Source organism: Uloborus diversus, chromosome 3 (assembly GCF_026930045.1).
Source record: "Uloborus diversus isolate 005 chromosome 3, Udiv.v.3.1, whole genome shotgun sequence".
Lineage (NCBI taxonomy): Eukaryota > Metazoa > Arthropoda > Arachnida > Araneae > Uloboridae > Uloborus > Uloborus diversus.
Window position 1 is genome coordinate 170,442,574 of NC_072733.1, and position 72,089 is coordinate 170,514,662.

General features: G+C 32.1%; 1 protein-coding gene across 1 annotated transcript; it reads left to right on the forward strand.

Annotated features, from left to right (window-relative positions):
- Positions 1–6,013: 6,013 nt before the first annotated feature.
- LOC129218367 (alpha-1A adrenergic receptor-like) lies at positions 6,014–42,891 on the forward strand. The gene is made up of 2 exons (XM_054852612.1): positions 6,014–7,031; positions 42,389–42,891. Exons 1-2 carry the CDS (start codon positions 6,014–6,016, stop codon positions 42,889–42,891), a joined length of 1,521 nt encoding a protein of 506 aa, XP_054708587.1.
- Positions 42,892–72,089: the final 29,198 nt, after the last annotated feature.

Below are 72,089 nucleotides of genomic sequence, written 5' to 3' on the forward strand. Positions count from 1 at the left end.
CTAGGCGCTATGCGCGTCACAGAGATCTTGACAGACAGATCCGGACAGAGGACATTCAGCTTTATTATTAGTATAATATAATATAACGATAAAGATAATGTAATATCCCTCGCTATTAACTACTTTTTGCCATGTCGTGTACAAATTTTAACTTCTGGATCGATAAAAACGATTAGTTCTGTAAGAAAATATCTTTTGTCACACAGCGTTAGGAACATTAATCAGGTGGTGCAAAGGCGGGAGAGTACGCTGAGTGAGTACGGTGGATGAGTACAATGAGCGAGTGCGGTGGGTGACACAACCCACTAAGAGTTATTTTTTTGAAGGGTTTGTCTTTAGCAGTGTGGTCTTGCACAATGCTGTTTTAGAAACACGTCTTTTTTGCTGACAATCTCTAGAATATACTCCCTTTTCATTTCAATATTTTATTTATCTCTGTTCCTTTCGCTACAGCACTTTTTAAGGGACAACAATCTAAAAATTTATCTGCTATTCATTATGCCTACTCCTGACTTTTTTGCTAAAAAACAAGCTTATTTTTAACGATCTGCGATTGGAAATTTGCATGTTAGATAGCAAAAGAATGCTTCAGAAGATGGTAATCACGATGTTGATTGAAAATAAACGTTGTTAAAAAATTATTTATTTGAAACAAACAACTTTATTTTCCGGTCCCTTGATATAATCCGTAACTTTAAATCAGAAATGCATTTTAATTTGAAAAAAAAAATTCCAACAACTGCACTTGGCTCGCGTGCTAAAGTTCATTTTCAATGTCTACTTTCAAACTAAAATCAGTAATGGTTTCAATTTCCGAGAAATTGATTTTTGCAAAATACTAATGTTTTCTTTCACAAAATGTCTCTTGTTGGGCTTAAGGCAGATGGCATTTAGGAAACAACATTTTACTTATCGAAAAACACTTGTTTCAGCAAGTTAGAAAGCTACCGATGTAAAAGCATAAAAAGAATAATCGTGTACTTCACTTAAGGCTACCTTTTTACTACATGTATTTACAAAAGTTAAATGTCTTTTACGTGTTCCTTTTTCTCGTTACATTTTGAATGCATCCATGTATGAGCTGATATTGATTTAACTTTGAAACACTGGTCTATGCTATCTAAACTTACTTTGTAAACATTGACATACTAGACAGAAAAACTACACATAATTGTGGAATGGTTGTCGATGATGTGTTTTCAATCTATCTAAATATGTGTGTTATATAACTTTTTTTTAAATTGCATTTTCTTTTCCAACGTTTAAACTGTAAAAAGAATTAGCAGTTTTAATAAATACGCTTCGTTATAAAGAACATCTCAATAGAAACGAAAAATGAACTTTTAAACTAATATCCTATCTGTTTAATGTACGAAGTTCCTAATTATGTCTAAACCCAGGATTTTTTCAAAATAATTCCGTTTTACTATTTTAAATTTATTATCCTAAAGCTCACAAAACACCATAGTTAATACATAAGTATTTTATTACAGTTGCTGAGGTAATTTGAAAATTAATTATTTTCAATTACCGTTATTATATAACTCCAAAATCCCTAAGCCTCTGACTGTTAGGTACTTTATTAAGCATTAACTGTTACAACGATTGAACAAAATCTTCTAGCTGTAAAATAAAAACGTCATCTTTATTAAAATAAATAATAAATAAATAAATATATATATATATATATATATATATATATATATATATATATATATATATATATATATATATATATATATATATATATATATGTTTTTTTTTTGTTCAATTTCTGTACGTACTTTGAGATATGCTACTTACCATTAATAAATAACGTAAATACAGAAATCAATTAACGCAAATAAAAGTACAAAGTCCATAATCTTATAAGCCAAAATTCATATTGTATGAGTTGGATATGTATCATAAAGCATACTGGTTGAAATGAGGAACATATCTTAAAATAAAGATGATTGTCATTTTTGAAATTAAAAAAAAAAACTATTGACATTAGTAAACGACAAAGAAAAACCCAATATTTATTTATTCAGAAATTTTACTTGATAACCGAACTGAGAATACTAAGCGAGAAACATTAAGCATTGGAGGTGTTATGGACAATAGCCTCTCCTTTTTTGTCTTAGATGCTTTTTAGAACTGAGAAAAGTCGATATAACTAACATATTCACAGGAAAATGTAAAATGAAGTTTTTAAAAATGAAACTGGATGTCTTAAACAATAATGGAAATAATATTTTTTTATTATTAACTAGAGCGTTCATTAAACTAAAACGTAGCTCCGAATACACTTTTGATATAAAAACCAGCTTGAAATTCGCAAACAAAATGCTTTGATTACTTGGAAAACTCCTTGCTGTAGTATAAATTACATGTAGGAGAAACAATAAATATACGTATTCTAATCAAAAAAAAAAAAATGCGTAGCTCTCTTATAACTCTTTAGTAAATGAGTGAAAAATATCAGTCCACAGATTTCATGTAAAATGTAAAGGATTTAAACGATACTGTTACTTGACTTATGCTTGAGCTTAAACAAAAAGAAAGAAAATCTATACGATTGTTGTTTTAACTTTGCCATCTACTTAAAACTTTTGCAGAAAATCGGTTACTTTGCAATGTATTTCTATTTACATTTGAATGAAAAATTCGATATATATTTAAACTTCAATCGATCACCATACATTTGTTTTTGAAAAATATAATACAAGTTTAGGTTTCTATGCGATTCATGTTTCTTTGAACTTCATTCAAAATTTTGTGTGATTACTGTACATGAACTTTATAAATAAAAATCTTTAAACTAAAATTAAACTCCATATTGGAGGTACTGGCAATAAAATATGCCATTTTTGCATGAAAAAACACAAAAATACGTTTACACCATAGAAAAGTTCGGGACAAAAAACATTACATTTATTTTTATTTAGCGCATAATTTAATGGATGATTTACGTTTCAAAAACTGGTATGTTGAGGGAATAAGATATGTGAAATTTCACATTAAAAACTTCGGATTACTCTTTTTATTTGACTTTCGCAAGCAGGATTTTTTTTTAATGCGAAACTAGTTATGATATAAATAAGTTTCTGCTGTAAGCATTGTATTTTGCAGCTATCAGTCCTGTTCTGGTACCAATGGTCTTTTCTAATTTTTGCCTTTGTTTTAGTCGCAATCTGATTTCTTTTAAATTTTTGAGTGTTTTCGATCACAGAAAATTCATTTTAAAGGCTAGTGAAAAAAAAAGGTATAGGTACAACGCAGATGATAATAAGGTACTCATCTTTACAAAAGCCCTCAGGCTTTTGTTCACCTTCAATTATTTCTATATAAAGCATCTATCAACAATGGTATGATACTAACATTTTTAATATTTACTTCTTAAACATTTTTAGTACGATATAGTAGCAAGGTAATCAGAAAAATTTTATTAGGTATTACAAGGTAATTGCCTTTTTGTATTCTTCTTCTTATTTAATGGCACGACAGTCCAAGGTAGGTCTTTGCCTTATCAAGAAATTTCTTTTAGGTCAGAAATTTCTTTAGGTTACTCACTTTCAGGCTGTAAAAATCATTTTCCAGGATGTCAAACCATCTGAAATCAGGTGGACCTTTAGTTCTAGTTTCACTGGATTAGGCCAGAAAATATTTTCTGTGTTGACCATTCACTGTTCATTCTCATAACGTAGCCAGCCCATTTAAACTTCTGAACTGTTAAAAAAATGACCACATCAGGTTCCTTAAAGGCGCAACTCAAACCTAAATTATAGCGTCTGTACAAAACATTATTACCTTGTGCTCTTTCAATAAAGGCTTCCAGTACTCGTCGTTCAAAGATAACAAGCGTATTTTCATTGTTTTGTGTCATTGTATAGGTTTTAGAAGAATATATCGTTGCTGCAGAGCAACAGTAAGACATTTAATCTCAGGAATAACATTAGGAAAGATATCCCACTATTGCTTTGAGGCGACAATATGAGTATAATTCTATCTTGGAGAAATATCCATCTCTTTGAAAAATTTCTCTAAACGTATTCATCTTTTAAGCGATTTTCTTAATACAAAGTATCGATAAACAATGATATTTTTTCTGGTATAATTTTTAAATGTCTTTGTAACACCATTCTTGTAGCTTAAAAACACAATTTATTATTTCTTCATGGCAACGTTCTACTTCAGTGGTTTAAGGAATACAGAGCTGCTTCTGAAATATTTCGTCTAACATTAAAACAAAGTTAGTTACTTACTTTCGTGTCTAATCAATATGCAAATTAGAATAGAGTTGGGACAAAGATAATGTTAATTTTCTAGAAGTTCTAAGAAGAAAGATAATTAAAAATTTTACCAAACACTCAGCAATCTTGGAAATTAGAAAATTATATCTAAATGAAAAGGGCTAACACAACCAAGTAACTCAACCGTATCGCAAGTAAAGTAAAGTGACAAAGTCAGATCCAATTAAATAAAATACCTTACCAGGCTATTCTGCAAAGTTTAATTTCTGTACGAGAGTACCCGCGCTCAATCAAATTTAATTCCCGCCTAGCAAATAGCAGGAAAAATGCGGATAACTTATTCATTTTTGAGATTAAGCTGGTGACGTTGCTTTAACAATAATGTAACAATTTTCACAACCAACATTTCTTCTTAAACTCCTTATAACAATATGTGTTTTTTGATAGGGGAATATTTGCAGATTGATTAAATGCAGTAATCGAAATTGGGAGCAATATGAGTGTCTTTCTTTTGTAAATTATCACAGCTTGATACTCTCTATTATTACTGCATTTAGGTGTTGTACATAAAGTAAGAACGAATTCTATTTCTCATTAATGATAAAAATTCAATTTGTAACACACAAAAAACGTATTTTTACATTTAAAAAAAATTTCTAGGCATAACATAATAAAGACAAAATACTTATCAACAAAATATTCTCCATGATGTCTTATTATCTCTCATAATATAAAGGGTATTTTAACCGGCAAGACCTTTACTTTTGCAACAGTTAGACCTAGATGTATACTTCCAATTGCAAAAATGCTCAAAATCAGATGCATTTTGAACATTTTTGCAATTAAGATATTGAAAGTTTGAAGTAAAAGTAAAAATAAGTCAAAAAATACAAAACTTAACTTTTTATACGAGCCCCATGTTCCCTAACTTGTATTCAGGGAAATAATCTCCATTGAAACACTATTCAAACACAAAAAGTTTGAAATTAGTACGATCAATATTCACCGAGATATGAAACGCAGCGTTTTGTGACTTACACCACTTTTCACTCGCCGTCAATAACGCCTTTTACGAGAAAATATAGCAGTATACATGTATGTAAAATTATACGTTGCATCGAGTGTGGATTTTCAAATTGTTCGAGGTTTTGTCGTGTGTTTTTGCGTATCACGGCATAACATTTGCATTTATTTTTGAACACAACTGTCAAGTTTTTTTGCTAGTAACATTTTTTAATGGAGATTAATTCCCTAAATATGTTGGGGACCTGGGGCCAGTATAAAAAGTTAAATTTTGTATGTTTTGACTCATTTTTATTTTTTCTTCAATCTTAACTCTGAATCTTATTTTTAACATTTTTGTGATTGAAAGTATACATTTAGGACAAACGATTGCGAAAATAAAGGTCTTGTAGGTGAAAACGGAACATCCTGTATATATATTTTTTGCATACATCAAAGTAATATAAAACTCAAAAAATATTTTTTTTAAACTTTTAAATCAGTCGTAGTTATTTATTTTCTGGTAATGCAGTCAAATATTAAAACTAAAATATTCATTTTATTATCTTTTTAGGTTGTGAAAGAAGGGAGAAGGTGAGAAACGAGAAAACCATATCACAAGAACTTTTTTAGAACATCAATTGATGATTCTAAACCCAAGCAGAGTGGGAGTCTCTTGAAAAAAATAATAACTTAGATAAACAAGCAGAATATGAAATTCTTTTTCCAATGCCGATGATTCTTTTTATTTTGTACTGATTATAAATTACGAAACAATGGCGCCAACAACGGAGCTTGAGGATGTTTCATTGCCCTTAGGGAACAAGATCAATGATATAGCAATAATAATAATCAATCTAACTGAAACGGAAGAACAACCTTGGAATCTGTCAGATTGGACCAACAGTTCTTTGATGAGAGACAGTGAAGTGTACACTTATTTACAATACACAGTAAAAACGATAGTTCTGGGGGCCATAATTCTTATGACTGTTTTTGGAAACTTGTTAGTTTTAATTGCTGTTGGAGTCACGTCCAATCTTCGTAGTACGACTAATATTTTTATTGTAAATCTTGCTATAGCTGATCTTCTGCTTGGGTTCTTTGTGTTACCTTTCTCTGCGTACTTGGAAATTCATGGTAAGATTTGGATCTTTGGTGAAATGTTTTGCACTATATGGGCTGCGCTCGATGTCCTTTGTTGCACTGCTTCAATAATCAGTCTTTGCGTCATCAGTGTTGATCGCTACGTGGGCGTAACCCGCCCGCTAGCTTACTCCAATATCGTAACTCACTCTCGAGCTTGTTTTGCTTGTCTAGCTGTGTGGTTGGTCTCAATGGCGATATGTATAGGTCCCTTGTTTGGTTGGAAGAGTTCCACTAAAACTCCGAATGTTTGTGAAGTCAACAAACAGCTTGGGTATGTGCTCTTTTCGGTCACTTTCTCGTTTTACTTACCAAGTTTTGTCATATTTCTCGTATATTTCCGAATCTACAAAGCTGCTGTCAAGCAGACCAAGTTTTTGGAAACTGGCGTCAAAGTAGTCAAGTCCGCTGGACACGAGACCACCAAGGAATTGACCTTGAGAGTTCATGCTGGAGCCCACCATGTACTATCTTCTGCTGCTCGAAACGGACCTTATTCAGATAAGACCAGTATCAAGATGACTATGGCAAACTTGCAAGGACGTCTGGCTAAATTCAAAAGACAGAAGAAGGCTGCTAAGACTCTAGGCATTGTTGTAGGAGTGTTCATATTATGCTGGTTCCCGTTTTTCTTCATTCTACCTCTTGGTAAGTTAATTTTCTTCTTATGAAACGTGATCAAATAAAACATTGATAGTCATTTACTTCTGTTAATACCTAAATGTATAATATAAGATTTGCAGTGATATTTGCCTTATGTTATATACTTTACCAATTCCATAACATGATTCAGTTCAAAGTGTTTTTTCCTTACGTTCTATTTATAGCTTTACAGTGTTTTTTTTTTTTTAAACTAAATGAATGAATTTCCCCTGAATTATAAATGTCATTTCTTTCCAACCAGGTATTTAATAATAAATCATAATTATTAGTAGCAAACTGAATTTAATACATATATGTATACATATATACATATAGAATTCCAGGGGTAGGGTTACATAATAGATTTAGTCGCATATATCTCCATAACTTATGATCGAAGCAAAATAAGCAAAATGTATTGAATTCCAAATCATCAGCATGTGTAAAACATTTATTAGTTTGAAACTTTACCCTTGCATCTATAAAACAAGGGGTTATCTAAATTTGCAGTTAAATGCTTTTCTCTAATAATTTTAAGAATTTAGTTATTAGTAGTTCGTAAATATTCCTCTTCTACTATATTTGATTTACTGTAACACTAGAGTAGTGTAAACAGTATTAAAATGTATGATGCGTATAATGTACATGTTAAATGATCGGAATTTAAATGCAGTAAAAACTTTTAATAATCAAATATGTTTGTTTTCATCATAGGATTTCTATTCATTTCTTCTTTTCAGAGCCAGTTCCTATGCAAGAAAATTATTTTTTATATATTGCTATTTTAAAAAGTAAAATGCAATGCTTGCTTCCTTGTGTTTCCATGTATTTAAAAGGCATGCATTGAAACAGCTATTCATTATTTATGACAACATAGTTTATAGGATTTTTTAAAAGAAATTGTATTTTCATTCATGCTGACGCTAAAATTTTCTTTTTAGCAGATTAAATGAGGCAGTAAAGAAGGGATGTAGTGCCAGAACTAAAAAAATTAAGAAAACTAGTGCAAATGTTAGGAGAACTTCTTCTCTGTTATGGGGCAAGAGGTGGTCCTAATAACCCTGGTAGACGTTGCTATACAGCAATATTTAGATAAAAAACATCAGTAAATGAACCTAGAATCTGAACTTGAAACGCGTTTTATTCAAAACTTCAAAAGTCCACTTACATCTCATTGCTTCTCACTGCCTCAAATAATACCAATTATTTGTTTTAGATGTCAAACATTCTTCTTTAATGTTTTCTATCACAAGCTCATTTTAAATTATGCTTTGCTTAAAATACTTGTTTGTGAAAAATTATTTTTTCAAATAAAAATAGCATAAATTATTTGCAGCAATATTTCTTATCTTTTTTCTATGTAAATACTCATTTCCTCCACAAACAGTTTATGGTTTGATATGATTGGCAAGAAAATAAATTCTTTCAATATTATTCAAGGTAAGCCTTGTTTTATTCAGTCATGAGTTCCATCCTACTTCGCATATACAGGACTTAAAATAAAAGGTAATCCGTTTTTGTATATTAGTTTACCAATGAGTGTAATGTGATAATGTTCTGTTGTGTATCTCAATTTATGTCAAACTTAGTGTTTACCCTATTCATTAGCTTAGGTAAGTATGAGAAGAGCATCAAAGGACACTGATTTCCAGTAATTATGAAGCTCGAAATTCGTCTTGAAAGACATTTAATACGTTATTGATTCCTTTCTTTCAGTAGCTCGACATAAAGATGTAACTTTCAAGATTATGTGTTTTTTCCTTACAGCTTTTACTTTTAACAAATGCAGACGCCAGTATTCAAATCATTTCCCAAAAATTAACGGTAGTCATGTAGTACCTTTCGAGTCAACAAAGCGCCTGATAATGACTAGACCACTTGTTTTTCTAATCAGATTTTAATAAGTATTTTTGTAACTGATTCGAACTTTTTATAGTACTTATCCTTTATAAATTGATCTATTACAATACCTACGCATGAGCTAATATATAAGTATGGCTGTTAAAAATGTATTCATTCAACAGGAAAGTTATTTACATCATGTTGTTGTATTTAGATCTTTTCACGCTTGCATTTCAGGTAGCATCAAAGGAGTCCTTACAATGCAAGCTTGGGCAGGTTTGTCTCAAAACACAAGCCTGCCCAAGGTTTACCACCTTCCCCTATATTACTTCATATATTATTAATACAAATATGACTGAACTAAAGTATTTTAATTAAACAAATTGTCTGAAAAAAACCAATTAAAATTTAAAAAAACCACTTGATACAACAAATAAATGCTTTCATTGATAATGTACCAACGATGTTGAAATATGAATTAGTATCGCTTTTTTAAGCGAGAGGAGAAGTTGTTTTTCCCCTTTCATTCAATAGTATACTAACGCAGATATTTATGCTGCACCCGGTTAACGTACAGTAAACTCCGGATTATCCGCAGAATAGTTTGGCACGGTATCCAAGGAGAAGCGAAAATTGCAGATAATCCGAGTGATAGGTAAAAAACGAAGTAGTGCATACAAAAGCTAAAAAAAAAAAAATTCTCATGTTATATTGCTAAAACCAAAGCTACATTGCATCTACTAACATTGAGTGAAATAATATATGTAAAAGCTAAAAACGAATAACACGATCAGAAACTTAAAAAACATTTAATGGCCGCCAAAGAAAAAAAAATATGTGAAAAGAACCGTGGATAATTCGTTCGCCGATAATCGGGAGTTGACTGTATTTGAACTGAATTCAATTTTTTAGTGTGTTTATAAAAATATTTCTGGAATTAAAGCCTTACTACTTTCTCTGTTTGATACTTTGCTGACTTCAAATTGTTGGAAGGAGTTTTGTAAAGAAAAGTCAGACAAAACCAGTTAGTCGGAAAAAAAAAACTATAATGCAAACAATTTTGACGAATTTAGTTTTGCCTTCTGCCGGAAAGCACATAAAATTAGTTGCAGACATACACCACGTAATGTCGTTCGAAGTTGAATGAGAGACCGTGTGAAGAATTTATCTTAGTATTAGTTTTACAAAATAGGTTAAAATATTTTCATTAATATACCATGGATTAAAATCTGATTCCAATTTCTTCAAGTTGTTTTCGGTAAGTTACTCTCGATGAGGTTTCTTCAACTGTTTTTAGAAAATATTTAACCAGAACTTGCATCACGTATGAAATGTGATGAACTTTCTTTGCATCTGTTCAAAAATAAAAGACTATTTCTTTTCGATTACATATTAAAGGTCTATTTCTTGGTATACATTAAAAGTAGATATAACCGAGACCTTGGCAGTCGAAGACCATGTAGTAGACCAAAAAAGTCCTAAAGTTGTGCAGTATTTAGTAAAAACAGTACCTACTAAAGTTTATTTCCTTCACCATTTTCACCTCAATGCATCCGAGATAAAGCTCGAAGAAGAAGAAAATGGAAAGAGAGAGAAAACATTATCTTTAGTTTCTTAGCCCTTTTAAACAACAGATTGTCAAAGCACTTAGTGAAAATGAAAAGTTCACCAGTAAGTTGGACTTCTAGCCGTTAGATGAAGAAGAAGAAAATGACGAATTTAGCATCATATGTACTCCAAGTCAAGTTTTTTGGATGTTGGATGCAGTCTCAGATGTAAAAGATGTGCGTATGAAGACTCAACCAATGAGGAAGAGTAAGATTAAAGTTTTATTTATAATTTCTTATATTACAACTAAAATTAAATAAGCATTTGATCAGTAATGGATCAATTGATCAGTTTCATTTAAGTTCCAATGATATCACATTCAATATTAGTTTTTGCTAGTTTAAATCAACTTGTTCTCCTCACTGTAGAAACGTTATCGTACTATTTAATTGCAACCAATAATTGTTTCAGTTAATAAATGACTTTTGTAAATCCAAAATATCAAAACATCTCTATCCTGTAGTTTTGATACACTAGGCTTGCGCAGCCAAAAAAATATAAAAACAAAAAGATATCTTAATTATTTCATTTAATAACACATTGTAATTTAGAAATTAGCACATATTAAAATGCACAAAATATCTAATTCAAAACATGTGCATAACATTAGCATCATCAAATTATGTAGCGTTATGTGAATTCTAGGAGTAAAATAAATATCGTCTACATTAAAATGTAACATAATTAATTTAAAAGTATACACCTCTAATAGGATAATCTGGAATTCAATTGCCAAAATGGTATATTGTAGACATAGTGAATGTTTAACTAAATACAAATTCATGAAATACACCGCCAGCTCAATTAATTCCAGCCGAGAACTGCAGTTTCGTGCTTATTGGCACTCGTCAGCTCGGCATAGGAAGTGACTGAGCTGGAGGTGGAAAACCTTTTAAAGAAGCCAAGAGTACCAAACAAACTGGTACTTAATACAAAATTAGCACTAAGCAGACGAGTAACCGAAGCAAAGGTTCAGTTCAACTCGAAGATTTAACGTAAAAAAAAGGCATGGTATATTCAGTAACTTACTGAACATAAATACAGATTATCTGTAGAACAATAGCAAGATGCATTAGTACTTAAAGTTTCTTATATCAAATTTAAAGAAAATGCAGACAATATCAGTGACTCGCTCTAACTATTTATCTGACCAAATTAAAGAAAATGCACTCAATTTAAAATGTACGAGAGCATCGCGGAGTTTGTAATGTTTCAGTCGTGCCTCAGTGAGGAAAAATAAGTCTGCAGTACTTATCGATTAAAAGGCAATCCAGCTTGTATTCAATTCCTCAAATACAGCGCCAGCAGCTATAACTTCATTCTTTTTATAGTCGCATTAATCCAATTTATGGCCCCACAGCTCTAGAAGTGATTTCAGTTATGCAGCAATAAATCAAGTCCAATGCTCTAGTTGCTAAAACCTAAGCGCTAAGAGCAACCTCTATTTGGAAAGTGGTGCAGATAATGGAGATATTCCAGCCTAATAATGGAGATTTGATCTTTTCCACAACGTTTTAGATCTTATACTCATCAAATACAGTGCTTTTCAGTTAATTGTAGCCCCCGTATCTCGGATAAAATAGCCAATTTACTTAATGAAAGTTGTTGTATTTTTTTTATTTGCGTAGAAATAGCTATGGTAAATCTTTAAATTTACACTTGTATTGCTAGCTATGCTCTGAGGAAGATAAATTTTATTTAACTGAATATCTGAAAAAAAAAACTTTTGAATGTTTCTTAGCACGTTATCTTCTTCAGAATATTTTACAGCATTGTCACATTTATGAAGCGAAAATGCTTAAACATAGGTAAATTAACATTTTTGAAACCGAAAAATTTATAAAACGATTACAGGATAACACCTAAGTTCAGAATATAAAGTTATTGGAATTCAACATGGTGACATTGATTTTTATGATAATTTAGTACATGTGTTGCGGCTTGCTTAAAATCACAGCTCTAAACTGTTAATAAATTTTCCAACAAAATATATTGAAACTTCGTCGTTTACAAAATCGAGGGAGTACTTCCAGACCATTAAATCTTTTCATCAAATCTTTAGCATAATTTAAAAGACAAAAATTCATTTCCAAAAGACATAAAAGATGAAAACTTTCACATAAACCGCACAAATTCACTAAACAAAATTTAATGCTTTAAAAAAAAATTCCGATTTGTAGAATTTTTTCCTCAATTAGAAATGTATTTGTAATGCCCAAAATTCTGCCCATTGCACTTGTACACTAGATTATTGCATATTATTAAACTCCTGATGGTACTTCTACTTCTTTTAAGAAATGTTTTTTAAGAAATTACCTTGATTAATCGCTGCACACCTTTTTGAGGTTAGAGTCCCTTGTTAATAGAGAAACGTGGAGAAATATAACTTCAAAAATTTAGATATACAGAGTGTTTGAAATAGAACGCCCCTATTTTAAAATGCCATAACAGCAAAACCGTCTAAGATAAAAAGGTGAAACAAGTGGTATGTTGCACCAGGGCACTGTTATTTCTTTTACACCAGTTTTTAAAAATAGTTCAAAAATTCAGAGAACGCTGTAGTTAAATATTTTTTAATTAGTGTATGAAAGTGCTTATTGAACAAAGGTCAAATCTCATTGCGATGTGTTCGATATGGCCACCTTTCACAGCAGACACCATTCGATACTATAACGTTGCATCTATGAAAGTTAGCTGTATCGAACTAATGGGTTTGATGTGAGCAATGAGATTTGACCTCTCTACAAGAAGCACACTTCCATACACCAATTAAAAAACATTTGACTTCAGTGCTTTGATTTGACATACTTTTTTGACTACAGCGCTATCTGATGTCCACTTTTCGAACAATTTTCGAAAACCAGTGTATAAAAAATTCCAGACCAACTGGTGCAACATACCTCTTGTTTGGTTAAAAGTCGGCCTTGTTTCACCTTTCGATCTCACGCGGTTTTGCAGTTAAGTGATTTCAAAGTGGGGGAATTCTTTCTCATACATCAATTAAAAAGCGTTTTGCTGGGCCGAAAGGCCGTAGTGGAGTTCGTACAATGCGTTGTGTTATGATTTGGTGGACTTTTGGACTGTAGGAATAATAGTTGGATTCATTTTTGCACTTTGAAAGTTTATTAAATAAAATAGTACATATACAGTTCTAAACTAAGCTTAGATATTTAGTTAGGAGTTAAATATTTATATTCAAAACATTAAAGATTTCAATAATTAAGTATATCATGATTCTGCTCTCCAAAGGAATTAAACTTTAATCTACTGGTTTAAATTAAGTAGTGGGAAGTGGGAGCTAGTATGGTACGTACCAAGATTTCAGTCCCATATCAATGAAGTAATCCAAAGGCACTCGTTTCTATCATGACTCCGGACAAGACGTCTCGGAGAAACCCCCAGAGCTCGGGAAAGCTCTTCTATCCTCCAAACTCTATCCTCTCTCTCCCAAAACTATCTCTTCTCCTCTCGAAAAATCTTAACTCCTTGTTTTATACTGGGGGATAAAGTTCCCTGATTGGGGCACATTCTCTGGGGATCATAGTTCAACATCTGGAGATCCAGCTTCCAGGAAAACCCTATGCTTTATGGGGTACGGAGTGTCGCAAAGTGTCAGAATGGAATTTTGTTATTCCCAAGTCTTCTATTTTATGGGCTCGAAAATGTCAGAACTTCAGAAGTTATATCCTACAGCTATGACTCGGAAAGGGGGAAAATGTTTGAAATGTCCGAAAGAAAAGCTAACCCCTTTTGACCCACTGCGGGTGTCACAGAAAATTCCAAGTGTCGCTTACTCAAAACAAGCGGAGGGAAACTTTCCCGCCAAAATGTGTTTATTTCTAACTCTCTATTTTATGAGATGCAACTGCTCGGGGGTCTGAACTTATTTCCTGCACGGGAAAAATGTACCGCCGCGCCGTGACAAAAAGGTCAACTCTTCTTAACCTAAAAGACGTTTAAAAAAGCGAGGGAGGCTGTTTGTAGCGGAATGAAGGTTCAGGGGATAGATATCCCTTTCCAGGCATGTGGGGCAGAAGGTCAAAATCGGCCCCACAATCCTGCCCCTCCTCCGGGAAAAGAAAAACTGGAGAGCAGATGTAAAGGTAAACTTATTAATTGAATAAATATGCATAAAATATAATTTTTCAAAAAAATTTCAAGTTCAAAGTATAAACCAGAGAAAAGAAAAAAAAATGTTAGAATGAGTGAAGTATTTTTTTTTCTCTCTTTGGTAACATATATACACAAACTACAGTAATGTAAAAAAACAATAAAATAAAATATACAGTGAATTGTAATGGAATAATAATCATAACAAGAGCGACGTATCATACATTCAAATTTTCATCAAATTTAGCCATAATTAAAAAAAATCTTGCATGTAATCTGAAATATGCATTAATACATGTATAGAATACATTTGGGATCTTAATCACGTTGGTTTCTTCTGGATGTCCGTAATCGACTGATATTCACATATCACAAGAAAAAAAATTTAAAGTTTTTTTTTTTTTTTTTTTGCAGAAAGAGTACATGTACAGAAAAAAATTTGTAAGTGAAGAAAAAGATGTAATAGTTTTTTTTCCGTGTTGATAGGCACACACACCACAGAGTTTGTTTTACACTTCCTGTAAAGTGTATGGAGTGAACATAGTCTCTGAAGGTTAATAAAAGGTTATAGTTTTTTTCCATATCAATTAAAGGCACGCACACATAACACCGTATTTGTAGGAACTAGTTCGTGAGAGAACTTTGTATCTCGTGAAGTGAGAAAACGTATTTCTCACGTATACACACAATACGCACTTTGCTTCGAATATCCGACACGTAAAGCACTTTTCTCTTTATGTTTATGTAAACAGCACTGTTTTCCTTTGTATTGTGAAACACACACAACGTTACGTTGCATACGTGGAAAACATTTTTTTCTTTTGCATTGTGGAAAAATCGCAGTTTCTCCTCCATGTTGACGAACAATTAAATAACACTATATGTTGTAGATTCTGATATCCTTCATCTTGATAAGTGAACTTACAAGAGCATAATATTTTATGGAATGGCACACGCGGAGGATTGTAGTAAACGGCACAGAGTCGTAAACGGAAATATTGGAGACTCGAAATTCGCGCATCTTGATAGCTCTGGTTCACGTTTAGAAACCACCAAACAAGATATTGGGTTTGAGCAGTTCAGGCTCATGTAGATGTCATAAAACGCAGAACACACGAGCGCGAAGAACTCAGCGAGTTAGTTTCGGTTTCCCTTTCTCCAGTGAAGGGACCCTGGGGGGATGGCAGCGATGAGGAGAACTCGGGATTCCTAGAAGAACGAGGGGTCCTTCAGCAGCCGTCTTTGACTTGATATGTCCCAGGATTGCCGCTTTGCTGTTTACTCCCGCATATGAGTTGAGGCTGGTAAAATGGACGTCATGATGCGGGAATGGCGATTCGCTGTCATGATTTTCTTTCCAGTTTCACGAGAAATGCGTTGCTCGTTGTAGAGGCGCTGACTTTGCAGATGCACAGATATCAAATGGAATCTTGCAACGATTTCTTTGAAAGTTGGAGCCATTAAAATTTGTTGGAAAGTCTCTGTAGCGGTTTAGTGACGTCAAATCATGTACGCAATTTGTGTCTCATAAGTGGCTTTCTATAGCCACCAGCTTATAAACAGCATAATGACTGAAATGCTTGGCGTCGTCGACGGAAAACCAAATAAAATACTTCAGGGACACAGAAAACATTGATACATACAAATACCAATAGCTCCCAAAACACATAAAAGTAATTAAATAAAATTTCTAGTTTCTAGAAAATTTTAAATTATAATTCCATATAAATTCATAAAATATCAAAATATTAGACTATAATATTTTTGGTTCTTTTATCATTCTGCATAATATCTAGATTTGGAGAACAGAAATTTTTAAACGTAAAGAAACAAATGTAGGAAAAAAAATTGTACGTGGTGTCTATACCTCTAAGAGCCTTATCTTTTTTTTCTTTCCTTTTTTTTTTCATAGCACAGTTATGACTGTTCAAGTTCAGAGGAAAACTACAAAGTGATAGGAGGGAAGGGAAATGTCGGAGTAACATAAAATTAACTAATAAGGGAAAGAAAAAAAAAATTTCATTTTTTTTTCTCCTTTCCTTAAATTTTTTCTGCTAAGCCCCACAAAACTTTGTGATACGCAGAATAAATATATTTAAAAAAAAGTAAACAAAACTTCAATGAAAGAACGTTACCGAAAATATGAGGCAATTAACAACATACCAAAAGTGATCAGTTTTTGGTTAACAACACAGCCGAATAATTCAGAAACTTAACGGGGGGGAAGGAAAGAATGAAGGGTGGGGAAAACACAAAGAGAAAAATAAATTGGACGACATCTAGAATGATCGTCATATTTTCCCATTTTCTTTGTGGCTATACCTTTCTTTTTAAGGTTCCCTTATTTGCTTGCATTCCTCTGTCCTTTTTTCTCGTTAATTTTTTTCTACGTTTTACTCCTTTCACAATCCTATTCATTATTTATCTTCACAGTTTCCTGTACTTTTTAACTGTCCTATTCCTTTTCTTTTTTATTCTCTCCTTCATGTCAATCTTTTCTTTTTTTCTTTAAAGATTCTTTCTCTCTTTATTTTTTTTGAAAGTTTATTTATTTATAAACCCTTTCTCTTCCTTCCTTTATCTCAATACTTTTCCTACACTATACTTCTAAAATTTTTCTGATTCTTTCCTTATTCCTACATTTCTCATACTGTATAAACTTTTTTTTTTCCCTCAATTCATTACCTCTTTTATCTATTCTTTATTCCTATAGCATTCCTTCATCTTATTCCTAACACTTTCAGATCGTTTCTTATTCCTTTTCTTTTCGTTCCTATTACACTCAGATTTTCTGTATTCCTATACTTTTCCTACACATTATTAACTTTTTTGTTCGAATTCCTTTCTAACCTCTTTTTTTCCTCCTTATTTGCATACTTTCCTACTCTTTATTCTCTTTTTTTCATTCATTTTCCTTTTTTTTTTCTATACATTCATTTACCCATAATTTGTTTTATTCTCTTATTAACCTCTTTTATAAAAAAAAATCCCAGAATTTTTTTTCTCTCAAATTTTCTTTTCTTTTTTTTTTTCGTTCTCATTTGAATGAGATTTTTTTTTCTTTCCTTTTTTTTCGAGAGAAAAGATGCGTAATAGGAGCTTTCGTTTCTTAGCTACGCGGGGTCAGTGCTCTCCCGAACAGCTGATCGCAGATAGTACCTATGCGTTTGCTGGAGGGGTTCCGATTCGACTCTCGCTTGGGGGTGGGGGAGGTCAGAAATTTCTGTGCTGTCGGAAAAGGAGCCGCTTGCTGAACTTTCGGATCGTAAAGGAATTTCTTTTGAAGACGTTTGATTCCAAAGTTGAAGTAAAACAGCTAGCGGAACATTTTCATCATTATTTTCTTCGTCTTCAAAAATAGCACGCGATTTTTCAAAATTTGTATTTGCATTAGGCATTGTTTGTTGGTCTTCCGGCATGACCTGTTTTAGATATTCCAATTCTGGTCTTCGGTCTACGTAAGGTATAAGTCTATCGACATGTACTTTTTGGGGCTTTGATCTGACGTTGTTCGGGTCGAGTATGGTGTAATTGACGGCGTTATGTTTTATTTGTATGCGAAAAGGCCCTGAGTAGTTTCGGCGTTTAGGCGTGCTTTGTTTTCGATCAAGGTCTTTTGAATAGAGGTACACCAATTGCCCTGGATAAAATTCGCGTGATTTTGCAAATTTCAGTCTGTAATTTTCCTGCGTCTCAGCGGCGGAAGTAAGATTTTGGGAAACTTTAGAGAATGCTAGTTGGAGGTTTCGGGTCTTATTAGCGACAAAATCTTCGTAAGATGCATAGGAGGGTCTCCCTGGGGTATCAAAGACAAAGCTGGGAAAATCTAGATCGTATCCTAACAACAGGAAGCTGGGTTTCTCCTTTGTGACACTGTGATAGCTAGAATTGTATGCAAGCTCATAATAGTTTATATAGTCGTCCCATTGGGAATTTTCCCTGGAAAGAATGCTTAGTGTTTTTTTGAGATTTTTATTCAGGACTTCTGTCATTCCGTTACTGGCAGGGTGTTGCGCGGTTGTGAACAGTTTAGTTACTCCTAATCGGGAGCAGATATTTTTGAAAAGATCACTGGTGAAATTAGGGCCCTTATCGGTGAGAAAAAATTGGGGAAAACCAAACAAACAGGCAAAATCTAAAAATTTCTCCGCTGTTGTTGTTGCAAGTTGGTCGGGTACGGCATATAATTTAACAAATTTAGTGAAGTGGTCTAAGAATGTTACAATATAAATATTGCCTTTCCTTGTCCTTGCAAACGGGCCTAAAAAATCACAAGAGACATATTCCATTACGCGAGAACAAGTTTTACCTCTTTCTAAAGGGACGGGAGGGTAGCGAGCTGGGGATTTAAATGGAAAACACTCTTTACAAGTTTGTACAAAATGTTCGCAGTCTGTATTCATGCCTTTCCAAAAAAATTTATCCTGTAGACGAGCATAAGTCTTTTTATGTGCGAAATGGGGGCCATGGGCGACGGACAAAACGTGCGGCTTATATATTGCTGGAATTACTATTTGGTTGGTTTGGGTTTGATTACCTGATCGTGGAATGTGTCTAATGTGCATTAGTGTCTTGTCTTGAATGAAATATTTATCTACTAGCTCTCCTTTTTCTAGCTTTTCAAAAATGGGGGCAAGGTCTTGATCAGCTCGTTGAGCAATTGAAATTTGCTCTTTAGTAGGGAAATCAACGGAGACACTATTAACATGAAAGTCTCGGGAGAATATATCTGCTACTTGATTGTCTATTCCTTTAATGGGTTCAAAGCGGTAGATAAATTCTGACAGATATAGAAGCCAACGTGTAACGCGGTTACCAGGTGATTCTAATTTAGAGACTTTTGTAACTGATTCATTGTCGCAGCGTATTATAAATGGACGGCCGAAAAGGTAGTACTTGAATGATTTAACTGATTCTTTGACAGCGAAGAATTCTTTTTCAAAAATGGGATACTTCTGTTGAGCAGGCGTAAGTTTACGAGAAAAATATGCTATCGGGTGGATGATGTTACTATTATCTCTCTGACCTAGCATGGCAGATATGCAGTTATCCGACGCATCAGTAGAAAGCACGAAAGTTTTGCTGTAGTCAGGGTGAATCAAAATTGGTGGTTGTGACAATTTTAATTTTAATTTGTCAAAGGCGGATTGTGCTTCTTCAGTCCATTTCAGTTTGGATCCTTTTCGAATTAAATTAGTTAAAGGAGCTGTAAGAGCACTAAAATGTGGAATGAATTTCCGATAATAATTTACTAATCCAATCCATCTGCGTACTTTGCGAACAGTGTTTGGAACAGGAAAATCTTGTATTTTCCGTAGATTTTCATCGGTTGGGGAAATGCTATATTGGTCCAGTTGATGTCCCAAAAATTTGATGGAAGGTAAAATCCACTGACATTTTTGAGGATTAAGGGTCAATCCGAATTCTCGAAGTCGGGAGAACAATTTATCTAATTTGAAAAGCATTTGATCAACAGAATCGGCGCCTAAGCAAAAATCATCAATGTAATTAGCAATATTGAGGTCAGAAATTGGAGATAGTAATTTGTCGGAATAGCTTTGGAAAATTTCTGGTGCGGCATTAATACCTTGCGGTAGAGAGCGATGACGATATGTGCCATAAATTGTGCTAAAAGAAGTCATGTCCCTATCTTCGGGTTTTAAAGGTATTTGCCAAAAACTGTTTGAGAGATCGAGTGATGTGTATAGTTGTGAACCTTTCAAATTTTCCAAAAGTGTGTGAATAAGAGGTAAATTATGTTTTTGGTATCGCAAATTTTTGTTCAGTTCCCTAAAATCTACAACCAATCGCCATTTTTGTTTTGCAGGGTCATTACTCTCATTTTTTTTCTTTATCATTATCAGTGGGAAACTTATATGGGAAGATGAACGTTCAATTACCCCACATTCTTCTAATTCATTCAATTGCCGTTTTAATTCCGATCGAAGAGATTCGGGTACGGAATAAGGGCGTGTGGAAGGTAATTTGCATGGGTCTACGTGTAGATTTGGAGTTTCTATATTTGATCTGCCCATAGTGTAGATTCTGGTACTAAAAATATCTGCATATTTGTACAGCAGTTGGAGAAGTTTGGTTTTTGTTTCGTTATCTAAATGCGATAAATTAAAATCCGATTCCTTAAATTCATCCTTCCTTAGTTGTTTAATTTTTTTCATATCCCGTATTTCAATGTCCGAATTAATGTTTGCCATTTTTGTATTTTTGTTGAGGGATATTTCCTCCGAAGAAAGGTTTGAAATAACAACCGAAACAGTTTTATCCTTTGAAATTTTCGCAACCGCTGAATGTAACTCTAAAAACGGATTACGTAAAATTGGAGTTAACAAAATGTCGTCTCCTACTTTAGCGGGGATATCGACAGATAAATCAATAATTTTGGTTTCATGTGGTTGCAGCGTGTGCTTTTTCCTGAGAGTGGCTGTGGACGAAGGCAAATTATTAAATGAAGTGGAATTCGCATCATAAAGTCTCGTTGAAACAGTATTGGATGCAAGCGTGTCATTGTGAAAATTAAGGTGAAATTTGTGTAATTTTAGAAAATCATAGCCCAAAATAGCCCTGTATTGGGACGGAAAATTTTTTGTAACAAAAAAATTGTGTCGAAAATGCTTATCACCTATTGTTATTGGTACGGAAACACAACACTCAAATTTTAAAGATTCGCCTGAAATGGTTTTTATCAAAATGTCCTTACTTACAGGTTTAATTAAAGGATCATTTTTAATTTTCTTGTACACGAAATCATCAAGGAGGCTGACACTAGCTCCACTATCAGCAAGACAAACAGTGTCGAGGCCTGCAAATTTCATTTGTAATACGGGTAAATAAAAATTTGAAATATTTGGATCAATTTTCTGGGTATTCAAGACGCATGGAAACGGCTTATATTTCTCGGTTTGGGGATCGCTAACCGTTTCATTTTTTTCTCTTGTTCCTGCGAGCCCCACTTCTAGTTTAGGACGATGATTTGTAGAGGGGTGAAATGGAGGAAAAGCGCACTGCTGATCTCTGTTATTCTCGGTCTGGGACTGAAAGTGAGGATGGAAACTTTGGCGCGGGAGATAAGAGTTGTTGTAAGGGGATCTGCTGGAGAACTGATTCTGCGGGGGGAGGACGGGGATGTCATTTCTTGTGCGATTTCGGAAATAACATTCGCTAGTGTAATGATTCGTCCTATTGCAAATTTCGCAATGTCGCGCATAGTTTTGTTCGTATGTGGGTGGAGGTCTGAAGTTTCGGGAATTATTTTGCCCGTGTGTATTTTCTGATCTGTAATTGCCTGAAAAATTTTGCCTATAATTAGGTGGAGTTCTAAAGTTATTTGTTCTGGGTTGATATTTATTTCGATATTCACGAAAGTTTGAAGAGATTTTTAAATCCTGGATATCTTTAGTTAAGGATGAGATCATTTCGTGCGTGGCACGCGCGTGTTCGGACAGGATGGTAGCAAAATCGCTGTTAGTCGGCGAGGTTGTTGTCTGAGTTTTTGTGTTATTTACTGCGTGTTCATTTTCAATTCTGTTCAACTGTAGTAATTCCACGAAGTCGACCGCTTCCTGGAATTCCGTGGGATTTTTCATTAAGACTGATTGTTTGAATTCTGGGCGTAAGCCGTCAATGAATTTGGACAATTTTGTGTTATTATAAATTTTCTTAACGTCATCGTTTTCTAACGTGATGTCGCCAAAAAATTTCAATGTGGCGGTTGCTACCCTAGCAGCAAAGTGCTTAGCTGGCTCCTTTTCGTACATTTTACACGATGAAAATAGCTGTTGTCGTGATGTTAAACTGGATTTAATTTCAAAAAAATCTAAGAATTTAGTTTTGAAATTATCATAATTAAGCTCAGAAGATAGATCCGGGCAGTTTATCAAGTGGTTTAATGCGTCACCTCGGATTCGTGATTTTATAACAAACAATTTCTCTTCATCGGAACAATTGGATGCGGTGGTAAGACTATCAACTAATTGTACAAAATATCGGGGTGTGACAGCAGAAGAGTTATCGAATTGTGGGATAAGGGACTGAAAGGTGGCTAGTTTTGAAATAATGGGGAGGGAATTAGCACCAGCGGGAGGATTTTCGGAGTTTGTATTTTGCATGATTACAATTTTTTTTCTTTGGCAAAATATTTCAATAAACAAATAATAACGCAATAAATTTTCTCAAAAGAACAAAAATAAAATACATTTTCAACATCGATCCGTCATAATAGAGAAAAATTAAAGCGATAAATAATAATTTCATTTCACAAAAAAATCAGCAAGTATAAATTCAAACAAAAAAAATTTCAAGAGCCTTAAATTGTTTTTAGACATGACTACGTAAAGAAATAGACACCATTTAAAATCCGAGAAAATAATTGAGTCTTATTTAAAAGTGATATAATATTACAAGTATAAAGTGATAAGATGAATCCAACTATAATGAATGCAAACAAAGTAATTTCTCTAGCAAAATAGAAAAAGTCACGGTATCATTTAATGTTGCCTTTGACTAAATTAAAAATCGCGTAATCAATAAACATTCAAATTTGCACATCATTTACTGTTGCCGTTCACTAACATAAATTTCGCGTCGTCAATAACCGTTCGGAATGGTCACGGCATCATTTACTGCTGGGCCGAAAGGCCGTAGTGGAGTTCGTACAATGCGTTGTGTTATGATTTGGTGGACTTTTGGACTGTAGGAATAATAGTTGGATTCATTTTTGCACTTTGAAAGTTTATTAAATAAAATAGTACATATACAGTTCTAAACTAAGCTTAGATATTTAGTTAGGAGTTAAATATTTATATTCAAAACATTAAAGATTTCAATAATTAAGTATATCATGATTCTGCTCTCCAAAGGAATTAAACTTTAATCTACTGGTTTAAATTAAGTAGTGGGAAGTGGGAGCTAGTATGGTACGTACCAAGATTTCAGTCCCATATCAATGAAGTAATCCAAAGGCACTCGTTTCTATCATGACTCCGGACAAGACGTCTCGGAGAAACCCCCAGAGCTCGGGAAAGCTCTTCTATCCTCCAAACTCTATCCTCTCTCTCCCAAAACTATCTCTTCTCCTCTCGAAAAATCTTAACTCCTTGTTTTATACTGGGGGATAAAGTTCCCTGATTGGGGCACATTCTCTGGGGATCATAGTTCAACATCTGGAGATCCAGCTTCCAGGAAAACCCTATGCTTTATGGGGTACGGAGTGTCGCAAAGTGTCAGAATGGAATTTTGTTATTCCCAAGTCTTCTATTTTATGGGCTCGAAAATGTCAGAACTTCAGAAGTTATATCCTACAGCTATGACTCGGAAAGGGGGAAAATGTTTGAAATGTCCGAAAGAAAAGCTAACCCCTTTTGACCCACTGCGGGTGTCACAGAAAATTCCAAGTGTCGCTTACTCAAAACAAGCGGAGGGAAACTTTCCCGCCAAAATGTGTTTATTTCTAACTCTCTATTTTATGAGATGCAACTGCTCGGGGGTCTGAACTTATTTCCTGCACGGGAAAAATGTACCGCCGCGCCGTGACAAAAAGGTCAACTCTTCTTAACCTAAAAGACGTTTAAAAAAGCGAGGGAGGCTGTTTGTAGCGGAATGAAGGTTCAGGGGATAGATATCCCTTTCCAGGCATGTGGGGCAGAAGGTCAAAATCGGCCCCACAGTTTGACTACATCGCTCTCGAAGATGACGCTATGAAGATTATTGAATCTATTGGAAGGGACAAATTTAATTCAATTCAACTCAGAGTAATCTGTTACTTAATTATCTACTGCAAGGTATCGTAAGAATGTTTCAAATGTTCTACATAAGCATTGTTGCTGAGAAGATTTTCTGGAATTGAAATTGATGATTGAGTAAAATCTCGTCATACGATATCGACGATTTTCTGAGAATTTTTTTGACAAATGCAATGGAATTGAGATTGGAAATCATTTATTACTTAGAAATAGAATACTGTATATTACTGGTTTTCCTCGTTTATTCAATCGATTTGATGTCGCAAAATTGTTCCAAATTTCTCCGGGAACTTTGAAAACATTCAACTTTACACTACGTTACGAATGAATTGAGTTGGTAACGTGCCCAATGTAGTTAAGTGTAAGCTACCACTCCAAGTCAGAGCTAAAGGAAATTTACAAGCATAATACAATGGCATCCAGAGACTGAAGTTTCACTTTTAATAAGGATCATCAATTTGAAATAGCCATAACAGATCTGGAGGCTTGGCTGGGTAATTTTCCAGCTTTTTCTTTAGCTTTACGATATTAGCAGCGACATACTTTGGACTCTCGTTGATGTGCCTATTTAATTTTATCTACGAGTGTGAATGAAACTTCAACTTTGATCTCCAGCTCGGTTATGGTTCTTCTTACCTAAGGATTCTCATTAAGGATGAAACTGCAGTTTCTGGATGTTCTTAACCGAACTGACGACATAAGCTGGTATGTCCTATGTGTGTTATTTTTTCTATTAATTTTTCGAAAATTCAATTTCTATAATGCAGTTACTCAGAGTGAGTTAAAGTGAAGAACGCTAAAGCATTAAACTAAATAAAATACATTTATAAGGACATTTTTGAATTACATAAACGCAACTCTCTTTTCTAGATTTATCTAATAAAGTCAGTTTATCTTACACATTTTTCTGAAACAGGATTTGTTGAAGCTTAATGCTCGATGGTTAGTACACGTATTGGATTAAAAAAAATATATATATAATGAGTTCCGTGTTTAAAACTCAGTCTGCCTTTAAAAAAATCCTGATCAGAAACTATTATAGAAACAAACAATTATTTCTAACTTTTCCCCTAAAACGCAATGTATGTATCTTAATTTTAATGCAAAATATTTACTAATCCCAAAAAAAACTAAAATCAGCCTCATATTTGTTGGCACTCCGCAAATTAAAAAAAATATTATTATTTTCTTTGCATGACGCTCCTAAAACAAACAAGTAATGACACTTCAAGAAGGCTTACTTTCACCAAAGCTTACTTTTAGCAACCTTTGTTTTTTGTTTCGAAACTGTGAAAAAATGGACTAATCTGAAGATGCAAGCAGACAATCGTGAGGTGGGAAATTTGTTTCATCAAAGCTTGATGTTAGCAACCTTTTGTTCTTCTCTCTAATTAGTTAAAGAAGTGAATTAATACGAAGACGCAAACCAACAATCGTAACTTTGACTATAACCATATTGAAAACAAAACGTAATACTTTATGCAAACTCTATAAGTTGTAGCAATTCAAACATGAGTAGTAAATTTTTACACATGTTATAAGATCTAGATAGTACACATACACATCGATAGTACACATGTTATAAGATCTAGATAGCCCTTTTATTGTTTAATATACAGAAGCGTTTCGTAATTTGTTGGATTAGTGGAATAATTGCCCACTTTTAAGTGGAATTCCTGTTTTTCCCCCCAATAGTAGTTTGCATACAATATTCTAAGAATGATTTTTTTTTTAAATAAAGCCCTTTTCTTGTTTAAAAAAATATTTTTTGACTTATAAAAAAAGGAATTTCAAAATTAACACGGGTTTCACTAAAATTCTACAACTCGTTTTAAGCAAAATTTTAAAGTTTTAATTTTAACGGCATGAGTGATACCTATATTTTTACTAAGACAGATACATCTTTAACCTCAGGCTTTATAGCTAAGTTGTATTATCAGACCAGGTTCAGTACTGAGTTTGTGGCGATATTTACATTTTGTCGACAGATAAGTTGAGGACATAAATTTAGTTAAAAACAGTAAAAGTACCAACAGGGAATTTTGATACAATTTGGAACATTCACCCTTTAAATCGCACCAGAATAGCATCATTTTAAGTTTATGGTGCAAGGAAAGCCATTTCATAATGAAAATCTGGAGTTGACTTAATTAAAAGCCGTACATTGACATGACTTTTTAAACCACTATTGATACTTTTTCCGCCGTTGTTTCAAAATGAAATACTCGTTATACACTTCACTAATTTGAACTTCTTGAAAAGGGAAGAAAAAAAAATGCAAGTTTCGTGGAATCTTTGAGTGATTATCCATGGAACCCTGGGGTTCCACGGAACACAAATTAAGAAACGCTGGAAAAAAGAAATGCATGTCTTCGAGCATGAAACATAAGAATAAAAGTACGCACGCCCTAGTTTTTGAAGTCATACTAAGATCTTATTCCAAAAGAATATTTATGACTTACAGTCTAGCGCTCAAGCGTTAAGCGTAAGCTCGATTACTCCAAATGTATATTAATAGGAATTTAGATTCTCCTCTTATTTGTACAGACTTGGAAGCTACAGGATGAAAATCTGAGCCAAGCGTAATCCACTAAAAATATGTCTGACAACTGTAATGCTACTTGTGATTCAAGGAAGCACTTGGGCAATTGTGAAGCTCTGAGAATGTCATAAGTCTTTATCTTAGGAGAATTCAAACAAGAAAGGAAAGGGAAATAAATAAATATGTTTTTCTCAATAAATGGCTTCAGTTTTAAAGAAAACATAGCTGATGTTAAAAATATTTTAGAACATTTAAAAGGATGAGATAAGTATGCGTTTTCATTTAGAGATTGCTTAAAAAATAGTAAAAGAAACTAATATAGCAATATGAAGAAAATTCAAGTTTGCTACAAAACTATATTAGACGTAATTTTGGTTATTTCTATCCTGATCAATTAATTGTTAAATCGGTTAATTTTAACTTGTTGCTCAGTATAATACTTATTTACTTAACATTAAGAATTTAATACCAGGAATATTTTGATTTTAAAAGTGTAATTTAGCTTATCACGCATATACAGAACAAAGTGTTATAGTTAATTTGGTTTACTTATTCATTCATTTGTTAAATAACATACAAATTCATTTATAAATGAACACATCTACATTCCTTCATTTATTTAATCATCTATTTGTTAATTCATTTCTTCACAATTTCATTCACTCATTTATCTTTTCTCATATATTAATGAATGAATGAATTTATTTATTTACTATATACTCACTTATTTCATCATGTGTATATTTTTATTTATTCATTTGATGAAAAACGTTTTTAATAATCAAAAAGAAAATATTTTATTCGAAACATTTTATAATTTTTACTTTGCCCCATACACGGAGCAAAGTGAAATGGCCCTCCATTTATGAAAAGAACAATCTTTTACTGCCAAAAACAAAAATATTAAAATGCAAGTTTTATTGAGAAGTCAATAGCCACATTGTACTTTTTAAGGGTGTAGCTTTACTTATATTTCATACGCAAATGTTTTTCTATCATGCATTCATCTTTAACTGAGATATCAAAAAATCATACTAAAAAAGAGAAACATTTAGAGGAATGCAGATTAATTTAAGCAGTTTCTTATATATCCCATACAAGATAAAATCAAGTACTCGTTTTGAGATTGGGAAACGAATATTTCTCAGAAAAATATATTTATTTCAGTTTATCCAACAAATCTCGCCGCCCGCAAAAATAATTATTTTACGATTTCTTTCTTACAGTTTGTCTTGCTTTCCACCTACATGTAATTAAAGTGTTAATAATATATTTTCAAAATAATTTTATCAATACTGATTCAGTAAGAAAGCGCAATCGGCTACAAATTTTTGATTTTGAGTGTTAAAATTGATCGCAAGCAGTGTCAGTTACCAAAGATGTACAAGTGCGTCTAGAAAAATATCACATTTAATTATTACTTGGTCTCAAAAGTTTCCCAAAAGCACAATTCTTCTATTAAAAGACAAAACTTCCTTATAATACAGAAAAAACTGCAAAACATGAGGACTTTTGGCACATTTTCTTTACAATAATCCCACGCCAGTTAACGCCAATACATCTAGATTTAAAAAAAAAAAAAACTAATTATCTCTCGACATAATTGATTTACTTCAGCTTGTTCTCACAAACTTCATCGCAAATAAAACGACTTAAAAGGTAACAATCAATTCCTTCTCTTGTAATAGATGCACAGAGTTAAGTCGATTATTCAACTTAGTCGCTGCAGCGATCAAGGTTTCATCTGGCTTATATATAACTCACATGTATTCGCTACTCGTACAATGTTTTTTCCCCTCTTAGCCCGCGTCAGTATTTCATCGATTTCCTTCTTAGCATCCCCCCTTCCCTCTTTTGCTCCCGTGAAGCAATCTCGGAGAAGCATGGAATTCTCCCAAACCAAAAATGTGGGTTAAGGTAACTGCAACATCGCTTTTTCAATGGCGCTCCGGAGAATGGGAGAGCGTAATTTGGGATATGTAAGATCGATTGGGAAAACATTATTTCTTTAAAGATTAAAAAAAAAAAAAAAACACGCACACACAATGAAATTTCTTTTGTTTTTCCTCTTTCTGTAAGTTAAGGAAAATAATTTCGTCACGTATCATTTAAAAAAATAGATCAGCTGGGAAAAACCGAAGATAAATTTTTTTCCCAGTTCTCTGATTTGTTTGCGTTGCACGGTCTACGTTAAAAAATAAAAGTTGTGTCTAGTGACGCACGTTAAATTATCCGGCTTAGGTAAAAGAAAAAAAACGTTACAATTTCCCGTCAACGTAGAGAAATTTTATAATTCAAAATTTAAATTCAAACCTCTTTGTATTTTTTTTAATTACAAAAATTCAATCATGTTATTAATAGTCATAAACATATCGTTTCAAGAATATTCTGGCGAAAATACTCTTATGGTGGTTTTAGCCCCTTCCCCATTGAGCAAACCTCTCCCCCCCCCCCCCACGTGAATTTCTAGGCATCAAAGTTTCTCTGCCAAATGCGGAAAACCAAGTTCTGAAAATAAATTCATTCAATAATTTTTATAATTACTATTTCTTAAATTTTGATAACAGTACAATACTTACAAAATGTTTGTTCTATGAAAATGGATATACAAGAACACTCGTAAAATATGAGTGGTTAACATATGAGTTCCAGTTTATAAAATGGAAAACGTGTAGATGAAAGTTAATCGGAATGCGCAAGAATATGTCAAAGTATTTTGTTAGGCTGTACTTATGAAGAAGGTTGTTTATGCGACAGTCTAGACTGCACTGTACGATGATTCCAGGTACTTGTAAGGTCATGCTGGAATGGCAGTTCAGTACAGTGAAGAAGCAGGAACGAACATTCAGTTATTTTCTTCCAAGCAAGCAGAATGTTTCATATTTAAAAAACAGCACAGTAGAAGAAACTACGAATATCTTGTATACATTGAATTGTATACATTAGGATTAATTATGATGTTCAAATCACATGTGTACTAGTAGACTGAAATGATTGAGAACTTGCTTGCAAAAAAGTCTCGAATATCACAAATGGCACAACAACAAGTTGTCAACTCTCACTGCATAGAGTTCTTGCTGAGTAATTCCTGATATTTTCGCGTGATATCGGCTCAAAACAGAACCAAAACTTCGGTACTTCATATTTCCCGACTGTTTTATTATACCCGCCTCTCTTTCATATTTTTATATGTGTGTGTGACAGAATATTGACAATTTCTTTTGATAGCTTCTTTCATAGAACTAACTGCATATTGAATTCATCTTTAGTTAAAGTGAAATCATTTCAAAAACTCTTTAGAGTCGACTAAAAATATCAAGGTTTTAAAAGTATTATCAAATAGGTACCTGAAACGTAAACCCAATTTTAGTTACAAATAGCTACCTCAGCATGAGAAAAAAGACGCGTCCATCCTTTTCTCTATAAATTGACATACTATCATTACTGCCAACATTCGCACCAGCTAAGGCAAAACGTGCCGAAAATACAAAAAAAAAAAAAAAAAAAGCTCTCACGAGTTGCTTATCAGTCATAACGTTATTCACTGTGAAGAGATGATTAAGGTATTAAAAAACCAAGCATTCAATTTTTAAAAGTGTATTTTCATTTTTTTGTTTTATTTTTTTTTTAATCTTTTTTTCTGTATTTCCTTCAGAGTACTTTATCTTCAGCAAAAGACGAAAACAAATAAAAGTACAAAAAGGATATAAATTTCGTCTGTAGACATTTAGCTGAAACTTATCGAGGATTTACATTTCTGGAATCGAGCTATAATTATAGTTTTGAGCGATTATTTTTTTACTGTTTACTTAATAAATCATTTCATTATTATTGATCGGAAAAATTATTGCTAATTTTGATTTGTAAGAAAAAGTGTAATTCAAATCAATAACAATAATTAACAAACCAGTAGTGAACCTGTTTTCGAAAAACCATGCGATTCGAATAAGAATTAATATTTTTTAATTAATGCATACTCAAATTGGTTGCTGAAGCTAATTACGTAGACATCTTGGGTAATCATTTGATGTGTATAAAATGCCTTTTTAAGAGATAAACCTCCTAGTATTTTATCAAAAAATTTCAGTGTCGCAAAGCGTAATAAAATGTATGATGTACGGAATGTGCATCTGGAAAGATATTGTTGTCTTAGCTAAAAATTTACTCAATATCTTCCTTTTTCCTTTTTATAGCTATATTACTATGATTTTTTTAATACTTAATCAGGAAGTCCTGCAGATCATTCCCCTTTACTGCTCGCAGATATACAGAAGTTTAACAACTGTCTGAAATTTTTATTCAGTTTACACTTTAGAAAAAAAAAACAGTTGATTTAACTTCACTGACAACACGCAACTAATCTAAACGCAACTAATTTGCTTGATCTTAGTTACCCTTGATCACTGCAAATGCAGCTTTTCTAGTAAAAAAAGGTTGCAGTACAGGCATTACGTTCATCAACCCCTCTTATACGAAATTTCTCAAGGTCCTTTTAATTGAGACCCATAAATGAGACAGCTCTTCTAATAGCCTTTAATAAACTATGTCCCCCTAATATATAAGATAAAAGACAGATCCTTGATTGAATCTCAACGTTGTAAACACAGCTTTTAAAATTTAAAAAGGTTCTGGCACAAGCATTGCGCTCATCAGCCCTTCCCATACGAAATGTTCCGCTCTTTTAATTGAGACCCATAAGTGAGACAACTCCGCAAAAGCCTTCAAGAAACTATGTTCCCTTAAAGTATAAGAGAAAAGACAGACGTGCCCGGAAGATAAGATATCTGCCGGAAATGTCGAAAAAACGTGATACGACTTTGATTGTGCCCGTGAGAGCTTGGGTCGTGCATGTTGTACAGTGTGAGATTGACTAAAAGAGGATTAGAAAAATACGAGAAAAATGCTGAAAATAAAATGTTACTGCTTTGCAATTTTTATAACAATAGCAATTTTTAATTGTTTTAACGTAACAATTATTTTAACAAACAATTATTTTAACGTAACAGTTAAAAGATTTGAGAAAGACTAATTGCATATGCCGAAGAGGAAAAATTGTCTGCAACTACTAGATATTCTTTTTCTCCAGAATTAAGTTTAAAAAAATATTAGATTTTAAAAGATTTAAACTTAGTGGCTCCGGAAGTTGATTTGTAGGCAGACGGTTAACGAAATATTCGGTGATTGAGAGTAACTTAAAATGTTGACATCATCGTGATTTTGTATTTTTTTATTAGTACATTTTCTGCCAGTAGCAAAATTTATTTGTATGTGAAAACAAGATCAATGCTTTATTATTATTATTATTCTGAGAATTTTCAGGGAGTTTTTCGAAAGGAAACAAAAGTTTTTCGAACAATTTTAAAAGAAAAAACTAAATTCCTGCATCCAAAAGCTAATTTTTGTTGTGACTCCTAAAATGTGAATGGTAAATTGAAAATTTTACATTCATTCTAAAAAATAATAGTTGAAACATTTCTTTTCACTGATCTTGCTAGTTTAATCTTTCACGAAACCAAAAATTTGTATGCCAATTGAAAGTGATATGAACTTTTTGCTCTTAACTTTGCAGTAGCGCGTCACGTGCTTTAACTTTTGCGTGATAATGAAAATAGTTTAAGGTTGTTTTTTTTTAAAGATAACTGTGCAATTATTCAATTAAGTCTCATTAATACATTGTAACTTCCTGATATTTAAGATATTTATTTTATCTTGAATATTTACTCAGTTTCGTGCAAATAATCACTGCCTAACTATCGTTGCATAAAAATTGATTTTCTGCTTTTTATACCACTAGCAAAATCCCATGGTCAGTTTTTCCTATTTTGGATAGTTAATTGACTTGAAATGTTTCTTCGAACTGGTGTAAATCTATTGTTTTTAATAAATGTTGTGAAAAATAAGGATGTTTACTTTTACTCTGCCACCATGCATTTAGATTTTCCTTATTTATGTTAATTTTAATCTCATTTAAGACTGTTTCTGATTGTGTTTCAACAATTAGCACTACATATTTTTCCTGCCTTTATAACCTGCTAAGTTTCTGCTCTTTTATATATATATTAAAGTTCGAGTATAAACTGCTTTCACATTGTTAAATAACGTTTTCTAATTCATATGAATTCAACCTTATTACTATTTGTTAACTTTATTCTAGCTTCTTGTGTTTTAAATTTGAGCTGTCTTATTACTGCTAGTTAACGTCATAGTGTTAACTTTATTATTTTCAATCTCCATCATATTGAATTAGTTTTTACCATTTTAGAGTCATTAATTTTTGGAGTTAAACCATATTTTTTTTTCTAAATGCTACTCTCTCCAACTTACGTCAATTAAACTTCGATTGTTTGTGTAATTGCTCTTTTGTGGTTTTATAAGTTTAAAATTATATTATTATTATAATATAACATTGCATTGGTAATTTAATTTTGGCGACGATCATGTCAACAGTGACAAACGTTCTTGATTAATCAGAAAAAATGCTAGGATAAGGTAGTAATAAAATAACTTTTGTCCTGAAGCACTCGTTGTGCTACCGTTGCTATAGTAAATACTTCAAAGAATTTCTTGATTGAAGTTTTTCTGGTTTTATTCTGTTTAAAACAAAAAAAAAAAAAACGACATATATATCCTTTAAAAGCAGGCTAAGAGGCAGCTTCTTCCTGAGATTCTGAAAAGCACTGTAACTAAGTAGCTGCTTAGGTCCAGATTTGTATCATAGCTGAATAGTGTTATAGGTTTTCCTCAAAACAATAGTATATAATGACTATAATAACTGATTAATATTGTTATATGAAACGTAGCAACACAGATTTTTTCAACGAAAAAAGAAGCACATTCTTGACTACAAAAAATTTCTTTTTGTTTTCAGAGTAAGAAAGAACCAAACAAAAATCCGTTCAGTTTTTTTTAACGTACTTTTTGTAGCATCCCTTTTTTGAAAAAAAAATCATGTATTTAGTTTTTGCTCACCTTGCTGTTAAATTAAAAGCTGAAACATGAATCGCTAAAATGAAATACTTCTCGATTTCATTTCATTTCAGTCGTGACACGGCAAATTTATTTGTTGAACATCCTGACATTCCCTTTTGGCCATGACCCACTGATCCTGAACAACATCACTCGATCTCCTCTGCTGTCAACGGTCACAGTCCTGCTCTCAGAATGACAGGTTTAATTAGAATGTCTCGCTCAAAAGCGAATCTCGCTTAATCGTAAACAAGTGTTGAAACTGAATGAAACGCAGATTAGATGCGCCTCTGCTCAGGGTAATATTGATCAGGAAGAGATTTCAGTTTTCATTACTGCTGCTAAATGCTTACAGTCGCGGCAAACATTCCTGTGAAAGGATGGGGGGAATGGCTTGTCGCTAAGTGTCTTCTTTTTTAATGCTATCCAGCTTTAAGCTGCTTGAAATTCTTTAAATATAGTTTAATTATTTCTTGTACGTGTCGATCCTTTTCATGAAGATTTTTTGAAGGATGTTTTTAGAAAAACAATTAAGTATTGATTAAAAAATTGAGACTTTTAGCATCAAAACCAGTTTAACCCATGAATATTTAAAAGTGCTTTTTTCCCCACAGTTTTATGGTTCTTTGTTTACACCAGGGGTTCCTAAACTGCGTGCTGTGATACTCTGGGGTGCCGCATGAAGAGTCAAAGGGTGAAGAGTCCATGGCAGGGTGCCGGGAAAGTTTTGGAACCCCTGGTCTACATCATTAAGCCATAAAGCAATTTCGAACAATCCCCTCTCAGTCAGAATGAAAACCGATGCCGAAAACTGTTCAACTTCAAAACCATTCCAATCCATGTTGTTGTTATATCTGTTTCTTAAAGCCAGACTGGCGTAAGTCCGAAAATTGTGATTTTCTGTTGATTAGGCCATAGTATGTAGAAGCATATTCTGCATCGAGCCATGTGAATGCAATTCTTAAAAAGAAATCCTCTATTTTTTTTTAACCAGGGTTAAAAGAGCGCGCGTCCCATCTTTTGCATGCGCCAGAAAATTGTTTTTCTCTCTGCTGTAAAATTATCCTAATGTACCTTACGTCCTTCTGGCTCTGAGGTACATATATTACCACTGTAAAAACGTAAGAGTAACATCAGCAACATTTATTGTAATTATTTTTTCAATTAATTTACTTTTTAAACTGTACCGGCTAATATATGGTGAAAAAAGGAGAAACCACATGAGTTTATTTATAATTTGAACAGAAAAGGAAAAAAAATATGGCCAATTAGCTTCAAAACCATTTTAATCGAAATTATCTCTATCTCTCAGCAATTAAACAGCACTTCTAATTAAAAACGAAAGACAAAAATTTAGCCATACATCGAATGCTTTCAAACGAGAAAAGACTTTTTGTAAAAATTTGGTGCTCAGGGCGTGAGTTATCTTTATCTTTCCTGTATTTTTTTAATGGATTGATGTGGTTTCATCAATATTGTTTCAAATGGAATCTACAAAAATATCACTTGCTTTCTTAAAAATATTCATGAATGGGTGAAAATAGAAAACCCGTGAGTAGTACTAATTTTGTTTCATACATGTACGTTTAAATAGTTGTATTTTCCGTGTAAAAGTTGATACCAACTTTGTTTTGCTGTTTCAAAACATGGTGGAAAGACTCTACTATGCAAGATTTCCTTTTTGAATATAATCCAGAGTTAACTTTCAAAAAGTACATCCGTTTTTCATGTGCATATGTACATACTTCAATTTGATTGTCGGAAAGTGCTTCGGAAAACAAATGCAGCTGGAATCTACCTTCTAGAAAAGAGTCATATCTACCCTTACATGTATATACACTACAGTAACAAATTGTATTGTCATCTATACATATAATAAAATAAGATGTGTGTGTGTGTGTGTGTGTGGCGCGCATCCCGGGAAAACGGTAAGGCCTAGAAAGATGAAATTTGGTATACAGGTGTAGTTTTTGCTGAAGTTGTGCACCTCGGGCTTCGATTTTTGATATTTTAATTAGAAAAAAGTTATTTAATGTTTTATGTGATTTTTAGCACTTTTTAGTACTCTTAACCTCACAGACCCCGAACCAATCGCGCCAGACAAATATTTTTGGTACTATAGTGTCGGAAATTTAATTTTAAATATGATGAACAAAAAAATTTTGAAGATAGAGCAATTTTTGAATTTTTTATGAATTTTTGAAAAAACCTTTAATTTGCTATGTTTTTCTGGGTTTTATTTTTTTTTTAATATCAGCCTGCGAGAAGTATCAAAGCCTCATTTCTGAAATTTAAGTTGGTAATAGTAAAAACATTTCGCCCTCTTCAAAAGAAAAAAGTTCTTAAAAATACGCAATAGTTTTTTTTTTACAATTTTTTTAATGCTGAACACATCATGTCCTTTCACGCATCAGTCGAAAAAAGCGTTCTTCAATCTTTTATGCGTGTGACGTCACTACTCGGGTTTCGATTCGATATTTACGATGGAATCTTAATTGCAAGCCATGTTAATCTTTTTTTTTTTACTATATAGCTTACTTCTACATTTTCTGACGTGATGACCACGTGTTTTTTCGGCAGCGCTTGCTTTTTTTTCTTTCCTTTTTTTTGTTTTATTTAGGGATTGCATTTTTTTTCCATCCCCCCCCCCCCCCCAAGCTGGACCTTTCGCTGTATCTATATTACGTTACATTTCATAGTCGTGCGCATTAATTCAATAAAAACAGCGAGATTTTTTTTATCTTTGTCAAACGCTACTTTTTGCACACTACGGGGAATTTGAGCTTTTTTTTCTTTTTCTTTTTTTTTTCTCTACTTAAATAAAAAAGCGGTTTTTTGAGTGTTCTTTGTTTTTATTAGGAAATGGGTGAGGAGGTCAAAATAAATAGAGATGGATAAGAAAATGTTGAGATAGATTGTAAATGTAGATAGCCGCTGAAGGCGGCAATCTTGGCGTAAAAATGTGAATGGCACAAAAAAAAAGATAGAGATGGATTGACTAATACTGCTTCCAAATTTATTTAAACAACCGCCGAAGGCGGTTGTTTAAATAAAAAACGATGGGTCACTTTGAACGATGGGTCATTTACGGTGACTGATTACGGTGACTGACTTACAATTTGTCCATCTATTTAACCTTCAAATTCAGTGCTGTCTAGAAATTAAATTTGATTTAAAAAATGCAACTGATGTTACACGGGTGTAACATGAGTCACATTTTTTTATCCTCTTTTAATTCATATTTAAAAAGACCTTAAGTTTGAAAACAAGTGTAAAGGTATTAATGTAACACAGCATGACATTTTTAGATCAATTTCAGAAGAAATAATATTTAATTTCTAGACAGTACTGAATTTGAAAGTTAAAAATATAGACAAATTGTAATGTCAGCCACCAAGGAATGATCCTGATGCGATCAGAATTACACAAAAGTATCGATTTCATGAAAACTAAATAAAAACGGCCAATAACAACTCATGTTTATCAATACATTCAGATATTCAGAAGCAAAGATGTATAATCGGATAACTGAACAGAATTTATGAGAGTTGAAGAACTCGATTTTACTTGTTGCCTCTGATTTTTTGTAAACATCCATGAACATATATATATATTAACAGCACTTATTCAATAAATATCGAAAGTAATGATTCATCAGTAACCGAAACATTATGCGTAGCATACTGTTAACGCTATTTCTTACATTTATGCATCTTATTATTTCATTTTTCCCCCTTTCTTAGAGACAAAATCTAGTTTTAACTCTGAAATAGATGAAAAAAAATACATTTTTAAAAATTGTACTGAGATATCCTAACAAATTCTTTAAGATTGAAGGACAGCAAACTGGCTACACCTTAAACCAAATTCCTTATTTTTCTCTTAATTCTGTTTAATATTTAACGCATATATCTTTGTTCTCTTGCAAAAACGTTCCGAATACTTAATTTTTTACATACATTATATTGCAACATAATTTTAAAAAAACGAAATATACCAGGAAATTACCCTGCGGTACAAAGCACCATGCAATAATGCCATACAACCACAGTGTAAAAGCGGGTAATGATAACGCCAAGGAAAACATTAGCTAGACAGAAAAATTACTTAATTATTTACAGAAAGAATATATTTTTCAGAAAGTAACTTTTTTTTGAGTCTCTCAAAAAAATTCAGGTTTCTTTGATCAATGCTGAAACCTGAGCTTTTGATCTTCCCACACATTATATACAGTGGCTCCCAAAAGTGTTCGTACACCTTGGCATTTTGTAGTAAAACCAAAATAACGCAAAACTGAATTGGAATATGAAGTCCAATTTTTTTTCACACCATTCCTATGCCATTCTGAATAAAACCTAGTAGTTTTTTTCAAAATATTTCTCAATTTTATTTTTGAAATTTGTAAAAAAGCGATGAGACAGAGAAAAAACACGCCACAAAAGTCATCGTACACTGAAATATTTTTGAATAAATTCATGATTACAATTATCATAAGTGGTTTTTTTTATTATTTTTGCATTGTAATGACACTGTAAAGTCATTTGCCTTTAATTTTTTGTTTATTTATTCCCTAATATTCTGCTTATTATTTTAAAATGCCAGGTATGCGTAGAAAACAACAAACACGATTCGAAATTTGATTTTTTCCCCTCACAGTAGCCATAAATTGGTTTGAAATGTCTCTAAACTAGTTAATTTATACCACTCTATAGTGAAGTGCTTGATAAAATGCTTTAAAGACAAGAATCGGATTGAAAACAAGGTAAGAAAAGGTCAAGTGGCAAAGTTAACAAAGCGTGATCGGAGTTTTACAGTTAAAAAAATTATGAAAAATACAAATTTGAGCGCTGAAAAAGTTTCTGCAGAATTGAATAAAACATTTTACGTATCATTTTCACCTAAAATTGTTCGCCAAGTTCTTTGATTAGCTGGATTAAAGGGGACATCTTCCCGCAGAAATTTTCTTGTTCGTGCGAAAAACAGTAAACTTACGCTTTCCGTCGTAAAATCAATGATAAATAAGCTCAAAACGTTTTGGAACAACGTCTTACTTATAGATGAAAATAAATTCATTATTTTGGGTTAAATTGTTGTATAATTGTCAATAGAAGAAAAAAATGAGGAATTTAATATTAAGAATTTAGCTAGATCAGTTAATCAGGACGGTGAACGTGTTCTTGTGTGAGGGTGCATAACACCATCAGGACTTGGAAATTTGGAATTTTTGGATGAAACAATAAATCATGCTGTTCACTTAAATATTTCAAAAAACAATTTTAAACTATTATCCCAAAATTTGGCAATCAGAAACAACTTTGTTTTTTATCAAAATAACGATAAGAAGTACACGTTTGCGTTTGGTGCCTCAAAAATTGTCCTTAAACTTAGAAATATTTCCTCAATCACCAGATTTAAACTTAATGGAACATATTTGGAGATATCTGGTGGCTAGATTACAAAAATACACCATTGAAACGAAAATTGAACTAGAAACAGTAAGACTCGAAGTGCGGCTGAACACTTATTCAGAAATCGCATAAAAAAAGATAGAAAAAAACAATGAAATTTCTTCCCAGGCGTTTAAAAGCTGTTGTTGATACTGCATGATATTCTTCTAAATAATAATTTTGTAAAAAGTTAGATTATTTCCTAAATATTTGACAATTTTTCAAAGTGTACGAAGACTTTTGTGAGATAAAATTTCCGGCACTTTTTGGTTTTTGATTTTTAAAAAATTAAGTTTTAATGTTTTATGAAACATTTTTGTGTAGTTTTGTTGAAAATAGATCATAGATCTTATAATTAAATAACTATTCCGAAATATTAATTCTAACTAATGCATAGGGGCCTATTTCATTGAAAGTCGTAGGTGTACGAATACTTTTGGGAGCCACTGTATTTGTTTTGTGGGTACAATTTTTATCTGTTCTTACAGTATTTTTCTTTCCGTCCAAGCTGTACGCAACTTCCCCAACTAAAATCTAGTAATAAAGGCGCAAAACGTTTTTTGGAGATATGTTTTACCTTGAAACGAAAATTTAACTAAAAAATTGAAATATTTATGGTTTTTAAACGCACTAACTTTGAATTTTACAACTGAACGCGCAAATGACCGAAAAACAAATTCACCCTGACCATCTTACAGAAACTACAGCATGGCTAGAGCACCCCCCCCCCCCCCACACACAACTTGGCTCTTACTCTAATATCTTTAAAATATTGCGGAGCAGAAAACATACGGCGTAGGCTTAGTATTTATAGGGCATAGCTGCTTTAAAAATGAGTCCCTTTCAGTGTCGCAGTCTTTGTACCACAGCCATTTAATATTTTCACTGCAGTAGTGACTAATTATGTAAATCCTTATCAGTGTCGTGGTTTTTGTACCAGATCTATTGAATATTTTCACTGCAGTAGGGATGAAAGAATTCATAAATTGACTGAAAAGACAGAACTTACACAATGCTTCTGCTTTATAAAAAATAATTTATTAATTTCCTGGTGTAAATTTCAAACTAAAAACTTGACAATTATAATCATCAAACGTGCTGAACCAAATAAAGAAAAATTATTCGCGGGATTGATAATAAAACTCTTAAATGACGTGTCAAAAAAGCTAATAAATATAACTAAACCTTTTACAACACAAGCACATCACATTTAAAATGTGTATCCTAGTTCTAGTTTTCAGAGTTAAAAATATTCCTAAAGTTTTGGGGATTGCAATCCAAAAAGCCTTTAAATTGTGAAGCAAATTATTTGAAAACGAAAATAACAAATATTTAGCAAAATCAGTGTATTAAATCCTCTTTTTCCTTTAATTTCCAAAAAAATATTTCTACTTTTTATCACTTCAATAAATAATCTTTTTCTTGAGAAAACAGCTCAGCTTTTGTGGGTGGCGTTGCAGACGTAGTAATTAATGTCTTCGAAAGATTTTGGGCCCTTTTTACTTAAGGTTTTGCATTTAATGTTTTGAAAATAATAAACAGAAATTTAATACAAATTAAATTAAAGTTTCCGAATGAGACAGTTTCAAGAAATAACAGTGATTCATTACATTTGTCAAAATGCTTTTGAAGGAACAAGAGAAATTTATTTCTAATTTATTACTAAAGAGCTGTATGAATTCCCACATAGTTTTACAAAGTTAAAAATTTCCTCTTACTGTTATAAACCGTGAAATGAAAGCTTTAAAATGTGTACAAAGTGTCTAAGAGTGATATTTTGATAATAGAGTAAAAAAACAAGAGTTCTCAATAATTATATATTTTAACACGAGCTTTGAAATTTAGATGGATAACGTAATCTTTCCTCAGGTTACTAGTGCTGAAACAGTCGTTTCATGCTGTTTGAAACATCTTTTTAAAATTTAATTCACAATAAATGAAATGCTGTTATGGTTTCCTACGGTCACGAACCCCCCACCCCCCTCCAAACAGAACTTGTGCTCATCATTTACTACGAAATAGCAAAGAAGTGTTACGGATAATTTCATCGAATGAACTATAATTATTTTCAAGGTTATGTTTTTCAATGCTGTTGGTCTACATCCTTAGAAGTGCAAAAAGGAAGTTAAATAGAATGTGGACTTAAATAGGGTCAAAGGAGTGAAGCACTACTCAGGACCTCATTCCCAGAACGTTGTAACACGTATATAAGGTGTCAGTATAGAAGTTAATGTCAGTCTTGGAAAGGGCACATCAGTTGTTAGGGTGCTTAGGTACTAGTTACGTGCTGAGATAGTGTCTGTACTCCAGTGTATCTCCGTCAGTCATCCGGTATGATCCTTTTATCTTTCAAATGCTCTGTTCTGAGACTGTGTATTGCCCAACTGATTTACCTTCTGCGGTTTGAGTAGGCTCAATTTCCATGTAAGACATTTCTCCATGAAACACTCAGCGCAACGGTTGATCCGAACTCGGTAACATTGAACATGTCTCAAAAAAGTGCGCTTAAAATGCAAAAAAAAGAGGGCCATTGTCTACGAGAGGTTGAAATAACGACCTGTTGATCCATAGACGGCATTTTATTTCCCTTATACCGCTCACTGGTAAACCAACTGAGGGGTTTTCCTATCCGCGACTCGGGGATGCACTTTCTATAGGTTTCAGGCTTCCACAGCAATCATTTTCTGATAATTTAACGTGCTGAACGAATGAAGATTTCTCAATTTTTGTTAGTTCTTACTATTTATTTTTTAATTATTTTTTCCTTTGCCATCCGAAAAACGAATATTGTATATCCATTGATTTTTTTTCAAGTTAATTGCCTTTATATATTATTATATTAAATTGTAAAACAATATTACTAATTTACCTGGTCTTACAGTCTAAGTGCATTTTTGAACTTGATTAGTTAATGCAAAGGTAGCAGATATTTGTGTTCTGATTTTTGCAGACTTTTTATTGCGTTTAAATGATATTAAACATTATTGATTCTTCTGATTTGTTAGATATGTTTGTGCCTTCTCTAAACCAAAATGTGAGCCATTGTGAACCTAATCAGTTAATGTCATGGAACAAAATGATTTTTTTTTTCAGGAACCCTGTGTCGCCAATGCTACATTCCCGAGTTATTGTTCGACGTCTTCTTCTGGACAGGATACTGTAACAGCTGCTTGAACCCCATCATCTACGCCTGTTCCAGCCGCGACTTCAAGAGAGCGTTCCTTTCGTTGCTGCACTGCGCTGGGCTGGGCTCCGACCGCGACCTGCAGTCCTTCCGTGCTCGTACCATCAACTTCACTCTGCGCAGTACCCGTCGCGCCCCTCCGGGAGACAAGAAAGAGACGTCGGCCGGCGGGCCAGAGAAGATGACCTTCGACGTGACGAAGTTGCCACCCCTGATCCAGCCCCAGTACTCTCTGGACAGCGAGAGTCCAGGCAGCCTGAACGAGAACAACGGGGAAGAAGACGAGCTGCCCCCTTCCTACCAGAGCATTGCGGCCCCGACCATCGCCGAGGCCATCAAGAGAGTCAACTCCGTGATTCGAGCCGGATCCGGCACCGACACCGACTGCACCGTCATTGGATCGTCCGAGTGACATTTCTGCCAACTGCTGTCGGGTGTGGAAAAAAATTGCTTCTGATTATCAGATGATATCTTTTGAAGATCCGCTCTTCGTTTCACCTTATGGCGATGATGCTGTAGTAGTGAATCATTCGCTGGTGAAAAGCGGTTTCTTGGCCTATCAATGTCTTGGTCTAGACCAAGAATTGAAGCGTCAGCTTCGCCACAGAGGGCACTATTGGTTAGAGCAGTGTTTCTCTAATGTATCATCTACTGTTGCGGTTGATTTGACGATTGTTTTTCGCTGCTCACCATGTTTTCTATTATCACTGCTATTGAAATCAGCGCTCGTTTTAATTTGCTAAGCTTTTATGCTCGTGTCAAAGGCGAGCGTTTCCATTTCCTTTGCTGTCAGTCCCTAAGATCAAGAAAATGAACTCTTCCGTTCCATGGGACCGCACTTTTGTGTTCAGAACTCAAAAAACTTGTGTTTTTCTTTGTCTTCCTACCGTTACCAAGCGCAGAACTTTTAAACGTTTTTGTAATCCTATTATTGCCTCAGAAATTATTTTCCACTTTAAAGAATGGGCACCAGTCCTAGGTGGACTTTTGTTTCTCCTCATCTGGTAACACCATTGTGATCCTACATATCTTGTTTTCATAATAAGTCATTGTTGTATGAGAGAGAGAAAATTCATGTCGTATATATTTTACTCCAAGCGGATCATGGTGAAATTGATTTTTTTGGTCATTTGCCTCATAATACTTTTGAATTTGTATGTGATTTCTTTTGCCCATTTTGTCCAGGCCAAAATTATACCCATAGCATCCTCATAATATCTGCTAAAAGGACCCTCTTTGAGCCTGCTGCCAAATCTAATCAAACTGAATGCATTCACTGTGTGTTACATTAGTTTTCAGTATCTGAATGCTCAATATTTATTTTCAATTTCATGCGTTGCTACTTTTTTGCGGTTGAACGTTTGTACACTAGTGTTTGTTACACATGGCACTTAGCACCTGTGTGTAGTTAAAAAACCTGCCGAAAAGTGTATATTCGTGCAGTTTTCACAAAACACGAGCGGTTCCATTCTTTATGTTTATTATGCGCTAGCAGCAGTTATTATATGTGTATTAGATGCATGAAAGAGTGTTCGCCAATCGTGGTTAGCATGCCACAGAAAGCATGGATGACCACTATGTCCTTTACCTTACCAATACTGGTTGGAATGTAATTTATATTGGAAAAAGAGAATGATATCTCTTTTCCATACTGTTTGATGTGTCCAAGTTCTTTGATGAAAGATTTTTTTAAAAAAAAGTTTTTTATGTTTTAGATTCCTTAACGTTGATCGTAACACTTGATTAACACTACTTATATGTTTTACGTGTAACCTAATTATATTATCAAATATTTACGCTAAAGTTTTGACAGCTTTTTCAAAACTTGTCTTGAAAAACACATTTCTTACCGTACGTTAATTTTCTTCTTTTATGTATGCAAGTAAAAGTAATCTTGTTTACAAGTTACAAAGCAAGATTTCATAATAAAAATACAAAAAGTTAAATTTTCTGGATTTCGAGAAAAAAAAAAGTTGTAAAGATTTTGTTATTTGACGGTTACTATTATAACTTATTTTGATCAAACGGTTTTGGATCTAGTAAATACAATAAAGTAAGTTTAAACTTTCTGTTTTGTAAAATCTGACTCTGTTAATCAGTTATATATGCATATGTACATACGTAAGTTGAATGTACGTACATATAACGCATTATCATATTATAGCTATCACTTTTCAACATCTCCTTAACCTACAAAAAATATCTATCAATTTTCGAACATTAGACTCTTATCTTTCAACTAATTCCATAAAGCCCGTTGATCTAAAACTATACTAAATGCGCATGCTGTTTATGTGTTACTGTAAGTGTATAAATTACTGTTTTAGAGCGGTGACGTGTGAAACCGTGTTGTGTCGTACATAAATACTTAATATGAGAGAAACACGTGTTTCCCTTCTTGTTGACATAGATATTTAAATGTATAACCGGGACTAATATTTGTTATATCACTTTATTTGACAAAGGTTAATATAATCACCTTTGTCCATTTCTTTGAAGGATATATTGCCTATAAGACATATTTTTTTCTACTATTTCGGAAATGTGAGCAAGTTTTAAGAGAAGGTATTGGAAGTGACAATTTGTATTTCGTATTTTAAAAAAGTCAAAAAAAGTCACTAATAAATGAATTGCTTTGACACATTTTATATGTGACGCGCACCTAGGTAATTTAAAAATATATAAAAATCTAAAAATATTTTATAAACAGAGACAAATTATTTCCTCCTATATTTTTCTTCATTTTGAGCAGCATGGTATTATTTGCTTATATCTCTAAACACCAATTAATTACAATCAGCAACAGTATTTTTTTTCATTTACTTTGATTACAATTCAAAACATATATAGCCCTTAAGGTTTTTTTTTTTTTTTTTTTGAAAAATAAAACTTATATTCAAAGACCAGAGCAGAAAAAATATCAAAAAAAAAAAAAAAAAAACAAAACAAAAACATTATGAAAATAAATTCTGAATTCTTCGAAAAAATATGATTCATTTAAAACATCCCAATCAATGCTAAAACTACTTTGGAAAGATGAATTCATTTCTATATGCTTTGCAGTTAAGTATTTGAAGCTGAGAAAACACTGCATGTATCTCCCATGAAATCGCACTAAGGCTTAAAAAAATAAAAATCACGAATGTCAATTTAAAGCTTTGTATCAGTTTTCCGCAAGAGCAAGCACATTGTAATAAACGATATTTTCAAAGAATTTATTCCAAATGTAAGTACTTAAAGCCATTTTTTAAACAATAATATCTGCAAACAAATACCACGTGCGAAAATTGTACCTGATACTTTAATTTCAAAGCATTTTTCTTAATATTATGTAAATTACTAGGAACTATAGTTTCAAGAATTGTTCGAGTATCCTAACTATAAAAGTTTATTCATATCTGACCTATCTTTTCACCACAAATAGTAAAGAAATATAGTTCCTATAGTTCCATTTAGCAACACTGAGAAAAACCATTCCGATATTGTTATTCATTTCTTGATTTTGTATTTTATTAATCTTAATTACATGTAACTAAAGTACCTTTGTGTTTAATAACATCTTGATACCTATATTATTTGCATTTTACATAAAATCATCGTCTGCGTCTAACTAATAAAAATTTTATGATTTTGAACGAAATTTTACAAATATTAATTAAAAATTGCGTTAAATACAACTGAATGCTGTTGATTACAAACTGAAAGTTAAATTATTCTAAATATCTATGAACAAACATTCAATATTATGCAGTTGACTTTTAGGCTACAATATTACATAAGCAATAATAATAAAAAATAAATAAGTAAATAAAAAAAAAACAGAAGGTATGCATCTGTTAAGAAACAAAACATAGCAGGGCTAGCTTAGAATTTATTAAGAATTTTTTTATAAAATATGTTTTCTTGTTTACGTCACTTTTTATTTACTGCTAAGTAAAATAGTTTCAGTTAAAAAAGAAAAAAAAAAGTTTAACTATACTATGCCTTAATGTACCAACATTGATCAACAAATACGTTTCAAAATAACTGTAGCAGTAGTAAAAACCTTTTAACTTTAATATTATAACTGAAGAAATTCAACAGAGTATTTTTTTCACTAAATTATAAAAAACAATCGTTTAAGTTGCATATGTACATATGTTACAAGTTTAAACAAATTAGTATTAAATTAATGATGTGAAGAACATATTTTCTGTTTAAATGAGCAGCATCAGAATTAGCATTTTGAAATTTTAAAATTACAAAATCATAATAAAAAAGGTGTACAAGATTTACTTTATTTTATTTGTTTCTTCTGCAAAATATAATTAAGCAAAACTTTAGGCGATGAACTCTCACTTTTTTGTGCACAAAACTATTTTCACGAAGTAAAAATTAAACAATTAAATAACTAAACTTGTATCTCAAAATCTAAAGAAAAAGCTCCCATTTTGCACAATGTTTTATTCGCCGCACCGGATATGTAATACGTCACAAAAAATATCCCATTTATACCTGATAAGGATACGCAATGCTTTGCCGAACCAGATTTTATTTCTAAAACTGTTTAGGCTAATGATAAGTTTTAAAACGTATTTTCATTATAATTATTGTAGCACTGTATAAACGTTCGCTTTGGTTGTGGAAACCATGCATTCATGAATTTTTTGGTTAAACTGCCCAAAGTAGAAAATGTATGCCATGGGCATTGTATTGCAATGAAGGAAAACGCTGGAACGCCTTTTAGAGCCAAATCATTATTCCAAAATGTACCAGTTGGATCAGGGACCATAAATAAAAAGATAAAAGCACATATAAATGTACATGTAGATTTAAAGTCAAAAATAAGTGCTGAACGTTAATGTATGGCAAAATGTAAACTATAGTTAACCGTTAAAACTTTTTTAAGGGTAGTTAAGTGGCTGTCAGTTCAACTAGGGGCTAAGTATGATAAAGTAATTTGATGGCAAATGTCCTTAATTTTATTACAACAGGCTTTAACGCTTAGAGAACGTGTTGAGTGATTAGCAAGTGAATTGAGTGAGACATTTACGTGTGGCAGTAGTTGAGCTATAATTTAATAATTACTATTGAAGAAATCGGTGCAAGGAGTCAGTTCCATTCAAAAAGCATTCGGGAAACAAAAAATAAAAATGAAACTTAAATTTCGTTTTTTAAAGATTTTGTTTTTGTATTTTCATATACAATAATGTGTCTCTATCAAACCAATTTTAATTAAATGTTATTAAAATATCAGGTTCCCTATGTGTAATTACTTGTTATATACTGTAACTCTCTAGTCAGTTGAACTGCCTCCTTTTCGCACCAAAGTCTTTCAATTTCTCCATAGACTAGTTATGTAGAATTCAATTATGGAGGAGTGTATAAAAAGTATAAAAATTTACATAATACAAATTACCTAATTGACTGCTTATGTGGTAAAAATGTAACTGTGATAATCGATAAAACATTTTGAAATTGTGTAAGACTCAAACGATTACGATTAGTAGTTTAAAATAAAAAAGTTTTGATTTTTAGTTTTCATGAGGATGTTTTTTTTTTAGTAGTTTGCGTAAAAAAATCATATATAACAACTTAAACTACAAGATTTATCTTATATAAGTTCAGTAACAGTTAGAATTTCAAATTAATAATTTACCAATTGTACATTCTTTGTTGCGGTTTGAAAAAAAAAATGTTTTACTATTTAACTTGATATATTTTCTTTTCATCGTTGTTATAAAAAACTAACAAACTCGCGTAACAAAATTTCAAATAATCTGTAAAGTTTTGTTCTTTGTGTGTAACCAAATTAGATTTGATGTTGTATATTTTGATACATAGTGGTACCAATCAGGAGTCATTTTGATAAATAATGCTACCAATCAGGTGTCATAAATTTATGATCTTCCATGCAGAAGCAGTTGATAGTAGTACTTTAAAAAGATGGTTACCAATGTGCATATTCAACAGAATAAATCAGTATCCCATATGTTAACGCATATATCAGTTTAAATGTTTAACTTATTTGCATTTTTTTATACTTGGTTTGATAAATTTGATAGACGATTTTTGTTTTTACCTAAATAATGCAGATTTTAGTTTTCTATGTTGAATATTCTTTGGAAAAGTGTTTTGATGTGGGCAATGTTTGTATAAAGTATGTGCCTCAAAATATAGTATTGGTGTAAAAAGCAGAGAGTATATTTGCACTTGCGTATTTTTCTCAATACTAATATTTTTATATTGGTGAAATAGGAAATGGTAGCTGTTGTATTATGACATTGTTTGCTAGTTAGAACCAATGTTGGATTGAAATTTTATCCCCAAAAACACAATTTGAAGCCACTAAATGCGTTTTTATATGTACTATACTTTATATTTTTTCCCATTTGGGATTAAAATATTTTTTATGTTTCAGTGAATTTCTTTATCTTAAAATTGAAAAAATTCAAATTTACGTTTTTTCGAAACTTATGTAAATTTACTTTAAAAATTGAAAAATAAATTTAAAATATATTTATGTGTCTAAAAAAAAGTTTGTAAAATTTCCCTGCAATTATTTTGCAGAAAAAATGCCTTCCCCACGCCTACAGATATAATATAAATGTTTATGAACTACAAGAGTTTGCATTGATTTTAAAAAAGTCAAATAAAGAGAGAAATACAAAACGAAGTTCTAATCAACCTAAACAATGGCAAAAAACAATACCTTTTTAATTAAAAATATAATAATTTGCATTTGAGACAATTAACAGTTTAACGCAATCTCTGTATGGGTTCCAAGTGTAGTTGTTGCATTACGCTTTTGCTAAAACTTACTGTTTTAGCATTTTTAAAGTTTTTGCTTCTGAATTAAAATGTTTTTATTAAAATCAAAATCTTCCGCTGCAGAATTCAGTTCTTTAAGCGTATATGAAAAAAGTATGTTGTTTAAGTTTTGCTAAAATTTTTGCTTTTTTCCGTTGCTTGGTCATATATATTTGACCACCTTCAGGATTTTTCAGGCTTGATCTCATTTCAATCTACTGAATAAATATTCTTCTGTCTGTTCTTTGGCGAAAGAAATGTATAACAGAAATGTCAAAATTACAGTTTAGTAAATAATTAATGCTTATTTCCAACTGTAAAGTAATTTTTATTACATTATCAATTGATCACTACCACGAAGCAGTAATAAATATTTTTTTTATACATTGTTGTACTAGCATTCCGTTACTTTTTTCTTAAGAAAATATTTAATTGGAATAATTTATAATCAAATAGTTAAGCAGTAAGGATTTTTTATTACCCAAATATCAAGCAACAAAAGTTTAATTTTAAAAATATACTTTCAACAGAAAATATCTTCTGTTTTATACAAAATGGAAAAAAATCTGTAACATGCTATATTTGTTACTATATTTTTCTCCACGGTTTAAGTATACGAATCGGGAGTAATTATTACTTTCTCAAATTTAGTACTGACATGCAGTGATTGCATACTTAAGATTTATTTGACTTTCCTGCATGGAAATCACTGGGCATATCTGTATCAACTTATGCCACAATACGATGTATTAAGCACTCGATAGTAGCCAAGTCATGAGAAATGAGGGCACTATGCATGAATTTTACTTAGGAAACGACGTAAAGAACAACAATTTTGTTTCATAATATATCGCCATGAGAAATTGATTCTTTGAGCTGTACATTATTTAGTTATACAGTTAAGGCAGTGTTGAAAGTACTCGAAATTGTTTTGATATGTTGAAATGATTTTAAACATTGAATAATATTATAATATTATAGTTTTTTATTCTTAAAGTAATACTTTAGCAAAAACTTAAGCATAATTACGTCTTAACAAATTATTTTTGCTGCCAACTCTTAGGTCCGCAAAAAAAAAAAATATATATTGAAGGATTAATTATGATGGTTCCACTCTGTGATCTTTTTAGGTATTTTATTACGCTTCAGTTTAAAAAATAATTTATGAAATCTTTGAATTTGCTTTTAAAAAATACAATAATTCCATAGATTTTCGCACCGTTCTAAATTAACTATTTTTTATAGGATAGAAAAATGCTCCTCCATGAAGAGAAAACCGTTGGAAAACAAATGAGCTCCAAATCCAAATCTATCGAAACAGTGGTTCAAAATTAATTCATTAAAAACCCAAGAATAGCAGCAAACCCATAATCCGTGTCATGAACCGAAATGTTTCGTATCAAATTACGCAAGAAGTTATTCGGCATAGTAGTTTCATTACAGTGATTTTAATGTTAACTTGTAGATGTGCAGTAATCAACAATAATTTATCTCCAATGATTAAGTAAAACTTAGTAGCAGGTACTTATTTTTCTGGCTCAGAATTGAAGTTAAATGCATTTTAGAAAATAAAGGATTTATTATTATTATTATTATTATTATTATTCAGTTTTATAAATATTAGCGTTGGTGCATTCTGCTATAAGCGAACAAACTTCCGAATAAAATTCAAAGTTTAAATTTTATCCAAAAAATGTAGTCTCAGTTCGAAAGCAAGGCTGAGGGGTTACCAAAAAAAAGTTATTTCAAGTTTGCAAAAATGTATGAAATTTGTGTCTAAACCAAATTTACGAAACAAATAATTCAATTCAATTCGTTTTCTTTAAATGGAAAAATATTAGACGAAATTTTGCTTAAATACAGATCTGCCTCAATTTCTCGTGCCTTCTTTAAGATATTTTATTTTCATTTCAAAAACTGTCAGCAGTTCGTAAAGATAGTGGTATTTGACGCACTATTCAAGAAATAAAAACATATATATATATATATATATATATATATATTATATATATATAATATATATATATATATATATATATATATATATATATATATATGCGCTCTTACAGAGATTATGCGTGTTTAAAGTGCATAAACAGTATTTTTTTTCTTCCAATACTTAAATTTTAAATATATTATCAAATGATCATTTATAAAATGTAAAATTTACAAGCGCAATTTGTTAACGTTTGTTTTTGCCGTAAAACGTTGCTAAAATCAAATTTCAAATATATTTGTTTACAAATATATGTGGCTTAAATTCATGTTTTTCACCTGTTAGATAAGCATTCCTGTAATGTTGTAATAGCGACCTACAAAGAAAAAAGTTGCATGATCACGTATGTGTATTACTCTAATTGAACACATTATTCTGTTTACTGTTAATGATTTCTACTATTATATTAGTAAGAAATGTCAAAAGTGTTAAAAAACTTCTAACCTCTTAAGTGGACACGGTATCATTGGTGATACTGCTGCTTTGAAGATTTCTTTAAAAATTAGGAATTCGTTGCTACAAATTGATTTTTTTTTTTAATGTAAGGAAATGTGATTAAAGCACAAAGCTTATATGATTATTTTTCATGAAAGGAAATGTGTTCCGTTATAGATCTCAGCACTGTTTATAGTAAAATAACCAACTCGAAATGCTTTGAAAGAAGATGAAAGATTTCCAGTCTCATCTACAAATCCTCTATCATGACCACAACATTTCGCGTACTAAGTAATAAATATAACAACTCATAACAAATCTCTACTAATAATAAAGCTGAACGTCTCTCTTTCTGGCTCTCTGTCACACGCATAGCGCCTAGAGACCTCGACCTATTTTCTTGAAATTTGGCACAAAATTAGTTTGTAGCATAAAGGTGTGCACCTCGAAGCGATTTTTTCAAAAATTCAGTTTTTTTCGTTTTCTATTCCAATTTTAAGAACATTTTACCGAAAAAATTTGGACGAGTAAATTACCAAATTACATAACGTGAATCGTAACATAGGCGAGCAAATGAGCATAGCATATTGGCGAGAAATTCATTATCCAGTATTTGTAAATATACAGGCGAATCAAATAACCATTTACTTTTCTACTACGGGCAAAGCCGCTACGGCTACCGCTAGTAAAAAAATGTATCGGTTAGATCCCTTCGTGAGCAGTTGAGAGTTAAGTATACGTAGCATTTTTATACACAGCGTCATAAACCACCGTGTAGTTTTACTAAACAGCTGCACTAAGAGATATTATGTGCTTCAGATCATTCAGTCACATTAGTTTGAAAAGGAACTGCTATAATTGACTCATATATTTGATTTTCATATATATATTTTTTGGAGTCAACCAAAACATGATTGACACAAATCTAGGTATAAATTTTTCAAGTAGAAGACATCCATTGAACACTGCGAGTCATTTAAATTCTATAAACAAAAAATTTTAATTTTTGTACTCAAATATGAAAGAAACTTTCGCTTTTGGCGCATTGACAACTATCAGCAAAAAAGTGGTTCAGTCAAGGTAATGTAAAATTACGGCAGGGGTGCCCATTCCTCCAAAAGCGGTAGCTCTATACCCCTCAAACACTACAAAAATCCTTCCCCCCTCCAAACGAGATCCTCCCAAAACGAGAAAAAATAACAATAAACTAATGATCAGCAATTTGCTCAACTATATTGTCATTTCTTCTACCGCACCTATATTTATGAAAAAAGGACTAAACTAACAGAATGCGTGGTATAGAAAATTTTCGACCGGGGGAGGGGGGGGGGGATATTCGTAGGCAAAAAGAAGAAAATGCAATGGGTACTTCTATCTCTTTAAAAAGTATATGATTAAACAGTCCGTTCGCATGCTGAAACTGTCCTTCTTTTTTGTATTTAATACAGCCAATTGAGATTACTTGAACTGATATTTCATTCAGAGAAATGATTCGACCTTCAAATGTAAGAGATTAATCTCTGTCCTTGCATTTTCTTTCTCGCAATCAATAAGATCTAGAGCCTTATAAATGCAAAAGTGGTGACATGAGTAGAGACATATAGTCGAGAATTGCTCATTTAGCTCGAATCAGATCATCCCTAGTCAACAGACCAGCGCAACTGGTAGAAAAGTTAAATGAGATTTTCTAACCACTTGACTACAGATTCGACAAGTTTGTAAGCATTTGAGTGCAATCTGAATTAGAAAGGTTTACATTGTTCGCATAATGATCCTCGACATATGATTGACATTGGTTTTCATCTAGTATATACGATTTTTAAACCGTAAATATACTATAACTTCTCTTTTTCAAACTGTTGATTAACCACTTTGGCGGCTCTAATTCAAGGAAAAAATTGTAGCCATATTGCAGCAGGTTTTCTCGCGTTAGTTTCACTGCAGCACATATTGGAACTCTGCTTCTCCCCCTGGAAAGTGTCAAGATTATCTTCGACCACGCCTGCCTTTTAGTTCGCACGAGTGACTTCCAATGCTCCCCATTCCTGGGCGTGTTCGACGGTCAGTTGTAGAAAGGTGTAAAAGAAGGAATTTGAAACGCATTGAAAACAGATACTTAAACGCTTGGCTTCGTTCTTCTGAAACAACATCGTGTTACTATGCTTTTCAACACAATGTGTGTATAATATTACACATCAACACTTCGACACGCGCATACACTATATGACCAAAATTAGTAATTCGGTATTAGGAAACTTTGAAAAATTCAGTTTTACGGATTTCTCCAAAATAAGAAGCTAATTCTGTGTAATTTTTTTTCAAATAAAAAGTATACTCCAGTTATCATTTTCCAATAAAAATTAAGTCTATTCAGTTAGGGGACTAGCAACAATATGAGGAAACAAAAAAAGGTTTTTGATCTTCTTTTACTGTAAATAGCTTAGAATACGCTACAACTTTCAGAAATAAGTTAAAGAACTATGTAGAATTCATTTTTATATTTTGGTGAAATTATCACTTAAAACTACGGAGATATAAGCATTTCTTTGAAAAATACAAATTGTTTTTGACGGTTTTCAGCTCATAACACGCAGTTTTCCGTCAAACGTTACTAAACTTTCAGAATATTTGACAGCATACTTGAGAAATATAGTAAGAAAATTTGAAGTAAAAATATTGAAAATTTGATGAAATATGAACGTTTAAAGCAATTACTTTTTCACTGTGCATGCGCTAACCATAAGAAAATTATAACTTTCATAATCCAAATTCCGGATATATCCTCCAACTATTGAAAAAATTCCACTCGATATCTTTAAAATTTGAAAAGTTGTCAGCGATCTACTAAGCCGAATTCATGGATAGGCGACGAAGCATGAGGGATCGTTCGCAAATAATCCGTTTTTATCATGAATCATTTTGCACGATAAGAGGAAAGTTTTGCCAGTTTGAGAACGACCCCTTATCATTCGTTGCCTAGCCAAGAATTATTGAAATTCAGCTCATTTGAACACTGATAACTTTTTAAATTTTAATGATATCGAAGTGGAACTTTTTTATGAGTTGTAAGATCTATTTGGAATTTGAATTATAAAGGTTGTAAATTGTTATCTTTTGCGCATGCGCAGTGAAAAAATAATTGCTTTAAACGTTCCTATTTCATCGAATTTTCAATATTTTTGCTTCACATTTTATTATTATGTTTCTCTTGTACGCTGTCAAATATTCTGAAAGTTTAGTATCGTTTAAAGGAAAATTCTGCATGTTATGAGCCAAATATCGTCCAAAAAAAAATTGTATTTTTGAAAGAAATACTTTTTTCTTCCGTACGTATAAGAGATACTTTCACGAAAATTTACAATGAAAGATGATCAAAAACCCTTTTTTTGTCAACTCAATTTGTTGCTGGTCCCCTAAATGAATATTAGTAGACGTAATTTTAATTGGAAAATGATAACCGGAGTATATACTTTTTGTGTGCAAAAAAACTACAGAGCAATTGGTCTTTTATTTCTCGAGAAATTTGTAAAATTGTGAATTTTTCAAAGTTTTCCAGTATTTTTGGTGATATGTTTATGTTTGTTTTTTGCTCCACAATATTAGTTACTCCTTTCCTCTTCGAAAGTGCTGCATCTGTGTCGATAAGTAATTTATAATTTCATTTTCTTTTGAAATTTCCTCAGAAGAACCACTGAAATCTTCCTTCCCAAAGGTAGACCGAAGTTGATTTCAATTCGAAAAATGAAATTGGAAGGAAACCCCTTCCTTTTTCAGTTCTTTTTAAATAGCTTATAGTTGGTTATGTTAACACAAATAATTAATTCCCTTAGCTCATTCAGTTATGGAATTGTCATAGGCTTTTTTAATTACTCCCTGAAGTTTTGATAAGTACATATGAGCGGCATAGCGACAGATGTGAAGTAAAATTACATTTTTCGACTTTTTTCTTTATATCTGTCGATTAATATTATTGTGTAGTTTGTATAAGTAGCAGCGGCGTAGCGTAGGTTTCTGCCGCCCGGGGCAGGCACAAAATTTGCCGCCCCTCTTACACTCTCCTGCTAAATGCCCCCCCCCCCCCCACCCTCCACCTAAAAAAACGACATTTTTAGTATTTTACAGAACGAAAACATGATTTTATTATCCAAAACAAGTTTTACATTTTAATATAATCTTAAGCCAACACAATTTGCTTTCGATTGTACTTCTCGATGAAAAATCAAAATATCGGCTTCATTTCCATGAGTTCCATGTCCGAAAAAATGTGCACGTTGAAAAAAAAACATAAATAAATAAAATAAAATGAATTCAATTTTTTAAAAAATTATACATCTTGAAGCACCGTATGTTGCATATGAGCCGACTCCACAGACCTTTAGTGGCAAACCTTTCCAAATTATTTATATTTATTGAAGTTACGATCACACATACAGTGTACGTTTTTCACGAGAAGTCACGTCGCCACAGAGTACCATTTTACGCGTCTCGTGAATCTTGATTGCGAAATACATAATTCGAATTCAAGATGTAAAATATTCAAAATTTTAAATTTTTTTTATATCACTTTATTTGCGTCCTCGAACGTGTGCGTCTTCGTTTTTTTCTTCTATTTTTCCGCCCTCTAACCATCTGTGCACCTTCGTGTTTTTTTCTTTTTCTTTTCTTTTTTATTTATTTATTTATTTATTTTGCGCTCTTTGGTAGTCAAGGTTGACGCCCTCTGGGGGGACTCAGTCCGCCCCGGACTGCTTGTCGATTTTTGTGATATTAATAATTCTCTTCAATGAGGTTGAACTCTCCCTTCTAGTCTTACTATATCAGCTAAAGTGATCAATACAACACATACATGTTAGTATCCAGTATTTCGTGCTCGTGGTTGGACGAGAAAAATTTCTTGAGACAAGTGCCGTAAAAAAAAAAAAAAAAAAAAAAAACTTAATTTTAATGTAGTGTTACAGAATTTGCCGCCCCTAGCATAGTGCCGCCCGGGGCGAGTACCCCCTTTGCCTCCCCCTACGTTACCCGACTGATTCGTAGCTCTCTCCCCCCCCCTCAGAGACATGAGGAACCCTTTACATTAGGTACACCACCATATTACTGTGTTTCAAGAAGCCACACATTGTGTTTGCTCGCTGTAACAGAGATTTCGTAGCAATTTAATTCAAGCAATTTAACAGCAATTACCTTGGGACTAAAAAATCATTTAGCTGAAACAGAAATTTTGTTTTATTAGTATTCGTTGTAACGTGATCTCACTATATGCAGTGCTGTAGCCGAGAAAAAATATTTTGAGGGGTGCGCCAAATAGAAAAGGTTAACATAACAATTTACATTACACTTGAATCGATTATTTCAGAAAGGGCATGTCAATTTTTTTTTTTTTTCAAAATCGATGTGGTTTTAGTTTTACCATACTTGTATGTAGAGAAATCGACTAGTATAGCAGGGAAGTCTATCTTTGTACAACAAAGCACTTTATTGAGGGGTCACATTTTTCGTTAGTGCAGAAATGGCATAAGTCCCAGACTTATGTCCTTTCGTCACTTAACACGAATGACGGAATAGTAAGACGCACTGTGAATGTATGGCAAGATCACAGAACTAGATTTTTTTGGAGTAATACTTAGATCTAGCATTATTACGGTAATGGTAGGATCGTCGGTTAGGGGGGAGGGGATTCGAAATCACGACCTGGATAGAGATAAGGCAGAAAACTATCAGAACGAAATTCGCTAATTTATCGGGGATTTTATTATTATCACTCTGCCATCTATATTACCCAAAAAATCACGTGATTTACAAATCCGTTCTGGGGAATTGTGAATGCCTCATACAATTTTATTTTTGTAAGGAATTCGTTAAAAAGTTGTGCGATACATTCTGATTGATGTAAAAGTTTGGATGTAAGTTCTAAAATGTGATACTTTAAACCACTTTTTTTAAATTAATGATTTGCCTTGAAAACATCAAAAACCATTCACAATTATCGGTCAATCACAATAGTTTTCTATCTCTTTGTTTATTAAATTTAGGTCTCTGTGTCATATGTATTTGTAAGTACAAACCAGTTACAAATGACCTTAGACCATTGAGACAAGCTCTCCTGCTAAACACACGTGTGGTAGAAGATCCCCCAGGAACGACCCCCCATGGATAAGAGCTATTGTGTATTGTGAATGTTCTCGCTCTTTCTACTCATGCCTTTCTTTCAACCTAGAATAAGTAGAAACTGAATTCCTTATCGATTTCAACATCGAGTGCAATAAGGTGCTTTTCATGTTTTCTCGAAAGATCCTGCATCCCACCCTTCCCCAAGAAAGCTATAGAAAAAATGCAAAAGAAAAAAAGCTGTCTCTTTTAGAACAGAATTATTTCTATACTAATCTCACAACAGCAAAAAAAAAATATATATATACATAATATATTTTCTCTTAAAATTGGTTGGTTCTTAACCAACTAATTAATTTATAAATGAATTTCACATTTTTTATATTCCTCATTTAAGATCATTATAAAAGCCCAGGGATACATTAATAATATATATTTACACTCTCATAAAAAATGAATAGTCTGCTTATGATTATGCCTTTATGTTACGACAACCTTCCAAACCAAAAACATAATTCTTGTAACGTTACACCTATTAATACTGGTAACCTTACACATTTCTTTTTACAGAGCACATATGCTTCACGGGCCGTAGATCAAGGGAGGATGCAGACAAGCATTTTAGGGAAGGGGTGGTCATGCTGAAAAATATTCAGTTTTGGTTACGAAAAATTTCTGACACTGTTTGGGTGTCCATAAAATGTATCAAATCGGCAAAAAACATGGCATCTAGAACTGCACTTTTTTTTTTTTTCAAATTAATATCATAAGCAATGAAAGGAAGAATTATTTCAAATATTTACTTAAACAAATAATTAATAGACTAAAAATTATTACAGATGACAACTTCATTCATGAAGCATCTGAACACAATGCGTAATGATATATTTTCATGATATGCTACATTCATCCATCTAACTCGTATGCAATTATTAAATTATGATCACGTAAAATAATGATGAATGGATAATAGTGTCGATGGTTTAGGGGGGGGGGTCATACCCCCATGACCATCCCCTGAAATCCACCCTTGCCGTAGGCTGGGCACCACCACTGCGCTAACTTCTGAAGAAGATGAAGAAAAATAAAATAGATTTTGAATTAACTATTGAAATAAATTTGGGTTTCCCCGCACAGGTTCTAATATTTCTGTGATACCTTTCCGTCTTGGAAAATAATAGCAAATGAACTGATTTTAAAAAAGCTCACAGACATGTTATCATCGGACTCAAAACTCCAGTTAAAGATACAATTCCCTTCAGGAAATCAGACAAATGATAATATGTGTACAATCTAAAGGACAATAAATCCTCTGCTTTGGATGATGCGTTACAGGTTTTCAAACACACATATAGAAATAAATATGCGATGTATGTGTGTTTGTCATCTCTTAGTCAGAGCTTAGGAAGAGTTATAAGTATATTATCAAACTTTGCCGCATTCAGTAGTTGTAAATTCACCCTATTTGGGATCGTCAGTCTAGAATAGTCATAAAAAAACTGAATGCAGTAAATATCTCATATAAGCTGGCACTTCCTTCACATTGATATCTAAAATTGATTAGCACGCCAGTGAAATGTACTTGTGCCCCAGCTGTATGGCGGTTGAGCTGTGATTCGACCGCCTCGGCCAGAAACAAATTATGTTGCAAATTTTCTTTTGGAATTTGATATTTTTTTTTAATTCAAAATTGTACCTTTTGATATATCATAACAGTAATGTGTGTTTGATTTTAAAATTTGTGTATTGATCCCTTCTCTTGGATCCAGAATTCTTTCAACAATCAATAAAAAGTTTATTTGCAATGTATTCTATTGAAAGTTACATTACATTAACTTTAGCTTTTAAAAAAAATTCTGAGATTTAAAATGAAGCTATATGAATGTACTGCATTAAACATTCTTCAATGATTTCTAGTTTTAAAACTTATAACAATAGTGATGTTATTTATACATGAAAAGGTGGATAATGCGGTTAATGGGCATCAAGAAAGAAAATTGTTTTAAAATTATATTTTATTTAATAGGTATAGATACAATATTTCAGTTTTTTTAAAAGATGCATTAATCTGTCAATATATCTTTAGTGTGCACGTTAAATTGGCAGTTGTATAGATGTGTTTCAGTATTTTTGCAATCAGCATAGTTTTACAAATTTTTAAATTACAATCTGTAGGATTAGGTTTAAATGTTGTTGTAAATTATTTTGAGTTGTAAAAAGGCTAATTTGTTGTTTACTTTATAATTATTAGTTTTAAAATTGGATAAGAAACTTGGCGAAACTTGTACTCTTAATAAGAAACGTGTTGAACGGTCAGAGAAATTTCCTCACGAATGCAATGAAACTGGAAATGGATTCTAAAAGCAACATACGTCACGTTATCTATCTTCTCCGCCCTGCTGTCAGTCAAATTCAGGGGGCTTACACGAGTGCTTCAGTACTCAAGAGAAAGAAAGTAGACAAACTGCTTTTGTGAGTGTAACATGTACAAGAATGATTTTTACACTTTCACTTCTTTCTTTCGTTCCTTTGCTTATTTTCTTCAACGCTTTTAACAAAATTTCATACAATTATCTGAACTTGTTCATTAAATGAGTTCTCCAAAATGAATCATTTAATAAACTAAAAATATGATTTGCTCTGAACTATAATCTGAAGCTAATAGATTATACTTGATTTATATTTGTGTATTTTTAGTATTATTATTATTTTTCACCCTCTTTTATTGACCTAAAAACTGACCTGTTTCGGATATGTAAAGTATTTTCATTAAAAAATAAATTTGAAAATTTAAAATAAATTTACATGAATGCCGCCGTAGCAAAAGAAAAAATAGCGAGACCGAAATAGAGACTTATCCAACTTTTGGATAAGTCTCTGTTTCGAAAATTATTGTCTGCAGAGAAAAAAAAAATCATTTATGCATCATTCCATATCAGTCGCTTGAAAAACGCATCAACGGTGCTATACTGCATTATATTATATTCTATCATATAGTTTTTTGTTTTGCAGCTAGTTTAAAAAATTATGACTTCTTTTTTTTACATTTACTTACAGCTCACCGCCAATCTCTGATACAAATGTACTTCCATTACGATTAGTATTCAAATGTGGCATTAAATACTTTTCTATCATCTGGCTCCCCCCCCCTCCCTTTCCCTCAGTGGTGACAAAGAAAGGGATGATCTCACAAGTGCGCCAAGATGTGCTCAAAATCTGTTCTCAAATTTGTCCCCAATCTATTCTCAAATGTGCTTCCAATCTCTGTTCAAATGAGTTTCCAAGTTTTAACTAAGCAAATATCTTGAGCAGAACACAATTGTTGCATTTTCTTTGTAACAAAACATAATTCGGAACATATTTTAGTTTACATCCCGTACACCGGATCCCATTTGAACACATTTTAGTACACATTTATGCAACTGAAGCATCTTTTTATTATCTGTATTGAAGTACGGTATAACTTCGATTTAAGATTTCCCCAATTTAACGACGAATTTCACTGGTCCGGATTCGACTGCATTAAAAATCCATGCTCCTCGGTTTAACGATATCCTTGAATTAACGATAACTTTTTTCTGTCCCTTGAAAATCGCGTACGTTTGGGGTTATGCTGTATTTCAAACGAGCTTCCAATATATGCATGCTTTCACTGACGGATAAGCGCAAGGCGTCATGCCCATAGTTGCAGTACTGTTAAGATTGGCCTGTTGGTGATTCGAAGTCAAAAGATTATCTACTGCAGAGAAAATTTATTGTTCCAACCAGTGTTGACTTTCAACCAAATCAGATTTCTTTTCTGCTAATCGAAAATTTAGTCGCGAAAAAGTAAGTATAAATCCAGAGAATACTAGATACGATCAGTAGAGCTAAGAGACGATGAATTTTCTGCTTGTTTCGGGCAAGACTTGATTCAAAATACTTGCTATAGATGGTAATTTGTTTTTTTATTTTTAACACGGTCAAGTTTCAAACTTAGTTGCTAATTTCATTATGTAACAAGAAAAGTTTATTATTATTATTATTATTATTTTCGCTTCTAAACATAAGTGTGTCGCTGACGCGAAACCAAAGCCCCCCCCCCCCCAAAAAAAAATAGCTCAACTTAATACTTTTTCCTACCTCAATACGGGCGTTAAGTCAGTTTACGCAATTGGAGCGAGGTGGCGAATAAAAGTTACATAATATTAGCATGTCTTTAAAATTTTATTATTTAGGAGAAAAGTTTGCAAGCTTCAACTATACAATATTAGTTTCGGCCAAAAAACGAACTAATAATCATAACATAAAATATAGTTTTGTTTTATTTTTTGAACACATTGCATTATTTAAGTCTAATTAATTTGAAATTAGTATAACTTGAAACCTGAATTTCTCCAATACTTTTGCTGAAATTGTTTGTTATTATTATTATTATCATTATCATATATATTGTTTCTCAAACGCTTCTTTTTTTTTTCGGTGTTAGCGCCATAACTTCATCAATACTTTATCAAACCAATTGAAGCATCATCTAAAAGATTTTACACCGCCTTCCCACGAAAACTTAAGAAACAACTCAAATTTTGGTTCTTTTGTCCAAAAACACCAATTTTTTCTGTTTTTTTTTATTACGCACTAGTTTACTTTTCAACGCGCCAGAGCAAATGCTATAATTTAAATCACCTATGAAGAGAGGCGAAAAGTGGAAATAGCTTCTTCATTGTAAGAAAATTCCTGAACGTCACAGGTTATTTCCGAGCAACATTTTAGAATTTAACCGGTTTCCACCAGTTTTCTGCGAAAATCAAGTTGTTCGGCGAAAAGGTTTCCAGAATTGCTTCAAGTTGCAGGAATGCAAACTTCTTGCTGTTTTGAAAAAAATATCTTTAGCTACCAGTATCAAAATATACTCAGCGTTTTTATTAAATTCTTATTGAGCTTGATTATTGAGCCTTAAGTTCAACTATACGGTTTATCCAGATTGAGGGGATAAATCAGGGAGCTAACAAGCTAACATAAATAAGTTTTCTTAGAGAGTACCTGATTTCTTCCCTAAAACGTCATTGCCTTCTATTGAGGAGGTTTCTGAATGCTTCAGAAAAATTCCATGTTGATTTCGGAAAGGGTTACTGTCTTTTAGCGGGAAACTGTTGTGCTTTTTTTTTTTCTCGATACGTTATTGCCAGAATTTAAGCACATTAGCTGCGCATTATTTTGTAGGAACGTTTCGGAATATTCTTCACGGTTTTAAAGTGCATAAATATTTAGAAGAAATTATAGGTTATGATTTTTTATCTAAATTTCAGCTTCAAAACATTAAAATAATAAAATCATTTCTAATCATATACATAACCGTAAATCTGATATCGTCAAACTTTCAAACTTTTTATTGCTCAAAAACGTAATATCTCATAAGCGAAAACCATTGCAACAAAATAAGGGTTTTGTTTCCTTAAAAATGCTATTATATTGCTTGAACTCCATTGCAACTAAATTTCCGTTACTACGAATAAAACTTTCGGTCCATTGAACTCTTTATACGAGTTAAAGATTTACCATGAAAATTACTATAAAAGCATTTCTGCAAGATTTTTCCAAGCACACTCAAATTACAGAAATAATATTAGTTCTCAGTTCTGCAATAACTGAAGAATTAGGGATGACAAATTTTACATTAAAGCTTAATCAATTTTGATTGCATAATTTATAAGACCTTTCAGAGATTTTTCTACATAATCAAACTTACTCAAATATTAAAATTGCCATTATAAGTAATTGTAAAATGTTTATTTACTTTTATTCACAAACTTGCAAGCATTAAAAAAAAAAAAAAAAAATCCACATTGTACAAGTATTTCAAAAGAAGCATGACAGTTGAAAATCATGCTCAAGTGATTCCTGACTAGGAGAAATTGACACGGAGGGTGGACAAAGGAGCGGTAGATGCTTTTAACGCCCCTACTGTTCGTCAATTCCTTCACCCTTCACTTCCCGCGAGGGGAAAAACTGCTGGTGTTCTGCAGGAAAGCCGAACGCTTCGAACGTAATATTACGTCGCTGCCGCTAATGACATATAAATTCGTTGACGTAATATTACGTCGCAGCCGCTTGAGTGGTTAAAAGCACAGAAAACGTGTGGTAATGCAATTTTTGAAGTCATTGTCTCTTTTACTGCCTCATGTCCCATGTTTTTATGGGCATGGTTTGAGTAGATTCAGGGAATCAATATTAAAGAATGTAACAGGACTTCTTCCATTTCATAAATTCAATAAGTGAATTTCTTTGTAAATGAATGCGATGCGTAACCATTTCCATTTTCAATGTCAAAGTAAATGCAAGTCGTATATCCTTCCCATCTTTCTATGTGGAGTTCTTCAGAGGTGATAGCATCACATTGTTTTCTCACTAAAACTCTATCTACGCACTTTGCATACCGCTTAATTGGAGTTAATGTCTTTGGTCTCATGGCAGTTTCATTTAAAATGTGGTTGCAATGGTAAAAAGCATTTGCATTTTTCATGTAACATGCAGTTTCAGTGAGAAAGAAATTTAGATCATATGTTTATAAACATATTTTAAGTTTTGTGACAATCAAATTCACATAAATATGATTTCTGTTGACTGTTTTAGAAATTTAAACAGTGATTCCAGGCAAAACTATATAAAGTTTGAGTTAAGATCATGTCTATATGCTTTAAAAATTTAATACAGAATTAAAATTTAAGGATCATATGCTTGTGCATATAAGCATATTTTAAACAAAATTAAAAATTATTTGCACTTAAATGTCAGGGAAATGCATATTGTAAAATCGATCCGAGTGTAATTTTTTTCTCCTCAAGAAAAAAAAGTAAGCAGAAATCAGAGTTTAAATAATCAACATATTGAGTAGTACTTGACCAATTTTATGGGATAAACTGTTTCTAAAGATCCGGTTTAGTTTGAATAGGTAAAACAATCGATAGATACATATCTCAAAATGACTCCTATAACTGGATTCGTTAGTAAGTTTTAAAACTCACCAAGAGTTCAATGATGGTATCATGATACAATATGAAGGTAATAGGACTGCAGATTATGCGACTTAAATGCATTGTTTCAAAACATTTATTGTTTGGTTGATTTCTAAATTCGAGTTTTAAGACTGAAATTTAATAAATCAGCACTTAAATCGCAGAAAAATGTGAAATGCACTGATAAAACAGGGTAACAATAAAACCTTAGAAAACCAATCTGCTATTCATATAACAGAAGAACAAAAAAAAAAAAAAGAAAAAACATTAACCCCTCCACCATCCAAAAGATTTCTTCTACGTCTCAGATTTTGAAAATAAAAATATTTTTACAGCTCAAAAAAAAAAAAAAAAATCTTTGAAATTAGTTAATGCAGTTAAATATTTTAAAAACCACAGCAAAATACAACGTTTTATACTAGATTAATGCTTACAGGGAAGTTTTTTTTTTTTTGAAAATTTAAAACAGTTGATGTTATATTTAGTTCCCCATTAGTTCAAGTGAATGCTAATATTTCAAAATACAAATGGCATTTTTCTTTTACTCTTATCTTGAATAGGGCAAAGTTACACGTTTGTCCGTTTGTAAAACTAGTTTTAGACCTATGACGTTGAATTTTCCAGATTAATGCGATTTACTTACAAAATGTTAATATAAGTTGTATAATGAAGTTTTTTTTATCTTTCGATATTTTATTGTATTTCAAGAGCGTTATGGGTTGTTTTTTTACGTAAAGAACTTTTTAATTAATAATTTTCTCTTATCAATGTAAAAATGGAATTCTTGTAGATATTTGTCTGATTGGTCTACGTCTGTTTAATGGTAAAATCCGTCTCTTCGAATTATTTTGAAAACAAACATTAATTATTTTGGATATAACTAAAACCAATAAAATGCAGAAAAAAGAATTTTCGGTACCGGTAAAAATATGCTTACTAATTTGATTATAATCGATCAAAAGAAACAAGGGGTATTTTGAGAAACATTAATGAATTAATATGAGTGATTTTTTTTTTTTTGTGTGTGTGATAGAGAAAGCTTAATCTTCTCTGGTGTCTCTCTATCTGATGATCTTGTATACTCGGAAAATATTGTATTAGGTCATAAATATTATTATTATTAGGTCATAAATATTTGAATGGTAAATAAAAATGCGTACTAAATTCCGGCAAGACTTAATATATAATTTTGAATATCTGGTTTTGATGTTTTACAAATAAATATTTTTTGTATTTTATCACTACTAAAGTTCGTACTAATCTGCAAAGATAAAATAATTAGTTAAATATTAATTGATGTTAATCTGCTCATAACCAGCTAGTTCTAATTGTGGCTCGATTAAAAAAAGAACTTCCCTCAAATACGTGTATACGAATTCAAAGTCAAATTCAGTGTTCATGGAACAATAACTAAAAAGATCTTTTTTGCTTTCAAGCCGTGGTTAAATTTCAAATTGCATATAAATATTATTTAATTCATAATAAAGCACTTCTTGTAAACTTCTCTTTATACTTACTGAAGTCAAATTTTCATCACTATTATCTACATGGGAATCTTAGAGAACACGAAGTAAAAATAAAATATCAATTTTTTTTAATTATTAAATATTTTCAGCATCTATACGAATCAAAATTGGTTAAAAGTCAAGACACTATATAATGCTTTCACTGTAATGGGTTTTCACATAGTTTCATATAATTATACAATTGAAAGTTGTTGCGAGGGATAAGTATACATATGATGATCGATTTAAAAGCATTATTAAATTATTAAATGTACGCGCTAACGTTCAATAGTTTTTTTTCCCCATTTTACACGTTTTGAAGTAGGTTAGAAATTGTGATAACAGTTTTCAATCTTTGATTTCGGAACAATATAAATACTTACGATATTTTAGACGTGCAAATTTCTTCTTGCTCTGAGAGCAAAACAAATCAGAATACATTTTTATGACTTTCAAAAACATTTATTCAATTTAAAAAAAAAAGCTTTGTCACAAAACATTTACCTTGTGTCCACACTGGTTAACTTAGCAAGTTTGGAGTGTACTAGATATGTTTAACAACGTACAACATTCAAATAATACCAATAAATATGATGGCGCCACATGTAGTATTTTTGAAAATTCATGATGTATCGTCGTAAAAACCTACAAGACTACAGCATTGTAGAATAAAAATAATAAATGTTTTTGTGTCTAGGGAGTTTTGTACGCGCATACCTCTGATGTAATTGTAAAAAGAGGATAAGGCGTAGAGGACAAAAACAAGGGGAAATATATTTAATATTTTGGCAGTGTCCTTGCGTTTTCTAAACAAAAGTAATTTCAAGCGTTCAATTATTTTGCGACAGTAAAAATTATCAATGAACAAAACAAATCCAACAAAATTTTTTTCTAATAAATATATTTTCACAAAGGTCTTTGTAACTGATACATTAAGTTATATTTTTAATATTCACCTCATCCACTCATTTCTTTGCACACTATTTCGTTTTGACTCAATCACTGTTCAAACAATAGACTAAATGTTACTTCAAAAACATTAATGTATTATTTTACATTATCACGTAAGAGACGTGCTCTCGATACAATACTCCTCAAACAATAGACCAAATGTTACTTCAAAAACCTCCATGTATTATTTCATATTATCACTTAAGAGACGTGCTCTTGATAACTACTGTTGGAATAAAACATTTAACAAAAACAATGCACTAAAACTGCAATGATCTTTCAGTATCAAATGCCTTGTTCCAAACGTTTGTCTTGTTCTTAATACAGATTAGAGTTTTGAGTAGTGATAGTATATGAACAAATACCGTAGAATGCTGCTAAGCTACTAGTAAAATAATGTCAGCTAAGTGTAAGAAATAAGTTAGATTTTGGTGTTACTCTTTGTATATTCATGTAAGTTGTGCCGCTATATTATTTAAATTGCATATCATATTGGTCATTTGTTACGTTTTCAACTGAATATAACAGGGTATTAATGATAAAGTTGTATTTTGGTGTAAGAATATGTTGTAATACTTATTTGATTAAACTAGTTTTATTTTCATGTAACATCTTGTTGAAGGCGTTCCGTGAAAATTGATTTTATATACATTGACTGCTTACTAATGTAGTGGAAGTTTAGTATAATCATATACATAGGCATTTTAAAGGCTGTGATGAGAATGCAATTACGATCGACACATGGTTTAAATTACAGTTTGATATATTTGTTAGTTAGTGCAGTCGACGTCGCTTATAACGAACACAAAGGGACAGTGATATTTGCTCGTTATAACCAAGTGCTCGTAAAAAGCGAGTTCACGAAAAACAATCATAAAAGTTCATCACGGTTGATTTTTTATTCTTTTTTTAATCACTGTAAAGTACCAAATAATTTCGTTACTTTGCTTTGAATTGTCTCAATATCGATTTCTTATGTCATTGTTTTTGAGGAATACACAGAACACATATAGATAATTTTAAATGTTTCGTTACTTTACAAATTAAAAAAAGTGAAATCATCTCTTGTTCTCAAGATTTATGGTTCATCACTAACTTTGATTGACTTTGGAATGTTAAAGACAATTTACCAAAAAAGGATAAGCTGAGCTGAAAGTCAATAGAAATTTTACGAATCACAAAAATATTGCTCGCTTTAAGCGGTGTTTGCTCGTTAAAAGCGAGTTGTGCTCTCATAGACTTAACCTTCTTAAAAACAAGTATTTATGATTTCCTCGCTTAAACCGGTTCTCGTTAAATCAAGGCTTGTTATAAGCGAGTTCGACTATACATTGTAAAAATTTGCTTCTTTTACGAATATGAAAACAAGCAGTAACACTTTTTTGTTACAAAAACTGCAGCCTTTAAAACTCAAACCAAGCAATATTTTGTTTTCAATTAATGTTAATTCATCGAAAAATTTGAGTGGGCATTTTTAAATTAAGAAAAACGACACAAACGTAAAAATGATTTTTTTTTTCATTAATATTTACCCATCGGAAAACTCAATTCTAACTTCAAAAAAAAAAATTACAAAATGATTTTTTTTTTTTGTCAAAATGAAGAACCTTTTAACTATTATAAAACTATTCCTGACAACTTACTCTTCTAAGTATTATGAAATGAGCTACATCATTAAAAATTGGATATGCATTCTTAAAGAAATTTTGTAGGGAATATAGTTCGCATGTATGCTATTTACAGCTACATCAGCGCTACTAGCTCTTGTTCGTACATATGTATATATGTATAATTGAAAATATGTACATGTATGAATGTGTTTACACACAATTTTTATGAAAGATGCTATAGCATAGCGTGTATTTTCGGGCTGTTTATCGATTGTTATATGTTGCTAAAATCGTTAATTAATTTTAAAAGTACCTAAAACCGAACTTACTGGTGTAATAAAATGCCAAATGGATGAATGTATTTGCACTTGATGTGTTAATTCGAACTTCAAGATCGTCCACTAGCATTCATAGTTAAATTATATGTATTATGTTTCAGTTTGGTGTGAAACATTCTAGCAACGGCGATTGTTTTCAGCAGAAAAATTACTATCTTGCACAGGAAAGATCTGTTGAAAGATGTTTCAGCATCATCAAAGAGTACGTCTTCGTACTCTTTGTCTTCCGTATTACAAAGAGCTTTTCACAAAAAATGAATAGCTCTTTCTAAACTTAGTTTTACAACAGAACTTATTATTGTTTGTACGATTACGATTCGCAGAAATTTAAAGGAAATGCATTTTACATCCAAAAGAGGGTGATTTAAATTTTTTACGTTTTCACATACTGAAATGATTTAAGTTACATTGCGTGAACTCAACTAAAATTTGCCGTTAGAACTTTAGATGGAGATTTCGTTTATAATTTGGGTGCTCATAACATTTAAGTACCAAAATTACATGTCCTGTCTACTCCAAATAAGATCTATCATGTACTATTCCACTTTCAGAAGTACTATTCCTTCAAAAAAAGATATTATTAAAAGCATGTATTTGCTTGATTTTATTTATGTATTTATTTATCTGGGTTTTATTTTGGCTTAACCAAACTGCGAATTGTTCACTGAATTCGTGCAGAAAAAAAACTTAACTTCATCATAAAATACTAACTTCATTCAAATTTTCTACATAGTTGCAGCCAAACTTAGTAAAAAAAATGTAAAATCACCCTAATAATATTAGGCTCCATGCAAAACAAGAAAGAGGGTTTAGTAGACTGTGAAGAGCTGCTTGAATTCATTGTGTACCAATTTTTACCAGGATGGTTACTAAAAATTAATTTCTTGCTTTGGTTATTGTATCATTGTAGTTTGCAACTATGTGGAACAATTACCGAAAATTGCATTTAGAAAAACATTGTTTTTTTTTCACGAGCTCTTTAAATGTGAGATAAATAAATACCTTTGCGCTGAATAGTAAAGTGAGAAATAACAACGTCAAAACGCACAAATTACAGATTTCTGCAAACACGTGTTCCGGCGTTACAAGGAACGCCTTTTTCAATGCAAAAAATAATAAGCTTAAGGATGAAAAGACATCCGAAGACGTTTTTTGCCGGATGTCTTTTCATCCATAAGCTCATTACTTTTGCGTTGAAAAAGGCATTCCTTGTAACGCCGAAACACGTGTCTGCTGTAATCTGTGCGTTTTGACGTTGTTATTTCTTATGTTCCTTAAATGTACTTTTACGTAATGTCAAATGTGTGTGTGTGTGTGTGTCATAGGCAACTTTGTAAAAAACCGACAGTTGTGTTTCGTTTTGCCGTTGGATGCTTCTACAGATACAAACTTTCTTCTAATTTACTACACAGTCGCCACCGAGCCTAATACATCTTACAAAAAAAAAAAAAAAAAAAAAAAAAAAAAAAAAAAAAACGAAACCATCCTGGTAAAAGTAGGGTCTCAAAGAAAAAATAACGAGGTTCAGTAAGCTGTGATGAGCTCCTGAAATTCATGGAACCGTGAAAAATAACCGAAAATTGCATTTAGTCTTGCCATTGCGTGCTTTTGCTTGCAATAAAGCATCCCACTAAAATCGCACAGCAAATTTTACTTTTGGAACTGATATGAATATGTATATCTTATATAAAACCACTAAAAAGTAAAAGTGTTAACAAATGAACAATCCAGTTTTAAAATGTGTCTTTAATTATTGTCTTAATAATGTCCAATCCCCCCCCCCCCCAAAAAAAAAAAACTTATTTGCATAGGGTTTTTTTTTTTGATATTTTCTTTAATTACAAATAATGATTTGAAAACTTAAAAATTAGATTTAAAACTGTTGTAAGGTACAGAAAAATCTGTCTAATTGAGTTCCTGTGCAAGAAAAATAATTAAATGATCTCTTAGGCAATTTTGTTTTAGACTTTCGTTGGTTCAAAATAGAGTTGTAATTTTGTAATGGTTTGGTGTTCGTTGTTACTAAGAATGTAACATTTTTAAATTTATCGAAAATGATGCAATTTTGCTGATGATTTTAAAGCCATTGATAAGAATGTGTCATGAAAGTGTTGAAAACAATAAGAGGAAAAAAGGTGTAAATTATTAGGTATCGTGAATTGCATCGGTTGAGTTTAAGGTAAAACTGAACTCAAAAATGAGTTTGCGTGAAAGTATTTCAGATAGCGCACGAGTATGAAGGATATTATTTTTGAACTAGATACTCTGGACTAGTTTTTAAGGTACTGAAAGTTTAAGTTTTGTGATAAAGAATATTAAAGTGTCTGGTGTTATCAGACATGAAAGCATGTTTTTCTCATACAGGCAGGACTTAAGACTGGATTTTATGCTATGCATAAAAGTGTGGTGAATTCCTTGAAATAATGAAACAAAATGCGTCAAAGACACTCGAATCATATTTCGACTAAGAAGTTCTACTTAATATTTTAATTATAAGTCAAATAATTTGAACTTATATTTTAAATTTAAATGTGATACATCAGAAATTAAGTAAATCAGTATTGGTGTGACTTGCTTGATGCTTTTGTGTATGGTTTATATTAAGTTGTTTCTGTGTATTTTAGTTGATAGTTCTTAAAGCAATTCTGAAATTTATTAATGTAGTTTATGTAGCGGCAGTGTATCATCTGTGAAATAAAATGCAATGTCCTGTTTATGTGTTTTAGTGTTTGAACTTAAAATGTGGATTCAACATTAAATGGCACCATTCGTTGTTTATTTTAATGACATATTCTTTAATCTTTTGATGTTCTTCAAAAAATCTATTTCTTTTTTTAAACAACCTAACTTTAAGTTATTTTATGTTCAAATTTTTGTATTACC

Bases quoted from the DNA above. Each gene is read 5' to 3' on its own strand.
- LOC129218367 (XM_054852612.1), top strand. From the start codon at position 6,014: ATGGCGCCAACAACGGAGCTTGAGGATGTTTCATTGCCCTTAGGGAAC. The intron at 7,032-42,388 runs GTAAGTTAATTT...TTTTTTTTTCAG, and splicing joins TTTCTTCATTCTACCTCTTG to GAACCCTGTGTCGCCAATGC.